The sequence below is a fragment of the Scyliorhinus canicula genome, chromosome 19 (genome assembly GCF_902713615.1).
Source record: "Scyliorhinus canicula chromosome 19, sScyCan1.1, whole genome shotgun sequence".
NCBI classification, from domain to species: Eukaryota; Metazoa; Chordata; class Chondrichthyes; order Carcharhiniformes; family Scyliorhinidae; genus Scyliorhinus; species Scyliorhinus canicula.
The window spans coordinates 94,150,189-94,212,200 of record NC_052164.1 but is presented as its reverse complement, the minus strand read 5'-3'; the positions used below and the strand labels follow the sequence as shown (position 1 = coordinate 94,212,200).

Below are 62,012 nucleotides of genomic sequence, written 5' to 3'. Positions count from 1 at the left end.
TAACTGACTTCCTGACTCTCCAAAGCTTGTCCTCAATCTACAAGGCACAAGTCAGGAGTGTGATGGGATACTCTCCACTTGCCTCAATGAGTCCAGCTCCACCAAGAAAAGAAGCCCGATGTCATCCAGGGTAAAGCAGGACACTTGACTGGCACTCCATCCACCACCTCCAACATCCACTCCCTCAACCACCGACTCACCAAGGCTCCTCTGACAGCACTTTGCAAACCCCCGACATCTGCCACCTGGAAGGACGAGGGCAGCAAACACATGGGCACCCCAGCACCTGGAGGCTCCCCTCCAAGTCACTCACCATCCTGACGTGGAAATATACCGGCCGTTCCTTCACTGTCGCTGGGTCAAAATCCTGGAACTCCCTCCCTAACAGCACTGTGGATGTACCTACAATGCCTGGATTGCAGCGGTTCAAGAAGGCAGCTCACCACCACCTTGTCCAGGGCAATTAGGAAAGGGGAATAAAAATACTGGCCGGGCCAGTGACGGCCACATCTCATGAAAGAATAAAAGAAGGTTTTAAAACGAAGGGATATTGGCATTGTGGGGGAAGGTGGAGTTGAGGTGGGAGGTCGGTCAGGACCTTGTTGAATTGTGGAGCAGGTTCGGAGGGCCAAATGGCCTGGTCTTGAGCCTTCGTGCATCCCCTGCCAAGGAAGAGGGAAGAGGAATGTAACATGTAACACTTTCATCAGAACAAGAATGATACTTCCCATTTCCATTGCAAGATGAACTTTTCATCAAGCTTAAATCAGCGCTCTTTAAAAAAAGCTTCAGAATGGATTGTCTTCCCAGCAATGGCAACAAATAAACCAGTAAAGTAAGAGGAAGTGAGTTTTTGCCGTGGTTATTAGCTCACAGAGTTGAGAACCCTCTCAGCTTCTGGGCAACAATCAAAATCAGACACCCACCTTTCAAGTGGTTATTATTCTTAGCTTATGGGAACCTCTGTGATTCATGCAACTGACTGAACAAGTTGGGTATTTACTGTACATTTTTAGCCCAGTTTCCAGACACATAGAATGTTTCAGTCTGATCACGCAGGTACTTTAACATCAAGATGATGTACCAGGGTAGCATGGCCTTCACTGAGCAGAGGCCTCTGGTTTTAATTTAGCTGACAAATCGTCAGGCGGAGCGAAAACAAAAATCACCCACGGTCCCATTCCTGATCATCAAGTGGTGCTCCCCCTCCGTCAGAATTGGATTTGGGTGAGAATGTAAATTGGCTATGAATCTCCCCTTGGGGGTGTGGCTTAGTGACAACTGGGGGAGAAAACTTTAACTGCACCTCCCCCCCCCCCCCCCCCCCCCCCCCCCTTCCGCCCCCGAGCTGGAAATCATAAGGAGGTGGATTTGGTCATCGTCGGCTGTCCCTCAATTCGAGGATGATGTCTACACAGGCTCACATGTTTCTGCCATGGAGTCTCTTCATGTGACTGAACAGGCCGATTCTCAACCCGCATATCTTTGGGGCGGATGGGACAGGATGTTAACATGTACTAGATGCTGTGGTATGAAGAGGCAAGAGTTCAGCTCCTTTTTCACCAACGCACCTTTAATGGTTCAAACTCACTCTGCACAGAACTCTACAGATCATCACAAGCTCCAGAGTCCACCTGAAGCCCCTTTACATATCAGTGTCAATCATTGAACACTTAACATAAATGAGACAATCATTGAACACTTAACATAAATGAGACAACTAATTGCAATGTCTCTTAACCCATTACTTAACACAGGATATATCCCGAGGGAGAGGAATCCGGAGAGCGGGGTTTGCTTCCTTTTCTTTCCATCTCTGCCACCGTTTTTCCTCAACATGAGGGAGTTGTCACTCTAAGCGAGTTGCAGCTGGATGGAGAGGCTGTCGCCATTTTGAATGACTGGTAGAATGCCCCTCCCAGTCGGTAATATCAATGCTGCCTCGCTTCAAGGAGAGCCTCAGGGTGTCTTTGAAATGTTGTCTTTGTTCGCCCCAGCCCGGACTGTTGGCCATTTGAGAGTTGAGAAAGCAGGGTCTGGAGGGGCCTCGAGATGTTTTTCGGCCATCCGGACCCTGTCAGTGAATTAGATTTTGCAGGGGTTTTGCTTGAATGCTATGGGGTTGGTTGGCTTCCAGATGGACCCTAGAGATTGTTTGACAATCCTCACATTGAATCCGGAGGATGCATTGGAGGATCAGGTGAATTTTGTCATCAGCGGCTGATCTGCAAAGTTGGCTTTAAGTCTGAATGAGAAGTTGAAAATCCAGAAAGGTGACTTCCGATGGCGATCATGAGCGGAACGGTCGCACGAAGGGTAGCTCTCTCCCCATCAAACAGGCACCATAATTTCCCCAGTTTACCCCCATCTACTACTTAACTGACCAGATGAGCCAATGCCGGCCCAGTCATGTTTGGAGAAGGTGATGGAATTCATCACAACAGACCTCCAGAAGAACAGAGAAGTGGTGAAAGAGGACCTCATGGCAGCGATGAGGTAATCAGTAGAGGCTGCATCGGCCCCCATAAAGGAGCAATGGACAGAGCAGGAGGCCACGTTGTGGGATGTGGAAAAGGCATCCACAGACCAGAGGGAGCGGGTCGCCTCGTGTGAAGCCGAGGTGGCAAGGTTGGTGACGACCCAGAAGGCAATGAAGAGGAAGGTAGACAACCAGGAAAACAAGTCCCGCCGGAAGAACCTACGGATCGTCGGGCTGTCGGAGGGCACAGAGGAAAGGAACCCAACTGAATTTGTGGCGTGGTGCTTGGAAAGCTGGTCGGGGAGAAAGGCCTCACTCAGCCCCCCAGAGGTGGATCGGGGCCCACAGGTCATTCCAACAGAGACCCAAATCGGGGGAACAACCACGGGCAATGATTCCAGGACAAAGAGTGGATTCTGAGGTGGGCGAAGAACATGCAGTCGTGCAAGTGGGAAGGACACACTATTCGGTTGTACCAGAATATTGGGGAGCCAAGCTGGCCAATCGGCGGGGAGAGTTTAACGGGGCCAAAACTGCACTGTTTAAAAGCAAGGTGTAGTTCGGCATGCTGCACCCGGCTAGACTATGGGCCACGTACCGAGGCAAAGAGTTGGTCCGAACGAATGAGCTTGGGAAGAAGCAGCGAGAGAAAACAAACTGAGTGCAGACTTTCACAATCCAGGGGGGAAAGGGGTAACTGTACTTGAGGACGTGGAGGGGGTGGTGTGGGGGAGGAGGGGGGGGGGTAGTGGAATCAGATGGGATGGATACAAAATAATCAATTTCGGGGGGGAGGGGAGCTACAACTACCTTCCAGCGGCATGGAAAAGATCCAGGCACCTCCACAGCTCCGGATCACCGGGAACCTTGGCGCCAACTGGTGGGTCTTCAAGCAGAAATTCAGTCTATACCTTGAGGCCTGGGGCCTCAAAAGTGTGTCCGATGCCCAAAAAATTGTGTTGCCACTGTCGACTGCGGGTGACCAGGCCATCCAAATCTTTAATTTGCTCACTTTTGTCAACGGTGAGGACAAGACCAAGTTCCAGACCGTCTTAGCCAAATTCGGCAGTCGCTGTGAGATCGAGACGAGTGAAAGCTTCGAGCGTTATGTCTTCCAGCAGCGCCTTTAGGGTAAGGATGAGCCTTTCCAGTCTTTTCTCACTCATCTGCGCATTCTAGCGCAATCCTGCAACTACGGTGACTCCCTCATCAGGGATCAGATCGCGTTTGGCGTCCACTCCAACGCCCTGCGGGAACAGCTCCTAAAAATAAAAAATATGACCCTGCCAGTGGTCATCGAGACGTGCAAAGTCCACGAACAGGCGGAAAGTCGCTAATCCCGTCTTAAGTCGGCAGAGCAGGACCAACTTGCCTCCCATGAGGCTGAGAGTGTCCAGGCCATCGCCCGAATGCGGCGCCTGAACATCGATGAAGGCGGCCATTTTCCAGGGGCCCCACACATGCGCACCACAGTCGGGAGAACGAAGCGGCCGAAGACCACACTGCGCAGGTGTGAGCGGCGGCTGACCACACTGCGCAGGTGCGACGACGCACCGAGCGTCACGGCGTCGACGTGATGACGAGCCCCAACTGCGGCACCGCCCATTTAAAGGGGCAATGCCCTGCACGAGGCAGGTGATGTCCAACTGTAAGAAGCTTGGCCATGATGCAGCTTTGTGCAGGTCTGCACCTCCGACAGGGGGCCAGCGATCCCAGTTCCAACGCAGACGCATTCGAAGTGTGCAGCAAGGGCTGCTGGATTTGGAACCTGATCCCGTCACGGATCCAGAGGACGACTGTTCCGGCCATTCATGTACCTGACCTGGATCACCTTCCACTGCTGCAAAAGATGCAGCAGATCAGAACCCGGCAAAAGCTGACATGTGATGCTAATGCTACTGATCTGCCCGTGCTCTCTCCGAAGGACGCTGTTCGCGTCAGGTTGCCTAATGGAGGCTGGTCAGCTCCAGCTGTTGTTGTTCGACAGGCTGCTCCCAGGTCGTTCGTGATTCGCATGGCTGATGGATCTATTGTCCGGTGCAACAGAAGGGCACTACGCAAACTTGCCTGCCCACCACCGGATCTCAGGTTCCCAGATTCCGTTCTGCCTTATCCGGACACCTCGCTCCATGAAGCCACCAATCTGGCTGCGTGCCAACCGGTCAGGACACCATCATCCCCACCTCCACCTCTCAGGCCGTCCACAAGAATCCGACGACAGCCCCAACGACTGGATTTATAAATAGTTCCTTTGTATATATGCTGTTATATTTCTGCACGCTAGACACCTTACATGTACATATCCATTCACTCACCAATTGCTGTATATAGTTACTTTTGTAAATATGTCGTATATGCTCGAAGTAGCCGAAATTTATTTTAAAAAGGGGGATGTAATAATATGCACCCATGCACATCATGAGGTAAAAGCAGGCAGTGACAGACACCCAGGTGAGCCAATCAACATACAGAATAGAACGCAACCAATCACCAGACAGAACACCAGAGGGAGGCTTCCAACTATAAAACACACGAGGCATCAGCATTCCGCCTCTTTCCACTGGTGACAACTGTAGTGACAGTCAGGGTGTACATATCATTCAACACCTTCTACACGTGGATCAGAGCTAGCCTGGTCTAGATAGTTGATGTTAGTTTACTTAGAGTAGTAGAGTTCACCCACAGGCAGCTGTGTGCTTCGTTACTGAAGTTCAATAAATCTTATATTGAACCAACGCCTACGTTTGGTGTATGCTTGATCATTTAACTGCATCGTGTTGCAGTCCGTGTTACCCCAGAGTGAATAACACGACAGTGAACATCAGACATCTGCTGAACATGATTATGACCCCTCCCTGGGAGGGGTCACCAGATGTGATGGCCTCTCTGGATGCTGAGAAGGCCTTTGATCGAGTAGAATGGAGGTACCTCGTGGAGGTGCTGGAACGGTTTGGGTTTGGGCCAGGGTTCACTTTGTGGGTGAAATTTCAGCACAGCGCTCCCAAGGTGAGAGTGCAGACGAACATCAGCAACTCTGAATACTTCCAGCTGCACAGAGGCATGAGGCAAGGATGCCCATTGTCCCCGCTGCTGTTCGCACCAACAATTGAGCCACTGGCCATCGATCTTAGATCCTCGAAGAGGTGGACAGGCATTCCGTACGGAGACAGAGCACAGAGTCTCACTCCACATGGATGACCTGCTGCTCTATGTGTCGAACACCCTGGTCAGCATGGGCAAGATAACTGAACTCCTGAGGGCAATTCGGAGTCTCTTCGACTGGAAATGGCTCCATAAGTGGAATGTGTCCAGCCTGGTGGAGGAGGTGAAGAGGGGCTTTCGGAGAATGGGCCTCACTCCCACTCTCCCTGGCAGAGAAGGGAGGAAGGGGGGTGGGGGCGCGGTGGGAAGTTAGTTGGGGTTGTTGGGGGGGGGGGGGGACACGCACACACAGCGAGGAGAAGGTGAAATCTGCACAATGCCCCGAGGGACGCGAATGCCCCCATCCGGCAGCACGGCAATACAAGCCGTAGAAAGGGTATAACCGCTGTGCTAGAGCTCTTCTCCTGTTTCACTTCTTCCTGGGGTGCGGTGCTTATTGAGTATCCACCGCCTCAAGCTATATCTGTACAACGCTGGTCACGGCAATCTTGGTCGACCACTTATCCCTTTCATCGTATCGCTTCTTTTACTCTCTGTTTTTGTTTAACGACACTCATGTAACTATCGACCACATGGACAGGAAAAGGGTGAAAAGTATTTATAATCTCAAACCACTCAGTTCGAGGGTATTGAGGGATGGGAAACAAATGCTTGCTCAGCCAGCGATACCTACATCCAATGAAAAATAAGGGTGTTATAACCTGCCTGCTAACTATTGGCTGGGGACTAATGACAATCCCACAATCCTGTGGGAGTATGAGCTTCCCCAATGGGGGGGGGGGGGGGGGGGGGGAGAAATCATTAGCAGACTCCCTGCATAAATAGAGCTGGCCAGTGTGGAACCAGACCGAGAGTGAGTTTGGCAGCAAGAGAAGTTGTTGCTGCTGTTGTATGTTAATTTGTAAATAAATGTTATTTCTTTGTATCCTGAAAACTCGTGCTGGATTCTCTGTGGCCCTCACAAAAATAAGTAAAAAGCTAACTTTGTAAATCCTAATAGGAGCACAGGTTCACAACATCAAATGAGCTTGACTTAAAATTACAGAACTGCAGAATGATTAAAAGTGAATAATCTAATCAAGGAGTTCTGGGGATGTAATAAACCGCAAGAAATAAAGTTGTGCGGTTTCTAATTATCCCTTTACCCTTTAGATTAGATTGTCTTGAAATCCCTCACTTGCATCTGTCAATATTCATGCTGTCTGCCTTTTGTTCAGCTTTCATGGTCAGTAGGTGTGAGTAGTGTTGACATTCTTTGGGCAGTTTTACATGGACAGGTGCCACTCACATCCGCTTACAGCGTGACCATGCTAACCTGTTAATTGACCATAATATAAAGTGATTGAACTCCACATCCTCAACAGTACCTGTCACCTTTTTTTTAAAACAGTAAATTTAAAGGTATGGAAACAAACATCTCTTTGGATAGCCCATATAGTGCTGACTCGATGTGCAACAGGCCCATTAAAAACACGGAACAGTATTTCAAGGATGCAGGTCCCCTGAAGTATCCGTTCTGATGGGAGATCATCGACCTGCAACATCAACACACTTTCTCCACAGATGCTGCCTGACTTGCTGAGCATTCCCAGCTTTTTCCGTTTGTACCCCAAGCGTTGTTCTCCCAGAGCACCTGCAGCTTAGCAGAAGAGGCTTACGTCAATGGCCTGCCAGCTCTAGCTCAGTGGTAGCGCTGCTGCCTTTAATCGCCCAGGGTGTGGGTTCCCATCCCACCGCGACAACTGGTCTGCCAAATCAAAGCTGACATTTCAGTGCCGCACCGAGGGAATGCTGCACTGTCCTGTCCTCTGGAGGAGGAATTACACCAAGATCTCACCTACCTTCTCCAGGGGGGGAGGCGAGAGACCCCCACGGCGTTTTGAAGACGAGCAGGAGGGTTTTGTGTGCAGTATTCATTCCGCAACCAACGGAACTGAAAACTCTCCTCAAGGGCTATTAGGGATGGCCTAGCCAGCGACACGCACACACAAACACATCCCGCGAAAGAATAGAAAAGAACAGGCTATATGGTTATCCTGCTGTTCGCGAGGCATTGAATAAAAGCAAATTACTGCGGATGCTGGAATCTGAAACGAAAGAGAAAATGCTGGAAAATCTCAGCAGGTCTGGCAGCATCTGTAGGGAGAGAAAAGAGCTAACGTTTCGAGTCCGATGACTTGACAAAGCTTTGACAAAGAGTCACCGGACTCGAAACGTTGGCTCTTTTCTCTCCCTACAAATGCTGCCAGACCTGCTGAGATTTTCCAGCATTTTCCCTTTTGTTTAAGGAGGGAATTCCTGAGGTCATGGTTTAAAATCAGGGACATTCAAGCGGCCAGGATCGGAGGTGCGCAGAGATCTGTGAGAATCGCAGGGGTTGGCAGCGATTACAGAGATAGGGAGCAGCAAAGGCCATGGAAGGAGAGATTTGGAAAAAAAGAGATGAATTTTGAAATAAAGATATTTAGAAAATAAACCGTTTTTATAATCGGTGCAGTATATCAGGGAGACAAAAATTGCACAAAATGATACAGCACGCCACAGAAAGTCAAACACTGCTTCACAGCGACACACTGGGAGCAATGGGTGACTTTGCACCAGGTTTGTGAACTCAGCCGCCACCTCCTGGTGTATCATAGAACTGCAGCGCTCGCCGCTTGTCCCACATCAACATCTAAATAAACGCCTGTCAAGGAAATTTGACTGGGAGAGGATTAAAGGCATGCTGATTATGCATTGTCTCATTCTTCAGGGTATCTGAGATGCAAGGCTGTGGAAGGATTATGACCGAAACCTAACAACTGTATCAGTGTCCACACATGCACCCCTTGTTCAGCGTGCATGGGGCTTTAAATGATTAGCAAGGGCCCTGCAGTTTGTAACCATTCCAAACCCCGCCACTTGCTCAGCTCTGATAGATGGAATTGTCTCATTCACTGTTTTGATCCCGTTCTGCAATGAGTCATTCAGCTACGATTAATCATTATCTCAGTGACTCATTGCTAACATATGCATAGGCAAAAGGATCAGCTTTATCATTGAAACGATGAACAGAAATAAAACTCACAATTCCTGCTCCTATTCCACACTGGAGGCTCATTCTATTGACACATAAGTGGCAGCTTTAATAATAAGCTCTAATAACATTTTTCAATATTCCTTCTTGGGATTTAATGGACCAGCATTTGTTGCCCACCCCTAATTGCCCTTGAGCTGAGTGATTTGTTCAGCCATTTCAGAGTAGCAGTGAAAAGTCAACAACATGGCTATGGGTCTGGAGTCACACGTGGGCCGGACCGGGTAAGGACGGCAAGCTTCCTTCCCTAAAGGACGTTAGTGAACCAGGCGGGTTCTTACGACATTTGACGAGAGTTGTCATGGTCACCTTGACTGAGGCTAGCTTTATATTCCAGATTTATTGACAGAATTTAAATTCCGCCATCTGCTGTTTTGAACTCACGGCCACGGGGCCTCTGGTTTACTGTCCCAGGAACATTATCACGGTGTCACCATATCCCCGTTTAGCTGTACGGACACTTTACGGTGATGCATGGAACTGAAAATCCATCCCACTTCCCACAGCCTGCTGATAAGCAAGCTCTCCTTAAGGTTGAGGTAGTTCTCCGACCCTCCAGGATTGACCTGGAGTCTCCATGAATTGAAGATCACTCTCCGGGTCACTGCTGTGTGCGACCCTGGAGAAAAATAGTATTGTAGGGTCATAGAATCATACAGTTCAGAAGAGGCTGATCTCATCCTGGCCTCAACTCCACTTTCCTGCCCATTCTCCATAACCCTTCAACCCATTACTAATTAAAAATCTATTTATCTCCTCTTTAAGTTTACACAGTGTCCTGGCATCCACCACAATCTGGGATAGTGGATTCCACACTTTTGTCACCCTTTGAGAGAAGTAATTACGCCTCATCTCTGTTTTAAATCTGCTACCCCTCATCCCAAAACTCTGACCGCTCGTTCTAGATTGCTCCAAAAGAGGAAGATATGCTCTATCTTGAATTTGCTAATGTCTTTTCCCATCTTATGTGCCTGATGCGACCATCAATTCACTCGAGACATGAGTAGAAGTAAACCGTGGCTTTAATCAACTTAGAACAGTGCCTGCCTGCGACTGAATCAATGCTGAGAACTGCCTACAGGTCAACTGCTCTTTCTACCTCTCTTCAAGGGGAAGGAGTCATGGGCAAAGCCCATATAGGCCCCAACATGTTCCCCTATGGATAATGCCATACAATGGCCCATAGGAGAAGCCCACAAGGGCAACAGCATAGCACAGATACAAATACAAGTGCGACAGCACAGATACAAATGCACTGGTGGATTATTAGTATAATACATTCACCACAGTGCCTCAATTAGATCTCCACTCATTCTTCTAAACTTGAGAGAATGGAGGCTTAAACTGCTCAATCTCTCTTCATACAACAATTTCCTCATCTCGGGAATCAATCTAGGGAACCTCTACTGAACTGCCTCTAACGCAACTACATCCCTTCTCAAATAAGGGGACCAGAACTGTTCACAGTACTCCAGGTGCGGTCTCACCAATACCTCGTACAGTTGCAGTTACATTTCCCTCCCTTTGTACTCTGTCCATTTAGTTATATAGGGCAACATTCCATTTGCCTTCGTTATTACCTGCTGTACCTGCATGTTAGTTTTCTGAGATTCATGCACAAGGACACCCAGATCCCTCTACACCGAAGCACTCTCCATTTAGATAATCAGTTGCCTTTCCATTTTTCAGACCAAAATGCATAACTTTACACTTATCCACGTTAAACTCCCTCTGCCAAATGCTATGATCGCTCCACTCCCGGCTCGAGTAGAGGTGTCCCTCGCCAGGTCTGGCTGTCTCCGTTCCTGGCTCGAGTAGAGGTGTCCCTCGCACGACTGGCTGTCTCCGATCCCGGCTCGAGTAGAGGTGTCCCTCGCAGGTCCGGCTGCCTCCGCTCCGCCCTCTTTCACCTAATGCCCTTTTTCGCCAAACTCCGACGACACTCTGATGCACAAGACAGCACTCGGTGCAGACAAGGCAGCACTGAAGAAGCCCTCCTTTTATGGCTCGTAATTAAAGTCTTCTGAAGCTGGATTAAACCAGTCTACTTAACTAGCTCAGTGTGGTGAATGTATTGTACTAACCATTCACCACTGTACTACATTGTACCACGCTGTTGCCCATGTGGGCTCCACCTATGGACCATTGTACTGTACTACACGGAATGTATCATGTTGGTGCCCTTGTGGGCTCTGCCCCTTGAGGGAAGGTATAAAGAGCAGCTGCCCTGTAGGCGGCTGTCATTGCAGAGCAGTCGCAGGCAGGCACTGTTCTAGTTGATTAAAGCCACTGTTCACTTCAACTCTCTGTCTCGTATGAACTGATGGTCGCATCACTGAGCTGAACCTTGAATGTGATGACATTTCAAGTGCTCATCCAAGTACTTTTTTTTTTAAAGATTGTGAGGTTTCCTGCCTCAACTATCCTCCCAGGCAGTGCATTCCAGACTACCATCACCCTCCGGGTGAATTCTCTTTCTTCAAATCCCCTCTAAACCTCCTGACTTTCACCTTAAAATGATCTCGCCTTGACCTTGACCCTTGAACTAAGAGGAACAGCTGCTTTCTATCCATCCTGTTCATGCCCCCCCCCCCACCCCTCCCCCCACAACCAGGTCCCCTTTCAGCCTTCTCTGCTCCAAAGAAAACAACCCGAGCCTATCCAGCCTCTTGTCATTGCTAAGATGCTCCATCGCAGGCAACATCCTGGTAAATCTCCTCTGCACCCTCTCGAGTACACTCACACCCTTGCCATAGTGTGGTGACCGGAACAGAGCACAGTGCTCCAGATGTGGCCTAACCAAAGTCCTGTACAGTTCCAACATAACCCCCCTGTTCTTATAATCCAGGCCACAACTGATAAAGGCAAGTGTCCCGTATGCCACCTTAACTACCCTATTAACCTGTCTTGCCACCTTCAGGGATCTGTGGACAGGCACCTTAAGCTCCCTCTGTTACTCTGAGCTTCCTAGTGTCCTGCTATTCATTGACTATTCCCTTGTCATCGGTGTCATAATATACACCAGTATATCATGGTGCAGACACACACTGATGGACACACACAGGGACCAATCAGCATGTACAAACACCGCAGCCAATCACCAGTTAGAATACACGCACTATAAAGGCAGAGGACACCACGGCTCCCGCTCATTCTGGGTGCTGCCTCTCAGTGTAACAAGAACTCATCCAGCCCAGCACAGACTCACACCACGTGCTGAGAGAATCAACTGGTTCGGACAAGGCTTAGGTCTCTAGTTTAAGTTAGCATCACTTAGACCCACAGTCATCGTGTGTTAGTTAGCTCGAAGTTAGTTAATAAAATTGAGTTGAACCTTCATCATTGCTGGAAGTGCCTGTTCATCTCTCAAGCCTACACTAGCCAACACTTCAATCAGAACATTAAAAGATTTTTGTTGTCACTTTCCTTAAACATTTCTCCTTACCAGACATAAAAATATTGAAAATGGGGGAAAAGGCTGTTGACATCCTTGAGCTGGATGTATAAGATTATTTATCATGGCCTCGATGCTGTGCTCTTGGCTTCTTCAGGAACACTGATGTTAGTGCGCCTGTCCTCTCATCTGCTGCGGACAATCCACCTCAGACAGCATTGATGGTACCTCTCCAGGGCATTGAGGTGGCGTTATACATAGTCCAAGTTTCTGAGTCGTATAGAAGAATTGGGAGGACGATCGGCTTGTACACGAGGATCTTGGTGTCAGCACGGATGTCACAGTCATTAAACACCCCCATCCTTAAGCTTCTGAAGGAGCCACAGACATGCGTTACAGACTCTCGGCGGTTATGGCAAGGTTAAACAACGTAACGGGCTACAAAGAGAAGCCGAGCAGTATCTCTAACAGCAGTGCACCTCTCCCCGATGAACTCAATGCATTCTATGCTCGGTTCGAGCAGGAAACCAACGATCTGCTGTCGAGTGCCCCAGCAGCCCATAGCACACCCATATCCACCACCGCAGCTTCCGAAGTCAGATCGGCTTTCCTGAAAGTGAACCCTCGGAAGTCGATGGGTCCGGACGGGATCCCTGGTCGTGCACTCAGAGACTGGCACCCACTGGCAGACAGGTTTGTGGACATCTTTAACCTATCCCAACTCCGCTCCGAGGTCTCCACCTGCTTCAAGAAAAACCAGGCAATGTGCCTCAATGACTACTGTCCGGTGGCCCTGACTTCAGTTGTAATGAAGTGCTTCGAGAGGTTGATCATGAAGCGCATCACCTCCATACTCCCAGAACACCTTGATCCACAGCAATTCGCATACCGGCCGCAACCAGTCGACAGCAGACACCATCTCCCTGGCCCTACACTCATCCCTAGAGCATCTCGACAACAAGGACTCCTACATCAGACTCCTGTTTATTGACTACAGCTCCGCCTTCAACACCATAATCCCAGCCGAGCTCATAACAAAGCTCGAAAACCTAGGACTTGGCTCCTCACTTGGCAACAGGATCCTCAAATTTCTAACCCACAGACCACAATAAGTAAGAATAAACAACAACGCCACCCCCATAATTATATTACTCAATACCGGGGTCCCGCAAGCCTTAGCCCCTACTGTACTCCCTGTACACACACGATTTTTGCGTGGCAAAATTTGGTTCCAACTTTACAAGTTTGCTGACGATACGACCATCATGGGCCGGGTCTCGAATAATGACGAGTCAGAATACAGGAGGGAGATAGAGAACCGAGTGGAGTGGTGCAGTGACAACAATCTATTCCTCAATGTCAGCAAAATTAAAGAGCTGGTCATTGACTTCAGGGAGCAAAGTGCTGTACGCGCCCCTTTCTGCACCAACGGGGCTGAGGTGGAGATGGTTAGCAGTTTCAAATTCCTAAGGGTACACATCTCCAAAGATCTGTCCTGGTCCACTCACGTCGACGCTACCACCAAGAAAGCACAACAGGGTCTATACTTCCCCAGGAAACTAAGGAAATTCTGCATGTCCACATTAACCCGTACCAACTTTTACAGATGCACCATAGAAAGCATCCAATCTGGCTGCATCACAGCCTGGTATGGCAACTGCTCGGCTCAGGACCGCAAGAAACTTCAGAGTCGTGAACACAGCCCAGTCCATCACACGAACCTGCCTCCCATCCATTGACTCCATCTACACCTCCCGCTGCCTGGGGAAAGCGGGCAGCATAATCAAAGACCCCTCCAACCCGGCTTACTCACTCTTCTAACTTCTTCCATCGGGCAGCAGATACAGAAGTCTGAGAACACGCACGAACAGACTCAAAAACAGCTTCCTCCCTGCTGTTACCAGTCTCCTAAATTACCCTCTTATGGACTGACCTCATTAACACTACACCCCTGTTTGCTTCACCTGATGCCAGTGTTTATGTAGTTACATTGTGTACCTTGTGATTCCCTATTAGGTATTTTCTTTTATTTCCTTTTCTTTTCATGTACTTAATGATCTGTTGAGCTGCTCGCAGAAAAATACTTTTCACTGTACCTCGGTACACGTGGCAATAAACAAATCCCAATCCAATCCAACCCGGATTGGATACAATGTTGGATCTCCCGATCGATGTCAGCCTTAGAGGAGAGGTGACTCTCCAAGGATGGGATATGTTCCACATTTGGGAGGGTTGCTCCCTTGATCTTGATGGAGGGAGAGAACGGATCTTGCCCTGGGGCAGGTTGGTGAGTCTTCTTGAGGTTGAGACCCGATTCTTTGATATGCTTCTGCAAGCATGGCTGAGAGATTCTCTTCTGGGAGAGTGGAGATAGCAATGTCATTCGCATACTGAAGATCCACGAGCGATGTCAATGTCGCTTTCTTCTTGAATTTCAACTGCTTAAGGTTGAAAGATTTTCCGTCCATCCTGCAGACGATGTCCACTCCACTGGGAAGCGTGTTCTTGACAAGGTGAAGGACGATGGCAATGCAGATGGAGAAAAGGGAGATGACACCTGCCTGCTTGACTCCGGTCTTGGCCTCGTAGGTTTCTTCTTATTTCCGTCAGTGAGGGCTGTCATTGACTTCTTGTTGTGGAGGAGTTGGTGGGTGTTGATGAATTTCTCTGGACAGGCAGCCTTTAACAGGGCCTTCCACAGCACTTCTCGATTGACTGACTCAAAAGTCAGATCGATGGTGGTCATGTAGATTGGTTGATGTTGCTCCGGCCATTTCTACTGAAGTTGCTGAGCAGTGAACTCTTGTCCGCTGTTCCACGGTTTAGTCAGAAGCCACACTGGCTTTCCGGAAGGAGTTCTTCAGAGACTGGGAGAAGGCGGCCAGTGAGGATTTGGGCACTGATCTTCTCGGCGATGAAGAGCAGGGGGTAACAGTTATAAAATAGGGAAATGTAAAAATCAATTTGTACACAGCAAAATCCCAACACAATAAAGGGATAAATGACTGGATAATCTCGAATGACATTGGCTGAAAAATAGATATTAGCCAAGAAACTAGGCAAACTCTCCTCTTCACATAGTTCCATGGGATCTTTGACATCTGAGAGCAAAAACAGGGTCACAATTTATCGTCTGATTCCAAAGACTGTGCAGTATTCCTTCCGTATTCCACTAAAATGTTAGTCCATATTCCAATTGCTCAAATCTCTAAACTGGGATGTGAACTAAATTTACTTTGAACGATATAATGAAGAGAATGCATAACGTGGCTCAAACTGGGGTCATTTCTCGAACTGAGGTTTGTGCACCCATGGGAGCGTGTAGAGACTTTCCAGGCAGTCCAAGGAATAATCAATCAATTCACAACACAAATGAGCCTGCTCCACGATGGCATATTGATGCACGATCAATTGTACAAAGACTAAGGTTGGATACAACTGTGGCTTTATTGCAGTAAGATGTGTGGCCTCCCACAGCAGCTGGCGCAATGGCTGCCGAATAGAGGGCACGCTCCTCCCACGCTCATCACCTAATACAGGTGTAACAGTGGTTTACCACACATGCAAACCATGGCCCCTGACCAGCAGATCCACCACAGACCCAATTTATGTTTGGACTGGGAGCAAGCAAGGTTATTATAATAATCTTTATTCATGTCACAAGTAGGCTTACACTAACACAGCAATGAAGTTACTGTGAAAATCCCCTAGTCGCCACACTTCGGCGCCTGTTCAGGTAAACAGAGGGAGAATTCAGAATTTCCAATCTACCTAACAGCACGTCTTTCGGGACTTGTGGGAGGAAACAGGAGCACCCGGAGGAAACCCACGCAGAGACTGGGAGAGCGTGCAGACTCCGCACAGGCAGTGACCCAAGCCGGGAATCGAACCTGGGACCCCGGGCCTGTGAAGCAACAGTGCTAACCACTGTGCTACTGTGCTGCCTGCATGTCATCTCACCGATGCACTTTTTGATCTTTTGTGCTGCAACGCTTCATCTCACCCTCAGGTAGTTGCCCTCAAAAGCGGAGCTAAAATACATAACAAACAGGAATCTGTTCAAACCTCCAGCACCTGCAGGCCATATCCAATGTTGTCCCATCCTTGAACTCCAGTATGCAGACAATGCTTGCATCTGCGCACACTCGGAAGCTGCGCTCCAAGCCATCGTAAACACCTTCATCGAGGCGGGAAAGAGCCTGTGACTTACACTAAACATCAGTAAGACAAAGGTCATCTGCCAAACTGTCCCAGCCTACAGCACTGCCCCCCCCCCCCCCCCAACCCCCCGAAATCCACAACGAGGCTTTGAGCAAGATGGACTGTTTTTCACAACTTTGGGGGTCGACTGTCAACAAAGGCAGGCATCGATGATGAGATTCAACACGGCCTTCAATGTTGCAGCACAGCCTTTAGACGCCTGAGGAAGAGAGTGTTTGAAGACCAGAATCTCAGATCCAACAACAAGCTCATGGTGTACAGAGCAGCACTGATGCTCACCCTCCTATACGGCTCAAAGACATGGGTTATGTACATCAGGCATCTTGAAACCCAGGAGAAGCTCCATCAGCACTGCCTCCGCAAGGTCCTGCAAATCCATTGGCAGGACAGGCGCCCCAACGTCAGTGTTCACGCGCAGACCGACATCCCCAGCATCGCTACATTGACCACACTTGATCAGCTCCTGCTGGATGGGCCACGTCGTCCACATGTCTGACACGAGACGCCCGAAGCAAGTGGTCTACCTGGAGCCTCAACATGACAACCACCCCCAGGAGGGCAGAGGTCATTGTTTCAAAGACACTGCAAAGTCTCCTTGGAAAAGTTCGACGTCCCCACCGCCTCCTGTGAATCCCTGGCCCAAGGTCGCCCAAAGTGGAGGAAAAGCATCAGAGAAGGAACTGAACACCTCGAGTTTCAACACCGGGAACAAGCTGAAGCCAAGTGTTGACAGTGAAAGGAGGGGGTGGCAACCCACCCACCCGCTCCTCCAACCACTGTCTGCCCCCACCTGTGACAGGGACTGTAGGTCGTGCATGGGAGTCCTCAGTCACAAGAGAACTCATTTTGTTTTGAAGTGTGGAAGAAAGTCATCCTCAAATCAGAGGGACTGCCCAAGAGAGAAAGAGAGATTCTCAAACTGGGGGTCGTGTACCCCTGCGACTGTGTAAATACTTCCTTGGTGGTCCACAAAATAATCAAGCAATGCAAATGAGCAGCGGCTGTTTGGCGAGCTTGGTGTGAGCCAGGAAAGGGGGGAGGGGGTGACTGCTATATGTGCCGCACAAGCTGATTATCTCACCTGGAGGGAAGAAGGCCTGGAAAACTCACCAGAAATGCAATTAAAGAGCTGAATAGGTTCCCTCGTGTGCTATAATGACAACAGAATAAAAACAGAAAGTCATAGAATCCCTACAGTGCAGAAGGAGGCCATTCTGACCATTGAGTCTGTACTGAACCTCCAAAAGAGAACCTTGCCTTGGCCCATGCCCCCGCCCTACCACCGTAACCCCACCTAACCTTTTTGGATCATGGCCAATCCACCTAACCTGCACATCTTTGAACTGTGGGAGGAAACCCACGCAGACAATGTGCAAACTCCACACAATTGCCCAAGACTCGGGTCCCTGGTGTTGTGAGGCAGCAATGCTAACCGCTGTGCCACTGTGCCACCCTTGGTATATATGGGATTAAAGCAAGATACTACGGATGAAATAAAAACAGAAAATGCCGGATAAACGCAGGTCTGGCAGCGTCTGTGGAGAGGGAAACAGAGTTTAAAGTTTTGAGTCTGTGTGACTCTTCCTTCAGACTCAAAATGTTTCCCTCTCCATAGACGCTGCTGGATTTCCCCAGCATTTTCTGTTTTTATTTCGGAGTTCCGACATCCGCAGTGTTTTGCTTTGATCCTATGGTTGCCAAGGCTGGTGGCAGATGCCAGGCGAGTTCATCTTTGCTGAAGAAGTTTTTTTTGATGTTTAGGTGGTAGTTTGTAAGTTCGCCCAAGTATGAGCATTATGATTTTAGATGGAGTGGTTGCAGGGGGGGTCTATGATTCTTAATCCATTTGGAAAGGGATTCTTCAACCAAATATGTTGCCAAATGTGGTAAAAGAGGTAGGTATTAATAAGTGTAAATACACTTTCATAGAATACATTGTCATAGAATCCCCACAGTGCAGGAGGCCATTTGGCCCATCGTGTCTGCACCAACCCTCCGAAAGAGCACTCTGCCTACCCCCTCACCCAATCCCTGTATCCCACCTAGCCTTTGGACACTAAGGGGCAATTTAGCAAGGCCAATCCACCTAACCTGCACATCTTGGGCTGTGGGAGGAAACCGGAGCACCAGGAGGAAACCCACGCAGACATGGGGAGAACATGCAAACTTCACACAGTCACCCAAGGTCAGACTCAAACTCGGGTCCCTGGCGCTTTGAGGCAACAGTGCTAACCATCAATCATAGATTATCATAGAATTTACAGTGCAGGAGGCCATTCGGCCCATCGAGTCTGCACCGGCTCCTGGAAAGAGCACCCTACCCAAGGTCAACACCCCTACCCTATCCCCATAACCCAGTAACCCCACCCAACACTAAGGGCAATTTTGGGCACAAAGGGCAATTTATCATAGCCAATCCACCTGCACATCTTTGGACTGTGGGAGGAAAACGGAGCACCCGGAGGAAACCCACGCACACACGGGGAGGATGTGCAGACTCCGCCATTCACCTGAAGAAGGAGCCGTGCTCCGAAAGCTCGTGTTTGAAACAAACCTGTTGGACTTTAACCTGGTGTTGTAAGACTTCTTACTGTGCTCACCCCAGTCCAACGCCGGCATCTCCACATCATGACAGACTCCGCACAGACAGTGACCCAAGCCGGAATCGAACCTGGGACCCTGGAGCTGTGAAGCAATTGTGCTAACCACAATGCTACCGTGTGGAGATGGCGGCGTTGGACTGGGGTGAGCACAGTAAGAGCACATTCACCTGAGGAAGGAGCAGTGCTCCGAAAGCTAGTGTTTGAAACAAACATGTTGGACTTTAACCTGGTGTTGTAAGGTAACCATCAAGGAGGCAGATGTCGAGAGAGGCATTTCCCAGAGTTTAAGCAACTTGAAAGCTGAAGGCAGAGCTATGGATACCACCCACAGGGTTACTCTACCCTTCTCCAATTTGGCAGCACTCCGGGGTTTTCAAACCTCTCCCCAGGCACAATTTCAAGACATGGAGTCATGTTGTCAAACTGAAGCAGCCTGAGCTCCTTGTCCCTCCCCACGCTGAGCGACATTGCACAGGAGCTCCGCCGGAGGGCGCTGCTGGTGGAGTGGGGAGTGGGGGAGAGCGAGCACGCATGCGCAGCAGCGCGCCGCCGGCCGGCTGATTGACAGCGCGGCTGATTGGCGGCTGGGCCGGGGCGCCGGCGGCCAATGGGGAAGCGGGGCAGGGGCGGGACTTCTGCCGGTTGATTGACGGGCGCAGGCGGAAGTTGGTGGAATGCTGTGGTTCCAGGGAGCTTGGATACATTTGTTGCAGAGGAAGGAAAAACCCGAGAAAGGAAGAGATTGAAGTGGATACAGAGGGAAGCCAGTGGCTACAGCTCACTTTGCCTCAGGTACCAGCTCTCCCCAGACCCCCCTGTGACTGCCTGGGCCTCCTCACACCATGGAAGCTGCTGCTCTGCCATTCTGGACAAATACTTGATGCTGATGGCCTGCAAATGCAGGATGCACATTCCAATTCTCTGGCATTGTTACGTCTTTATTTTTTGAAAAATAATGACAAACCACCCCTCGCTGCCTAAACTGCTCGGAATCCTGGCCACGTTTGAGCATCAGGCAGGCTGTGTGCTCCATGGCTGGATCTCTCTCTCTGAGGGAGGGAACAGGGGGTGGAAAATAAAACCCCATTTCCAGAAATTAAAAAAAAATAGCTTGCTGGTTGGTGAGGAGGATGCAGTGTAACATGTCTGCAGGTACAGACAGTCACAGGGAGCAGCCACTCCAATAAACCCCTCTGCTCTGCAGGGGCTTTTCTTTTCTCTGTCGTTTGAAACGTTAGAGTTGCAGGCCTTGGGTTTTGAACTCTGAAATTGGACATGGTTGTGTTGTGTGAGGGGGTGATCTACCTTGCTCGGGGTTGGCCATGGTTACTGTTGGGGGCATTTATAACATTCTCACAGGCGGATCTGGAGTATTTGGTGGGTTAGAGTTGAGGAAACTTTGCGCCTACCTGTGCTGTCCCAAGTGTTTGGCATTGATTCTGGGTTTTTACAATGGAGAAGTATGCACTAATATTCCTTATGAAGCAAATAAGTAGATATAACATTTTTTATAGGTATTGGAAATGCTGGAGGTATTTTATTAGTTTTATTTGGGAATTTTCTACCTCTTTCTAAGTTGACAGGATTGGATAATGTGTTCGTGGACACTTAATGTGGATGTTTGCTCTTTAAATTTAACACATTTGTCTCACCAATTGGACTCCAATTAAACATGAAACTTTTTAGTGGACCCTGTAATTTTATTTTGCCCATTGAGTTACTTTTCTTCAAATGGTGGCTTCATCAGGAGTCGGTTGATGAGCCCGAGAGGAGTGACAGAGCTGGATTAACATCAGTGCAGTGTCATCACTAACGTGAGGGGTAATTCAGTAGTCTGTGTCACTTCGATTCAGCTTCAACGCATGAGCAACTTCTCCAAAGCAGTTTCCTTCTGATCAGGGGCATGAATGGTCTGAATAAAATTTTCATAAGATCAGAAATAACAGACTGCCAAAATAAAGGAGTAACGGGCCCTTTCCAACTAAATTTTTGAATGGGGTAAAAATAAGTGGAATATCCTCTTTTTAGAGTCGCTGTTTTGATTCCAGGGATGATTCATTCCTGTACAACAACAAAAATTATGTAGCACCTTTAATGTAATAAACCGTCCTGAAGCGCTTTACAAGATGATTGTAAATCCAAGTATAACAGAATAAAACAAACGTTCTGCTCAAGATGAGAGGATTCCTACTGCCCGCCATACATATTGAGGGCATGCTGGAAACCATTATCTGGTTTAGTTTTTAATTGGGAGCCCTAAAATGAAGACCCAGAGTGCAGGGTAGCACCCTGGTTGAAAAGCGTCGGTGAGGAAAATCCCAGTGAACCGGGGAGTGACGAATGAGTGGTGCCCTTAATTTTGACAAGTCTGAAGATTTTGGTGGCAGGTGGGACTGGGGGAGACAAGGTTGTCCTTGGCTTTGAGGTCCATCTAAAGGATGCGTTGGAGGAAGAGGTTGTATGATGAGTCTTTTCAACACAGTGAAGATCATGAGGGTCATTTTCAACTTGGCCCACTGGACAATAAACCAGTGGCCTAAACAATGGAACTGAACATGACTCTCCTTATCTTTTAATTTCTCATCTCCAGTGTGTGAATAACTGAATTTGGCAAAATTGGGAATTTAGTAGAATTTACAGCACTGAAATAGACTATTCGGCTCCCAATGGTCAATCCAAGTGTTTATCCTCCACACAACTCCTCTTCCATTTTATTTATTCATTCATTCATATAATGTGGGTGCCTCTGGCAAGGTCAGTGTTTATTGCCTACCTTTAATAACCCTTGATAAGGTGATGATAATCTGCCTTCTTGAACCCCTGCAGTCCTCGGGGGTGAAGGTTTTTCAACAGAGTTGTTAAGACGGGGAACATCAAGATAAATCTGTTCAGTCTTTGTTGGGAGCTGTAATGTCTCACTTCCTGCATCATCCTTGTACAGCTTCTTTTGGAGTTTCCCCAGTGTCTTTATTTTTTGTTTTAGGGACCAGAACTGTGCAAAGTATTCAAAAGTGTGATGTTAGGAGGCCCAACAGATTAATATTTTCATGAAAGTGAATTAGAGGAGTTGCAACATCACTCATCTCGCAATCCTGTTCTGAACCGGTGGTGGTGCAAGAATGTGAGTGTGATTTGTTCGTTAATGCACATGAGCAGATGGTAACTTTTGCAGCGTAACATTTTAATTGTAAATCCTCTTGTCGATATGTGCATTCGTGCAGATGCGGCAGCACGGGAGCGTTGGAAAAATGGTGGAATGTATCGTAGTTGGATGGTGTTCAAGGTTTGAAGCTACTGTACATAACAGCTCATCAATATGAATTGCGTCCCTCGATGTTTTGTCGATCTTGAAGATTTGAGAATTCACACTCGGTGAAATAACCAACAGAAAAAACTGTTTGCCACTGCTGTTGCCTGATCTGAGAAGGGCATGTGTGGTTGAGGAAATGTTTGTGGGGATGTGGAGAATTTTCTAACGAGCATAAATGTTAAAAAGCATGAAATTGGCATGCCATTAAGTAACTGGGCTGAGAGGGGATGCAGGTTCAGACTGCAAAATGAACTGGAAGCTGAGGGAAAGCTGAACTTAAGGCTGTGTGTTTAAAATGTTGTATGGAGTCACCCTCATTGTGCCTTCCACCTGCTCAATCAAACCGCCTAACCTAGATCTTTTTTATATCATTTTTCACACTTCCTCTGGTGCAGTGGTACAGTTTGTCACCTAAAGCGATCAGGTTCCCGTTTTTCCTTGCGCTACTTAGTTGGTGGCAGGCGAACTGGAGTAGGGTTGGAGGGAGTGATGGGGAGACATGTGCTGTGTGTCTGCCTTCGAGGTGGAGTCTGGGAGCCACGCCTAGCCCATTTCTGGCTGTCCGCCCTTCCTCCTCCCTCGATCTGTGGCAGGGTGACATCTCCGGGGAGCTTTATCATGGTGTAGACCGCCTGTGGGAGGGAGCTGCTTGTACTGACTTGCGAACTATCAACTGTTGCAGAGATAATGCAATGCGCCTGCCCTTCTGATGTAAAGTTGCAGTGATTCTTGTGAGTTATGTGGCCCAAGAATGGGTGTATTGTTCCAACAATAGGTCAACTGTCAAACAAGTGGCAGATAAGAGATTGAGCACCCTGCCGATAACTTTGCAAAAGAAAGTTTCTATTAAGACGGCCTTAAATTCCATGCAGAAAGTCACTAACGCATAAACTATCCACTTCATGGGGTTTAGATGCAGCAACAGCAGAGTTGGTGCTCAGGCCCTAGTGGATGTGAGACATGGGTCGTGGTACAGAACAGTTCAAATTTTGACCTTCTAAACTCGAGCTGCGTCTCTGGATTGCTATACTGTTCCTGGTGGGAAGAACAATTTTAAGCAGTGGGTTTAGGGTTGCTCACGGGCTGGAGACTGCTTGCCGCTATAAATCAGGGACTGGTTGTCCACCTCGAAGGCACGAGATCAAATCTAGCCTGGATTGACAGGCTGAAGGGCCCAATGTGAAATGAAGAGTCTCACTCCAGTCCTGGAGGTGACGCGTCCACAGGACATAACCCATCCCTAATCTGGCAACCCCCTGCCAGAGGCCACACATGGGGAAAGTTACACAGGGGTAGTAAAGGACTCTGTCCTGAGCAGACATGTTATTGGGCAAAGGTAGAACTTTACTCTGTTTCTAACAACGCTGTAGCTGACCTGGTAGTCCAGGTGTCTTAAGATGGGAGTATTTTATTTCCTAACACAAATATCCCAAGTCCTTTTGTAGTCCAGAAACTGCACCAACATAATCATTGTTAAATCTTATTGGAGCAAGTGTGACCAGTCAATGGTGCCAAAACTTTATATAAACTCAGTGCCAACACAGAACATTGTTCTGACTTGCCACAATTGCTACAATAGTCGTTAAAACCTGTAATGGGGTCAGAGATGGGATGTTTTGAATGCAGAAGGTTGTATATTTTTGGTGTTGTACGCTGCATGGCTCAAAGTAAATTTAGAGTTGTTAAAATTGTGGCAGGTATAAATTGGCAGGTAGATTCTCAGTAAATATTTGGTGTGGCTTTTTTTGTAAAAGCTCAAAGACTAATTCACTGCCGGGCACTAGAAGCAAAGGAATCCCTGCGTTAACTGGTGAAGGATTCTGCCGTGATGCCGGCTGTCATTGGCGTATCTCTGAGCCATGGTGTGATCCGCTGTGATGTGTTGTGAATTGTGGGTTTAACTAAGTGCTGGCTGCCGGGTTCCGTGGAGGTGTGGCAGCTTTGCTCGTGCGAATGATGCTACCCTGACCCGACGACCAAGACTTTAAAAGCTTAGCGTCTGTCTACATATTTTTGCTCTGCCTCTGGACCACCGTTCAGTGCTGCAGTGCAGCAGCTAGTTTATTTATAGTCTATTTATAGTCTCTGCCTTCCTTTAACTCTGGTGTGTTGGCTTTTCCACGCAGTGCATTAGGATGGCAGAGAGTACTGGCATTTGACTGGCTGGTAACCTCAGTGTGTGACCAGTCGAGGAGGGACTGAGTGTGGCTTTCTGCTTTATTTTTTCACGACCGGTTTCATCAATTTTCTTTTGTGTCCTTTTTTTTTCTCTCTCTCTCTCCTCCCACTCCAGTCATGTGTTCTCTTCAGTTTTGTTCTCATTCGTTATTTGATCTTCCTCTTCCCCTCACTGCTCTATTATTTTCGGCTTCTTCTTTCTTATTACACCTTGACCTTCTCACGCTAGGAATTTATCGCAGGCTGTGGTAGACCTGACAGGAATCTCTGAGCCTTTGGCTGAGGCCGAATGGCGAATCACCTTGAGCTTCCCTCGGTGTCCTCGTGTTTTCCTTTGACCAGTGATGGGCAAGGAAAAAGAATAATCCCGGGTAGCCTGGCAGCAGGAGTCCCATCACATGGCACCCGGACAGGAACTCCTGCCAAGGTGGACATTTCCAACGATGGCCTTTGGAAAATTCTGTGGCTTTGAATGATGTCGTTTGATAATACGTTTCGCAAAAGGCTCACTGGAGCGTTGCTGAGCCATGTTCGCAGCATGGATAGAAAGCTGGTTCACCAACGGCAGATTGAGGTAGGGCAGTTAGATCTGCTTGGCTGGTGAAGGATTGGAGGTGGGGCAACTCGGGGAGGGTTGTTTGGGGGGTCTTTTTTTCATAAATTAATTTTTTCCAATTAAGGAGCAATTTGGCGTGGCCAGTCCACCTATCCTGCACATCTTTGGGTTGTGGGGGCGAAACCCACGCAAACACGGGGAGAATGTGCAAACTCCACGTGGACAGTGTCCAGAATCGGGATCGAACCTGGTACCTCTGTGCCATGATGCGGAAGTGCTAACCACTACGCCACTTGAATGAAATGAAAATCGCTTATTGTCACGAGTAGGCTTCAATGAAGTTACTGTGAAAAGCCCCTAGTCGCCACATTCCGGCGCCTGTCCGGGGAGGCTGGTACGGGAATCGAACCGTGCTACTGGCCTGCTTGGTGTGCTTTAAATGCCAGTGATTTAGCCGAGTGAGCTAAACCAGCCCCTATTGTGCTGCCCGTCAGTGCTCTTTTCTGAGTATACGAAAGCTGTTTGCTTTCGCCCAGGCACAAATGTGCAATGTGCTGGATGATCCAAGGTTGATCAGGAGAGGGGTAAATTGGTTCAGGAAGAGTGGGATAGGTTAGCAGAGCGGCGGATATTGGAGTTAAGTGTGAAGCAATACATTTTGAAATAAGTAACGGATGTATCCACTCAAATGAAAGTTCAGGTTGAAGTTTATTTTAGCAGCAGCAACTGTTTATTACTTTACAATCTTAACCATTCTTTACTTAGAAGGTAGAAAGACATTTATATATCATCCTTCATGACCGTGGGACATCCCAAAGGAACCTATGGCCTGTATATATATATATATATATATAAAATATATATATATATATATATTTGGAGAATAATTGCTGTTGTACTCTAGGAAAAGCAGGAGCTAATTTGTGCACAGCAAGCTTCCACAAACAGACGGCAATCATGACCAAATAAGCTGCTTCACCGGCGCTGACCAAGGAATAAATATAGGCTCGGTCTCCCGGGACGAGCCCCTCTCCTCTGAGAGGGCAAATTAGACCTCACTTTAATGTCTCTTCTAGAAGACACCACCTCTGACTGTGCAGCGCGTCTTCACTCCCACACTAGAACGTTAGCCTAGAATTTGTGCTCCCGTCCTCCAGAGCGAGACTCGAACCACCACATTCTGAGCTGACCTAAGAGGCAAGAGTGTAAGTCTCCGGTGTGTCGCAGTTCATGGTGGCACTCACTCACTTTAAATAAATCTAGTTCGCCAGACCAGTGATGGGAATCCTGGGGCCACACGGGGCCCACCTGGGATCCGAGTACAGTCCAGGTGACGTTTTGTTGACCGTTGTCCTTGGACAGGGTTACCACATTCTGCTGGTTTACATCTGTGTAGGTTTTTTCCCACCAGTATGACTGAAGTAATCTGCACCGACCACGTTGGTACATGAAGTGAGGTGCGTGCTGATTACGCTCAACATTGACTGTGAGAGCCATGCGCTCCCTCTGCGTTCAAAGTGTAAATATTTATTTTGCTTCTACCATTTTAAATTGATGATAGTTCTATTAACATATAAACGATTAAGCATTTTTTACAAATCATTACAAACATATTCGGTGTATGTAAATGTATTTAATTTTATTCGTGGTTAGCGAACGAGTCCGCTTTTAATCTTGCAGCCCACTGGTTTGATACAGGCCCACTCACCAGTCTGGCGTTTCCCATTGCTGGTCTCAACAAAGCATCTTGATCGACTATTTGACTGATAGGTGTATCACAACCCAGCCCCACGTTCCCCTAACAGGATATCCACCCGTGTGCCTTTTCCAGCCTTGGAAAGATTGGCACTAATTCTTATTAAAAGGAATAATAGGCTGGGACTGCCCACTCGCAGCCACCCAAGAAACCATCAGCTTCCTGCCGGATATAATTGAAAATATCTGTCACGTCCAAAATGGAGTGGCCTCTGCTGAAACTAATCCTACGGAGGTTATTCTTATCATGGGCGTTAGGGTGGAAGTGGGGGGGGGGGGGTTTAATTTGTTCTTTACTGAACATGGTACTGTTCGATGGATTTGATCACTTATTGAAAAACACGTGTTGGACATACGCGGGGCAGGCAGCGTCGGCGGAGACAGAAACCGAGTTAACGTTTCAAGTCGATGACCCTTCCTCGGAATTGGAAGCGGTTCTAGATTCAACGGATGATAATAAACACCCACCAAGACCATTACTGATTGATTGATTTGATTTGATTTATTGTCACATGTACCATTAAAAGGGGGCGGGCCAGGAAAGAATAACAGGGAAGGTCTGTTGGGGTGGAGGGTCGGACTGATCAAATGACAGAATGGATGATGCGAGACAAAATGCAGCAATAAACAAAACATTGGTTCGGAGGAGGTGTAAATGGCAACAGCAGAACCATTGCCAAACTTCTTGGGGCGGGGGGCGGGGGGGGAGGGGGGGGGGGGGGAATGGGAGCAGCAGCTATAATCTAGTTTAACATTGAAGCTGGAAAAGTTGCCTTTGTCATTTATTTGTCGTCTTTCTTTCTGGTCTTCTTTCTAGCCCTGTTTTTAACCGAGGAACGCACAGCACACCGGCTTTGAGTGCTGGTACCACGTCTGAGCCACTGCTCCCTACTTTATTCCTGGTGTTCAGTTCTGGAAGCCGCCTCTGGGGGAACGATGAGCCAAGAGGGTTTTAACTCGGCTGCAGTCCCGCTCTGTGCAGAGGATCTCCAGGGAGACGGCCGATGGAAATCATTGGTAAGAACCCTGGCTGCTCCTGTGAGTCGCTAGTACTCACGCGGAGCAGGGTCAGTTTGCAACACACTAATAGTAACAAGAGTGTCAAATGCTGAGGGCTGCAAGATTTCTCCCACCATTAAATTTACCTCCACCCTACCTCCGACACATACATACACACACTCACCCACATGCACACTCACCCATGCGCACTCACCGACGCGCACACCCCCACGCGTGCGCACCCGTGCATATGCTCACATACATGCATACACATACGCATAAACATATGCATATAGGCACATATTCACGCATATGCGCACACGCACGCATATGCACACGCATGCATATGCACACGCACGCATATGCACACGCACGCATATGCACACGCACGCATATGCGCACACGCATATGCACACGCACGCATATGCGCACACGCATATGCATACGTAGTCACGCACACATACGTAGTCACGCACATGTACGCACGCATGCACGCACACATACGCACGCATGCACGCACACATACGCACGCATGCACGGACACATACGCACGCATGCACACACTCATATGCACACATTCATATGCAAACATACGCACGCACACATATGCGCGCACACATACGCACACATGTACGCACGCACGTATGCACGCACACGTACGCATACGTATGCACGCACATGCATGCATACGTATGCACGCATACGTATGCACGCATACGTACGCAGGCATGCACGCATACGTATGCATGCATATGTACGCACGCATACGTACGCACGCGCACATACGCATGCACGCACGCACACATACGCACGCACGCACACATACGCACGCACGCACACATACGCACGCACACATACGCACGCACGCACACATACGCACGCACACATACGCACGCACGCACACATACGCACGCACACATACATACGCACGCACACATACGCACGCACACATACGCACGCACGCACACATACGCACGCACACACACATACGCACGCACACATACGCACGCACGCACACATACGCACGCACGCACATACGCGCACACAAATACGCACGCACACATACGCACGCACGCATACGAACGCACGCATACGCACGCACGCATACGCACGCATGCACACGTACGCATGCACACATACGCACGCATGCATACGCACACGCACGCACACATACGCACGCACGCACACGCACACATACGCACGCACACATACGCACGCACGCACGCACGCACACATACGCACGCACACATACGCACGCACACATACGCACGCACACATACGCACGCACACATACGCACGCACACATACGCACGCACACATACGCACGCACACATACGCACGCACACATACGCACGCACACATACGCACGCACACATACGCACGCACACATACGCACGCACACATACGCACGCACACATACGCACGCACACATACGCACGCACACATACGCACGCACACATACGCACGCACACATACGCACGCACACATACGCACGCACACATACGCACGCACACATACGCACGCACGCACACATACGCACGCACGCATACGCACACGCACGCATTCACACATACGCACGCACTCATACGCATGCACACATACGCACACAGACATACGCACGCACGCACGCACACACACGCACGCACTCATACGCACGCACTCATACGCATGCACACATACGCACACAGACATACGCACGCACGCACACACACGCACGCACACACACGCACGCACACATACGCACGCACACATACGCACGCACACATACGCACGCACACGCACGCATACATACGCATGCACACATACGCATGCACGGACACATACGCACACATACGCACGCACACGCACGCACACATACGCATGCACACATACGCATGCACGGACACATACGCATGCACGGACACATACGCACGCATACGCACGCACACATATGCACACACACATACGCACGCGCACATACGCATGCACGCACACACATACGCACGCACACATACGCACGCACACATACGCACGCACACATACGCACGCACACATACGCACGCACACATACGCACGCACGCATACGCACGCACGCATACGCACGCACGCACACATACGCACGCACGCACACATACGCACGCACGCACACATACGCACGCACGCACACATACGCACGCACGCACACATACGCTGCACACATTCGCACACGCACACACCCACGGTGAGGTGCTCAGTACCTGCTCACTGCCTCTGCCACATTTGAGATTTGCAAACTAAGCAGTTTTGTGTTTGGATTTTGAGTCCCTGAAATCTTTCCCGAGGACCAACACACTGCAAAACTCTGGCCGTGGGAATGTTTTTAAAAAAATAATATTTTATTAAGGTATTTGAAAATTTTTATAACAGTAACAAAAACAATGTCATCAACATGGTAAAATAAACATTCCCCCCCCACCCCACCCAGTCCAATCATCACATAAAGGCGAGCTTTATTTTCTCAAGACTGAGAAACCCAGCCATGTCACTAACCCAGGTCTCTACACTCGGGGGCTTTGAGTCCCTCCTCATTAATAAGGTCTGTCTCCGAGCTACCAGGGAGGCAAAGGCCAAGACGTCAGCCTCTTTCGCCTCTGAACTCTTCCGACACTCCAAAGATCGCTACCTCCGGACTCGGCCCCACCCGTGTTTTTAGCACCGTGAACATTGCCCTAGCAAAACCCTGCCAAACCCTCTCAGCTTCGGGCCCAAAACATGTGGACATGATTTGCTGGAATTCCCGCACACCTCGCACACCTGTCCTCTACCCCGAAAACTTGCTCATCCTAGCCGCTGTCATGTGTGCCCGGTGGGCTACCTTAAATTGTATCAGGCTAAGCCTGGCACATCAGCCCATAGACCCGCCTCTATCTCTCCTCCTAGCTCGTCCTCCCACTTGCCCTTAAGCTCCTCCACCGGAGTTTCCTCCTCCTCCGAAAGCTCCTGGTAAATATCCGATACCTTCCCCTCTCCCACCCAGGTACTGGAAATTACTCTATCCTGTATCCCCCGTGGCGGCAGCAGCGGAAAGGCCGGCACCTGTTTTCTCAGGAAGTCTCGCACCTGCAAATACCTAAACCCATTCCCTACTGGCAATTTAAATTGATCCTCCAAAGTTTTCAAGCTGGGAAAGCTCCCATCTACAAATAGATTCCCCATCCTTCTAATTCCTGCCCTCTGCCAACTCCGGAACCCTCCATCTAGCCTACACGGTACAAACCTGTGGTTGTTATAAAACGGGGTCCAAATCAATGCTCCCTCCACTCTCTTATATCTCCTGCACTGCCCCCAGATTCTCAGAGCTGCCACCACCACCGGACATGTGGAGTATCAGGCCAGCGAGAATGGCAGAGGTGCCAATGCTCCCAGACTGGTGTTTTTACATGACGCCGCCTCCATCCGCACCTATGCCTCCCCCTCCCCCACTACCCACTTCCTAATCATGGCTATGTTAGCCGCCCAGTAGTAATTGCAGAAGTTTGGCAAAGCCAACCTACCCTCCCCCCGACTGCGCCCCAGCAACACCACCTTCACTCATGGGGTTTTACTCGCCCACACAAAGCCCGAAATAACCTTATTCACCCGCTTGATAAAGGCCTTTGGGATGAAGATGGGGAGGTGCTGAAAGACAAACAGAAATCTGGGGAGGACCGTCATTTTCATGGTCTGTACCCTCCCCGCCAGTGATAGCGGGAGCATGTCCCATCTCTTAAAGTCCGCTTCCATTTGTTCTACCAACCGGGATAGGTTTAACTTGTGCAGTGCCTCCCATTCCCGGGCCACCTGGATTCCCAGATATCGAAAGCTCTTCCCTATCATTCTAAGCGGCAGTTCTCCCAGTCTCTTCTCCTGTCCTCTTGCCTGAATCGCAAACATCTCGCTTTTCCCCATGTTCAATTTATCATTTATACCATGAGAATTGCCAAATCCCCCCCCCCCCCCCCCCCCCCCCCCCCCCCCCCCCCCCCCCCCCCCCCCCCCCCCCCCCCCCCCCGAAACAGCCCTTTCCAGTTCCTAGAGGCTCCAAACGCCATGGCCAATGGCTCTATGGCCAGCGCAAACAGTAACGGGGAGAGGGGGGAGGGGCACCCTTGCCTCGTCCCTCAGTGTAGTTCAAAATACCCCAACCTCAGCAGGTTCGTTCGCACACTCGCTACTGGTGCCTGATAGAGCAACCACACCCAGTCAATAAAGCCCTTGCCAAACCCAAACCTTCCCAGCGCCTCCCACAGATAATTCCACTCCACCCGATCAAAAGCCTTCTCCGCATCCATCGCTATCACCACCTCCACCTCCTCTCCTTCTGAAGGCATCATAACATTTAGAAGCCTTCGAACATTGGCCTTGAGTTGCCTGCCCTTAACAAATCCCGTCTGGTCTTCCCCTATCACCCCCGGGACACAGTCCTCTATCCTTGTGGCCAGTACCTTAGCCAGCAGTTTGGCATCCACATTTAGTAGAGAAATTGGCCTGTATGACCCGCATTGCTCTGGATCCTTCTCCCGTTTCAAGATCAATGAAATCGAGGCCTGCGACATTGTTGGGGGGAGGACTCACTTCTCTCTTGCTTCATTAAATATCCTCACCATCAGTGGGCTCAATATCTCTGAAAACATCTTGTAAAATTCTACCGGGTAGCCGTCAGGCACCAAGGCCTTGCCCGACTGCATGCCCTCCAGCCTCTTGATTATTTCCTCAATTTCAATTGGGGCTCCCAGCCCATCCACCAGGTCCTCCTCCACCCTCGGGAACATCAACTGATCCAGAAATTGCCTCATCCCCTCCACCCCAGTCGGGGGTTCCGACTCATATAATTTACCATAAAAGTTCTTAAACACCTAGTTCACCCCTGCTGGGTCCACGACAGTATTACCGCCTCTACTCTTTACTTTACCTATCTCCCTGGCCGCCTCTTTTTCTGAGCTGGTGCGCCAACATTTTGCTTGCCTTTTCCCCGTACTCATAGATCGCCCCCCTTTCCTTCCTCAACTGAACCACTGCTTTCCCTGTGGTCAACAGCCCAAACTCCATCTGTAACCTCCGCTGCTCCCTCAGTAGCCCCGCGTCCGGGGCCTCCGAGTATCTCCTGTCCACCTGGAGTATCTCCTCCACTAATCTATCCCTCTCAGCCCGTTCCACCTTTTCCTGTGGGCCTGTATCGAGATTAATTCCCCTCTGACTACTGCCTTCAAAGCTTCCCAGACCGTTGCTCCCCGTATCATTTATTTCCAGGTAGTTCTGGATGGACTTGTTAACCCGCCCACAGATCACCTCGTCCGCTAGAAATCCCACATCCAGTCTCCACAGTGGCGTTGCCCTCTCTCCACATTAACCCGTAGATCCTCGCAGTGCGGGGCATGATCCGACACTGCAATTGCCGAGTACTCAGTATCCACCACCTTCGGTATTAGCGCCCTGCTCAGAACAAAAAAGTCGATGCGAGAGTATACCTTGTGAGCATGTGAAAAAAAGGAAATCTTCGCCCTCGGACGTGCAAACCTCCATGGGTCTACTCCTCCCATCTGTTCCATAAAACCCTTCAATTCCTTTGCCACAGCCGGCCTCCTCCCTGTCCTGGATTTTGACCAGTCCAATTCCGGATCAATAACATGTTATGAAGTCACCTCCCATGGTCAAGTTATGTGACTCTAAGTCTGGGATCTTACCTAATACCCTCCTCATAAATTCCACGTTGTCCCAATTCGGAGCATATATGTTCAAAAGTACCACTCTCACCTCCTCCAGCTTCCCACTCACCATTATGTACCTACCCCCCTTGTCTGACACTATTCTCCCTGCCTCGAATGCCACTCTTATGCTGATCAAGACGGCACTCCCCAGTCTTTGAATCCAGTCCTGAGTGGAACACTTGGCTAACCCAGCCCTTCCTCAATCTCGTCTGGTCTGTAACCTTTAGGTGTGTCTCTTGTAGCATTGCCATGTCCGCCTTCAGTTCCCTCAAATGCGCGAGCACGCGAGCCCTCTTGACCGGCCCATTCAGTTCTCTCACTTTCCATGTGATCAGCCTAGATGGTGGGCTTCCAACCCCTGCCCCCTCCCTGCCGATTAGCCATCACCCTTTTTAGGCCAGCCCCGAGCTTGCGCCCTCCGCTTCCTCGAGTCCCCATTTGGGCTGTCGCCATTCCCAACCTCCCATTTGTCCCCTAGTAACAGTTCCTCCCCTATCGGCAAAGCAGCACCCTCTCCCAGCAACAGCACTAAAAACCCAATTCCCCCAAGTCAAGTTCCAGCGTAACACCTGTCCACCCCCCACTGTGCTTCTGAGAGTCAGCTGACCCATGCTGACTCGATAGCTCCCGCCCCTGGCACCAAACAGTCTGTCTCCCTATTGTGCTCTCCTCTTCCCCCCCCCCCCCCACACACACACACACACATGAATAAACATTTTAGAAGCTTCACATTCCCCAGTAAACAAACAACAGAAAAAAAACAGTGAAGAAACAATCACTTTAGAAAAATAATCACCCAAGAAGCAGAACTAAATTCAAAGCCCATCTCCCCCCCCCCCCCCCCAAAACAAGGTCCCTACAAGACATATCAACCTTTAACCATCCACACAGACTATTATTTGATGTGGGAATGTTTAAGATAAAGTAATTTGTATATTTATTGTGAAAAGCCAAAGATGTAGGTGCAGCCGGTTGAGCTTCAATGTCTGTTAAGCACTTTGGAACATCCTGAGGATGTGAACGGCGCTATATAAATCCAATTTCTTTCTGAATTGGGGTCATTCTCGAGGCGGAAATGAATTTCTGCTGCAATTCTGAGTTTATGACTCAGCCCAGGCGTGTGTGTGTGTGTGTGTGTGTGTGTGTGTGTGCGCGCGCCTGCCCGCAAAACTATAGCATCCTCCTATAGTGACACAGCACCACCTCCGCCATTTCGGATATGATGTGTAACCCACCTGCAGTGGTTATCGCAGGAAGTCACATTATACCTTCACCTTTGATGACAGAGGGTTCAAGGAGAAATGGATGAGCCTTGCCTCGATTCATGCTTCTTTGGGTATAAATGTGGTGTAAAGCTTCCTTTTGATGTCGATTATAATACAGGTTTGTAAGGAGGTCGTGTTGTAGGAGTTTGAGAAACTATTCTGAAAACTATAGACTCTTAACTGTGCAAAATAATACCCCTCCTTGAATAACTTGAGTTGCATCAACTCTGTCATGTCGGAGTATATATTTAGCTTACATGTAACATCTTTATCCGTCCCACCAATTATTCCTTCTCTGTTCTCGCCTTAATGCATTATATTTTGCTGTAGCCATTTATCTCACCACCCATTGTCTATCCTAAAAAGGGGCTGGTTTAGCACAGGACTAAATCGCTGGCTTGGAAATCGCTGGCTTAGGGCCTCACGGTAGCATGGTGGTTAGCATCAATGCTTCACAGCTCCAGGGTCCCAGGTTCGATTCCCGGCTGGGTCACTGTCTGTGTGGAGTCTGCACGTCCTCCCCGTGTGTGCGTGGGTTTCCTCCGGGTGCTCCGGTTTCCTCCCACAGTCCAAAGATGTGCGGGTTAGGTGGATTGGCCATGCTAAATTGCCCGTAGTGTAAGGTTAATGGGGGGATTGTTGAGTTACGGGTATACGGGTTACGTGGGTTTGAGTAGGGTGATCATTGCTCGGCACAACATCGAGGGCCGAAGGGCCTGTTCTGTGCTGTACTGTTCTATGTTCTAAAGCAGACCAAGGCAGGCCAGCAGCACGGTTCAATTCCCGTACCCAGCCTCCCCGAACAGGTGCCGGAATGTGGCGACTAGGGGCTTTTCACAGTAACTTCATTTGAAGCCTACTTGTGACAATAAGCCATTTTCATTTCATTTCAAAACATTGGATTGGTCACGGGAGCAGCAAGAGGCTGCAATAGGGAGGGTGAGATCTGACAGGAGAAAGGGACGCCTTTTGCTTCAACCTGTGTCTGCAGTTAATTTGATTTGGCCTTTCGCTGACTTGTTGACTTTTTGAGGAAATAAATGCAGGCAGCGGCCCCACAGTGCTCCGTGCCTTTACCTGAAAGTGTGTCGATGCTGTATTGAGTAGAACGGTGCGGGCTTCAATGAGATTTTTCCTCTTGCAGCACAGTCGATTTGTCCTGGACTGCAAGGACAAAGAGCCGGATGTCCTTTTTGTCGGCGACTCCATGGTGCAACTTCTGCAGCAGTATGAGGTGGGTGAGCTCCTGATTATCCTCTACCCGTTAAATGGCCACGATGCCGCTATCTTTCATTTCATTATTGGGACGTGGCGATGGAGTGACGCGCCACTCCACAGGGCAGTTAAGAGCCACCCGCGTTGTTCTGGGACCGGGGGTCACTCCTGTGTATGGACGGCAGAACGTTCCCGAAAGGACATTGGTGACCCAGTTGGGTTTTTCGTAGGCTCAGAGAATCCCTACAGTACAGGAAGAGACCATTCGGCCCATCGGGTCTGCACCGACCCTCTGAAAGACCACCCTACCTAGGCCCAATCCCCCGCCCTGTAGCCCCCACCCTAAGGGGCAATTCGGCATGGCCAATCCAGCTAACCTGCATATCTTTGGTCTGTGGGAGGAACCTGGAGGAAACCCACGGGGTGGGGGGGAGAAAGTGCAAACTCCACACAGTCACCAGAGGTAGGAATCAAACCCGGGTCCCTGACGTTGTGAGGCAGCAGTGCTAACTACTGCGCCATCGTGCCGCCCTGGCAATTATGCCAATTGTGCAGCTTCATGGGCATTCTTACTGGGGAAAAACTCCTTTATTTCCAAGTTTTTTTTTGTTTTTAAACAATTCAAATTCTCAAATTGCCGTGTTGGGGGATTGCAATTGAATCCTCCTGGATAATTAGTCCCGCCCTCTGAATTACCGATCCAGTAACGTAACCACTTATTGATACACACCCGTATCTACAACTGTCCATTACGATCCTGGTCAAGTATAAACTGGACTAACGAATAGAGTTCATTGCCAATCCTTGTACAAGTCTTACTGCACACAGTGGCCATCACGACCTGAATTCCACGTGCTGTTCAAAACTTTGAAGGTTGAGTCGTCAAGACTCGGGAATATTCGCTCTGTTCTCTCCGCACAGATGCTGTCAGTCCTGCTGAGATTTTCCAGCATTTTCTGGGGTTTCTTTTTTGCTGGTCAAAACTAGTGTTCAAGTCGTCATTTGATGGTGCGGAGCTCGAATGTTGCATTGAATATTGCAAGAAACAGGCTGCCAAAGCTTTTCGTCCTGCACCCATCAGGACAGAATCCCAAGAATACCAAATCTCAAAAGGAACAACAATTCATACTGGAAGCGAAATAGGTGCTGATTGGTTGGCAAGTGGACTCTGGCAACAGCAGCCGTAGCAACCCATCGACACCCTTTCCATGTGCAATATAAATGGTTGTTCCCTTTGAAATTTGGCGTGTGATTGTCCTGATGGGTGTAAGATGAAAGGTTTTGACAGCGTGTCTCCTTTCTCAGCAATGCTGCAATTATCGTCACTGTTCATTCTATCCACTTCTATCTCCCTCGTGCTGTCCAGCTGTCTCACAGGCAAGTTGTTGGAGTGAGAGACCTAGGGTTAGAACCCTGTTCTTTAATTCCTGAACTAAAAATCCAACCCCAATTAATCACCTGAAAGTCTCATTTCTTTAACAGTTCCGAGTGCCTTGAGTTTGGGCATTCTTAAACTATTTTCTACCACACCATTAAAAGCTGCCAATTGTTTGGCACTGGGTTGATAGAGTAACTCTGGGAAATAAAGTACCACATGGTTTCAGGAGCAATATGCTCTGACCTTGGGGGTTAAGACTTCAGAATGTCATGTTATTGGACGATGCACCTGAACAGGACGTATTCACTGTGGATGCCAGGTACAATGAAAAGTGTGGTCCTTTCTCCGAGCAATGACGGGTAGCACGGTGACACAGTGGGTAGCACTGTTGCTTCACAGCTCCAGCGTCCCAGGTTCGAGTCCCGGCTTGGGTCACTGTCTGTGCGGAGTCTGCACGTTCTCCCCGTGTCTGCGTGGGTTTCCTCCGGGTGCTCCGGTTTCCTCCCAAAGTCCAAAGATGTGCAGGTTAGGTAGATTGGCCATGCTAAATTGTCCTTAGTGTCCAATGGGGTGAGGTTACTGAGTTACGGGGATAGGGTGGAGGTGTGGGCTTGGGTGGGGTGCTCTTTCCAAGGGCCGGTGCTGACTCAATGGGCCGAATGGTCTCCTTCTGCACTGTAAATTCTATGGTTCATAGAAGTAGGCCTGGCTCCTTCTGTCAATCAAAAATGCTTCTAACTCAGCCTTTAATATATTTAATGACTCGGCATCCACTACTTTCTTGGAAAGAGATTTCCAACCCTAATGATCCTCTGAGAGAAGAAATTCATCCTCATCTCTGTCTTTGAATCATAGAATTTACAGTGCAGAAGGAGGCCATTCGGCCCATCGAGCCTGCACCGGCCCTTGGAAAGAGCACCCTACTTAAGCCCACACCTCCACCCTATACCCATATCCCCACCTATTCTTATTTGGACACTTTTTTTTTTTTTTTTTTATAAATTTAGAGTACCCAATTCATTTTTCCAATTAAGGGGCAATTTAGTGTGGCCAATCCACCTAGCCTGCACATCTTTGGGTTGTGGGGGCGAAACCCACGCAGACACGGGGAGGATGTGCAAACTCCACACGGACAGTGACCCAGAGCCGGGATCGAACCTGGGACCTCGGCGCCATGAGGCAGCAGGGCTAACCCACTGCGCCACCGTGCTGCCCTTATTTGGACACTTAAGGGAAATTGAGCACGGCCAATCCACCTAACCTTTGGACTGTGGGAGGAAACCGGAGCACCCGGAGGAAACCCACGCAGACACGGGGAGAAAGTGCAAACTCTTAAATGGGAGACTCTTTATTTTGGGGGTAACTTACTTGCCTCTTAATAAATAAAAGAGATGCTAATGATGGTGACTGGTATAATTTTAACACTGAACACTTCTTTAAAAATTTGTTTAACTGTCCATCCCCAATTATTTCGAAGAACGCCATATCAGTTCAGGCTTAATCCTGCACTGTCTGTGTCTTCTGATGTCAGTTTAGCTTGATCAAAAAGCTAGCAGGATAACCGTGTATGATTCTGTTTGTTTGGGTAGATCTGGAGAGACCTGTTCTCACCGCTGCATGCACTTAACTTTGGGATTGGAGGAGATACCACAAGACATGTGCTATGGAGGCTAGAGAATGGAGAACTGGAAAACATCAAACCCAAGGTAACAGCAGAGAAACGCTTAGCGCCAATTCAAACCATCCATGTAGGCATGGACTTGTACTGAAGAGTTTGTGTCCCCTTTTGAGATGTATTTATGCATAAAAATTAGATTATTGAAGCTGTACACCTGCTATCGAATTGAAATAATTAATGGATGTGAAGTTTAACCTTTTTCGTTGTGCGTTTACTTATATAATTAAGACAAAGTTAAATGCTAGGAACGTGTAAAAATGCAAACTGTTTAGATGACATGGTCAAGGGCCAAGAAAGGGGCCATCTGGGATGGGCTAGGTACAGAGTGTAATTAAAGGGGCAGGAGTTAAGCGGGGAAGATGACGGATGGTAGAGGGGATTGGAGGCGCAAGCCTCCGGTAAGGTTGGTAACGTGGAACGTCCGGGGACTGAATGGGCCGGTTAAAAGGTCGTGGGTGTTCGTGCACCTCAGGAGCTTGAAAGCGGGGGACGTCTTTTTGCAGGAGACACACCTCCGCGTGAAGGACCAGGTTAGGTTAAGGAAGGGGTGGGTCGGGAAGGTTTTTCACTCGGGGTTTGATTTGAAATTGAGGGGTGTAGCGATTTTAATGAGCAAAAAAATGGGATTTGTGAGTGCGAAGGAGGTGAGGGATTTAGGTGGGAGATATGTGCTTGTGAGTGGGGTATTGGAGGGGGCATTGGTCGTGTTGGGAAATATGGATGCTCTAAATTGGGATGATGTGGGTTTTATGAGGGGGTTGCTGGAAGCAATCCCGGATTTGGCCACGTACCAGTTGATCATGGGAGGAGATTTTAACTGTGTCCTGGAGCCGAGGGTGGATAGATCGAGCCCCAGGTCGATGGATAGGGTGCGAAAGGCAAGGGAGCTGGGCAGTTTATGGAGAGGATGGGTATGGTGGATTCATGGCGCTTTCAGAACCCAGGGGGAAGGGAGTATTCCTTCTTTTCACACGTCTATAAGGTGTATTCGAGGATTGATTACTCTGTAGTGAGTCGGGAGATTTTGGTTGGGATGGAGGGGGCAGAGTATGCTGGGATAGTTATCTCGGACCATGCACCCCACTGGCTGGATATTCAGTTCAGTACGGGACGAGAGCAGAGGCCGGGGTGGAGGTTTGACTCTGGGTTGTTGGCGGATGGAGGTTTTTGTGATAAGGTGCGGTTGCCGATTAGGGATTATGTGGAGTTCAGTCAGAATGGGGAAGTGTCGGCGGGCATTTTTTGGGAAGCACTGAAGGCAGTGGTCCGGGGAGAAATTATCTAATTTACGGTTCATGCGAATAAGGAAAGAAGGGCGGAACATGACCGTCTAGTGAGCGAGATAGTGGAGGTGGACAGGGAATATTGGAGGGATTGGTGAAGAGGAAAAAGTTGGAGGGGCAATTTGACAGGCTGACAACGGGGAGGGCGGTAGGGCAACTGCGTAGGGCAAGAGGGGTGCAGTACGAGTATGGGGCGAAGGTGAGCCGCATGATGGCTCACCAGCTGCGGAGGCAGGCTGCATCCAGGGAAATATTGAGGATCCGGACTGGGAATGTGGTGTCAGAGCCAGGGGAGATAAATGAGGCATTTAGGGAGTATTACCAGGGACTTTATGAGGCAGACCCAGGAGGAGAGGAGAGGGACATGGGGTGGTTTCTGGACGAGCTGCAATTTCCCCAGGTGGAGGAAGCAAAGAGGCAGTTGTTGTAGGAGCCCCTGGGGCTGAGGGAGGCACTGGACAGTATCAGGGGTATGAAGTCGGGGAAGGCCCCTGGGCCGGATGGGTACCCGGCAGAATTTTATAAGGAATTTGCGGCGGACCTGGCACCACATCTGTTGGGGGCGTTTAATGAAGCACTGGAGAAGGGGGAGTTGCTGGAGACGATGAAGCAGGCAGTAATCACACTAATCCCAAAAAAAGGGACGGATCCAGTGGAATGTCGGATAGACCCATATCGCTATAGAACACGGATGTGAAAGTATTGGCCAAGTTGTTGGCGGGGAGGGTGGAGGATTGTGTCCCGGGGGTTTTTGCAGATCAAACAGGCTTCGTGAAGGGCAGGCAGCCCGCGAGTAATATAAGACAGCTGTTCAATGTGGTGATGAATCCGTCGAGAGCTCTCGTATCGGAGGTGGTGGTTTCCATGGATGCAGAGAAAAGATTTGATCGGGTGGAGTTCAAAGTCTTGGGAAGGTTTGGGCCGAGATTTGTGGCATGGGTGTGGTTGCTGTAAGTGGCGCCAAGGGCGAGGGTGAGGACGAATGATATGAGCTCACGAAGCTTTGACTTTCACAGGGGTACGAGGCAGGGGTGCCCGCTGTCGCCGCTGCTGTTTGCGCTGGCCATAGAGCTGTTGGCGATGGCTCTCAGGGGGTCAGCAGAGTGGCAGGGGATAACGAGGGGACAGAGGGAGCATCGGGTGTCGCTCTATGCCGATGACCTCTTGCACGTTTCGGATCCGTTGGAGAGTATGGGAAGGATTAATGGGCCTGTTGGGCAGGTTTGGAGGGTTCTCGGGATACAAACTGAATGTAGGGAAAAACGAGGTATTCCCGGTGAATGAGCTGGCACAGCGGGCTAATTTAGGGGGGATGCCATTTACGGTAGCTAGGGATAGGTTTCGGTACTTGGGGATTCAGGTAGCGAGGGAAAGGACGGGGCTCCATAAGTGGAACTTAACGAAGCTGGTGGAGGAGGCCAGGGAGGATCTTATGAAGTGGGATACACTGCACCTAACGCTGGCGGGGAGGGTCCAAGTGGTGAAAATGAATATTCTGCCGAGGTTCCTGTTTAGGCTCTCCTGATCTTTATACCAAAGGCCTTTTTTCGGAAAGTGGGCACAATCATCTCTGACTGTGTATGGGCAGGGAAGGTGCCGAGGGTGGGGAGGACCCTGCTGCAGAGGCAGCAGGGGGGGGGCAGCAGGGGGGGGTTGGCGTTGCCAAACATGCTTCATTATTATTGGGCGGCGAATGTGGACAAAATGCGGCGGTGGTGGGAAGGAGAAGGGGTAGAGTGGGTTAGGATGAAGGAGGAATCTTGTAAGGGGTCTGGTTTGAGTGCTATGGTGACGGCAGCATTGCCAATGGCTCTGAATAGGTATTCAGGGAGCCCAGTGGTGCAGGTCCACGGTGAAGATATGGAATCAGCTGAGGAGGCATTTTAGGGTGGAAGGGATGTCGGCGCTAACGCCGATGTGCGAGAATCATGGGTTTGAGCAGGGGGGGGGGATGGATAGTGTATACAGGAGGTGGAGGGAAGTGGGGTAGGTCAAGGTAAGGGATTTGTATTTGGAGAAAGGGTTCGCCAGCCTGGAGGAGCTAAGGGAGAGGATAGAGCTGCCGAGGGGTAGTTCAGGTATCTACAGGTTAGGGACTTTGCACGAAAGGTCTGGCAGTCCCTAGATTGCCGGGATACACCCTGCTGGAGCGACTGCTGCTTCCAGATGTGGAAGGGGAGGGAAGAATTGGGGATATATATAAGTGGCTGGGGGAGCAGGGAGGCGAGCGGTGGTGAAGATCAAGGAGAAATGGGAAGCGGAGTTGGGAATGAAGATCAATTGGGGAGTATGGAGTGAGGCACTGCGAAGGGTAAACTCTTGTGTAAGGCTGAGCCTGTTACAGTTTAAGGTGGTGCACAGGGTACATGTGACTCGGACGAGAATGAGTGGGTTCTTTCAGGGGGTAGCAGCTGAGTGTGAGAGGTGTGGGCGACGACCAGCAAATCATGCGCCACGTTTTCGGGTTGTGAAAAATTGGGAGGATTCTGGCCGGGAGTGTTCGCGGTCTTAGCCAGGATAGTGGAGGAGGGAGTGGACCCGGACCCTTTGATGGCGATATTTGGGGTCTCAGAGAAGCCAGAGCTCATGGAGAGGAGGAAGGCCGATGTCTTGGCCTTCGCCTCTCTGATTGCACGGCGATGAAGTTTGCTGGAGAGGCGGTCGGCATCGCCACCGGGGGTAGTGGCTTGGTTGGGTGACCTGTATGAATTCCTGCGGTTAGAGAAGATAAAGTGTGAGTTAAGGGGCTCAGCAGGGGAGTTTGAGAAAAGGTGGGGGATGTTTGTGACTGTATTTGAGGAGCTGTTCGTCGCGGGGGGCAGGGGGGTGTGGGGGTGGGTGATGGGGAGGCGGGGAGGCTGGGGGGGGGGGGGGGGGGTGAAAAAGGAGAAGAATCTGTACAAACTGTACAGTTGATTGTTGAGAAGAATGTTTCCCGGGGTGTTTATTTGCTGTAACCTCCTTTGATACAAGTTTGAATAAAATACGTTTATAAAGAAAAAATGCAAACTGTTTGTAGGTAATTGTCCTCTGGGTGGGGACCAACAATCACGAACACACAGCCGAGGAAGTAGTTGGCGGGATCGAGGCTATCGTCCAGCTTATTAACGTTCAGCAACCTCAGGCCAAAGTGGTGGTTTTGGTAAGAGTGGATTGCTTATTTTGTTTCTGCACACCAATTCCTCTTGTCTTTGGTATCCTTTCTGTGCGGGTGGAATCGTATCGCATTTGTTTGCTGTGTTACCGTCCTGCCCTAAAAGCTGATGACTTGGTCCGTCAGTGGCTTGCTCCACAAGATGGTAGAATAATTGCTCGTTCACCAATCACCAGCATGGTACGGCTTGAATTTGTAACGGAAGTATTTCCTCATAAAATGAGTCTCTGGATTATTTGGGAAAAAGCACAGAGCTAAAAATAACCGCTGCTATCTTGGAAAGATGGAAAATAATAGCAGAGGGTAGGTCATTCGGCCTTCGAGTCTGCTCCGCCATCTAATCTGATCATGGCTGAACCTCATGGCCCCCCACCCCCTCCCTGCCAGAGAAAACAACATCCCTGCATCCAGTCTGTTCTGCCCTAATTAGAACTTTGTTTGTTTCAATGAGCTCCCCCCTCATTCTTCTAAATTCTAATGGATACAGGCCTCGGCAACCCAATCTTTCCTTGTACGACAATCCTGCCTTCCCAGGGGACAGCCTGGTGAATCTTCGCCGTGCCACCTAGATGGCGAGTGTATCCTTTCCTGGCTAAAGAGGCAAAAAACTGCACACGATACTCCAGGTGTGTCTCAGCATGGCCCTGTACAGCCGCAGTAAAACATCCTGGCTCAAATCCTCTTGGAATGAAGGCCAACATACCATTTGCCGTCCTAACTGTTTGCTGCACCTGCATGCTTGCCTTCAGTGACTGGTGTACAAGGACACCCAGGTCTCTTTGTACATCGACATTTTCCAATCTATCACCATTGAAATAATACTCTGCCATTCTGTTTTGTTCTACCGAAGTAGATAACTTCACAATTATCCACGGTGTACTGCATCTGCCGTGTATTTTCCCACTCGTTCCACTTGTCAAAATCAGCTTGAAGCCTCGTAACGTCCTCACCACTCACATCCCCACCAAGTTTCCTGTTGTTAGCAAACTTCGAAATATTACATTTGGTTCCCTCATCCAAATAATTGATATACATTGTGAATAGCTGGAGCCCCGTGCATTGATCTCTGCAGTCACTGCCTGCCGCTCCGAAAAAGACCCATTTATTCCTACTGTTTGCTGTCTGCTAAGTAATCCTCGATCCCTGCCGCAGTATTACCCCCAATCCTATCTGCTTTAATTTTGCACACTGACCTCTTACGTGGAACTTTCAAAAATGTTGAAAAAAATCCAAATACACCACATCCACTGGTTCTCCCTCATCTATTCTGCTAGTTACGTCCTCAAATAAACTCCAGTAGGTTTTGTAAACATGATTTTCCTTTCATAAATCCATTTTGACTTTGTCTCATCCCATTGGTATTTTCTAAATGGCCTGTCATCGCATCCTTCATAACAGACTCTGGCATTTTCTCTCCTACCAATGTTAAACTAACCGGTCTGTAATTCCCTGTTATTTCCTTCCCTCCTTTTTTAAATAGTGGGGTTACACTTGCCAACTTCTAATCCGCCAGGACTGTTTCAGAATTTTTAAATTTTAGGGCGGCAGGCTGGCACAGTGGTTAGCACTGCTGCCTCACGGCGGCAGGAATCCGGGTTTGATTACAACCTCGGGTGAGCGTTTCTGTGGAGTTTGCATGTTCTCCCACGTCTGCGTGGGTTTCCTCCGGGTGCTCTGGTTCCCTCCCATATTCCAAAGATATGCAAGTTAGGTGGATTGGCCATGATCAATGCATGGAGATGGGGCAGGGAAAGTGAACTTGGGTAAAGTGCTCTTTCTGAGAGTTGGTGCAGTCTCGATGGTCTGAATGGCTTCCTTCTATTCTATGGAAGGTGATAACCAATACATCTGCTATTTCCATGGCCGCCTCCTTTACTACCCTCGGATGTAGATTATCTGGTCCAGGGGATTTAATCAGCTCTCAGTCCCATTAGTTTCTCCAACAATATTTTTAACAATACTAATTTGCTCAATTCCTCCACCTCACTGATTCTTCAGCATTTTAAAAATTGTTTGTGCCTTCCTTCGTGAAGACAGAGCTAAAGTAAATGCTTAATTCCTCTACCATTTCCTTATTCTCTATTATAAATTCTCATGTTTCTGACTGTAAGGGACCTACATTTGTCTTCACTAATCTTTTTCTTTTTGCATACTTATAGAAGCTTTTATAGTCTGCTTTTACCTTCCTTGCAAGTTTACTCTCATACTCTGGTTGAGCGTTAGCACCGTTGCTTCAAAGCTGCAGGGTCCCAGTTCGATTCCCGCTTGGGTCACTGTCTGTACGGAGTCTACACATTCTCCTCGTGTCTGCATTCCGGGTGCTCCGGTTTCCTCCCACAAGTCCGGAAAGACGTGCAGGTTAGGTGAATTGGACATTCTGAATTCTCCCTCTGTGTACCCGAACAGGCGCCGGAGTGTGGCGACTAGGGGCTTTTCACAGTAACTTCATTGCAGTGTTAATGTAAGCCGACTTGTGACAATAATAAAGATTATTATTACTCTATTGTTCCCCTCTTAATACATCTTTGTCGTCTTTTGCTGAATTCTAAACTGCTCCCAATCCTCAGGCTTGCCTCACAAATTCTTGTTTGGATCTAATGCTATGATTAATTTATTTTGTTAACGATGGTTGGGCCAATTTTCTGATTGGGTTTTTGCACCAGAAGTGGGTAGATCAGTCACCTTAGACTAGTATCTTGTAACCTTATGGTTATGGAACAGGAGTCCTGGGATCGTGTTAATCTTCAGTGCACCCTGTTTGCTGATTGCTTGGTAGTGCACAGGGAATTCAATAAGAAACAGAGTGTGACATGTTGCAGCACTGCCTGTGTACTGCCTCTTGGAGGGCAGGGACTTGCAGTCATCCAGGCAAACCCAGCCGTGCCACCTGATGCCTGGCACCTGCCCGCAGGGAAGGAAGGAAAAATCAGAAGAAACGCCATCTTGGGCCACACTGGATCCAGTGAGCCCCGAGATCAATTTTGTTGCCTTCTTGATTGACTTGAGATGGTACGTAGAGCACAGAGAGAAACAGGGGAATCGACCAATTACCTGAGGACCATCTTCACCCTGCTCCTGCCAGCCGTGAACCCATAGCACTGAATCATTTCACCCCTCGCTCCGCCACCTCCCTCACCTCAAGGTAGAATAGATTGAGCTTTGCTCGATATGTAACCCGTGAGCACTCAGAAGAGCACGTCTCAATCAATGAGCAAAAGATTTGCAAAAACAAAAACAAAATACATTGACTCCTTGTATTTCTCGCAAAAAAGGTGGATAATTTTGGTTGATCTTGTGTTTTACTTTGTGCTGCTTCCCCTTCAGGGTCTCCTGCCTCGCGGTGAGAAGCCCAATCCTTTGCGGGAGAAGAACACAGAGGTAAACCTGCTTTTGAAGAGGTCCCTCCTAAAGTTCCCAAACATGCAGTTCCTGAATGTTGACGCAGAGTTTGTGCATTCGGATGGCACCATCTCCCACCACGACATGTTCGACTACTTGCACCTCACCCAGATTGGCTACGCCAAGGTCTGCAAACCTGTCTATGATCTGCTCGTCCAGCTCCTGGAGGAGACACCCGAGGAGAAGCAAGCCACCCTGGCATGATTGGATCCACACCCTCAATATCACCACCCCTTTCAACTGGGATCTGACCAGCGCTACATATAGAATCCTGCAACACTCCTGCCTGGACTGCCTTGAGTAAAGGCACCTCGATTTGTTTCAATATTTGAAGTGCACGGTTACCTGTGAAGTGGAAGCTGTATGTTCCATAAGCAATACAGTCCAAGCATTAGGCTCCATCTGAAATGCACCATGCAGCTAATACACGCATCGTTCTGTTACTGCCATCAGGTACAATTAGGTCATTTATATTTAAACATAGTTGTGAGTGTCTGCGATAATTAGTCAGTGGGCTCCATACATTAGCGAAACATCAGATGCCCTCCCCATTGATTTTATCGCTGATTTGGAGTCTTGGGAATCCTTATTTACACCAAACTCTCTATCAGGCGTAGATGTAGCAGCCACAGAAGTTGAGAGTATTGCTAGTTGTCCAGTACAGAGATTCCCTTTTCCAACAAAAAAAATGCCGCACGTACAGATTTTTTCCCACCACTTGGGAGTACGTCTCCAGCACTTTGTAAATACTGCATTAGGGAGCTGTGGCGACCTCTGGTGGTAGGGAGAGTGTGTCGTACGTGTTGTCTTTTCACCATTTTGGGTTCCCCCCCCGCTGGTGAATCTGGTTGACCTGTTGCCTCCATTCTGACGTTGGGCGACTTTACGTTTCGGATTTGAAATTTTTAATATAACTCGCCACATTCGAATTGGGACGGCAAATTGTTTCCATGGTTACCCACCACCATGTCTGAGCAGAGAATCTTATTTTGCCAGTGATGATTTCTTCAACTGGAGTTGGTAACCCAGCACAGAGTGCTTCTAGAACAGAACACAAAGGGAGTCTTCATTCTGTTTTAATTCTTGTTTTATTCGATCTCTTTCCGCCCTTTTCTATGTTTTGTTTCACTGAACTTTGTACTCTTTGGAAGTACGGTAATGAACCGTACCCGTCTTGATGTCTTTGTGACGATACTTTACCTTCATAACATTATTTACCTCCGAACCAGAGCTGTGGCTGCTGCTTTGCCGTTGAGGGCTGCCATTCCTTATGTAAAGTTTCCCATTCACTCCCCTCCTATGACATATCTTTAACCGCCACATAATGAAGGTCAGGGTACAAATTCCTGATAACGTCCACCTAATCTTTAGAGTCCTATAACTATTGCAACAGTGACTTGGTGCAGACAATTATTTAAGCATTGAACGGCACACCAAAGAAATGTGAATCATTTCCAGTAATTGAATGGGAGTGGGGTTCGGGTAGCGCAATGGAAGGTTGGACATGGCCGTTGACCTTTACTTTCCCGCTGAATGGACGCAGTTGTGTTGTATCCTCTGCAACCTGGACTCTGGGTCATGACACCGGACGCTGAATAGGACCAGCCTTTGCTGGCTTGTGACCAGGTTCAGTGTGACACCAGTGTCACAAGGGAAGGAACATAGTTTAACAACACCCTGCTGGATATCTAGTACCACCCAGTGTGTATGGGATTGTTTCTATAACTTTCCCTGCTGAGGGAAGCTTAGAAGTAAGTCAATGAAGGGAAATTCTGTGCGAGGGCGTTGCATATTCTGGAAGGCACTTACTTGTCAGGAGCAGCTTATCTTTTATTTGGAGCAATTTTGAAAGTTTTTCAAGTTTGGGTAACTTAACGCCATTCGTCTCGATTCCACGTGGGAAAATGTATTTGAAGCAGGGGAAATCGGTGCCTTGTTTCAGATTACCATCTGCACCACACTTCTAGCATTAGCCAAAGAGCAAGTAGTGGCAGTGCGTGAAGGCAAGTGAGAGAGAGGGGTCCCTACACAGATCGGCAATTAAGTAGAGATGAGTAGGCGAGAGTTGAACCTGTGTCTTTCTATTGCATGCCAAAGGCCCTAACAGACAGGATTCTTACTGCACCCAAATTTTACTTTGTAGGAACTTTTATCATGCTATACCACTGACCTCTTGTTTGAACTCTCTACTTGTACCCTCAATTGTGCCTTTAATGGTCAGTCAGCCACACACATTATGGCAGCCACATCATCTCATTCACTGGAGAGTAAAATACGAATCCAGCGAAATCTGAAGTAACAATTGTATTGCTCTTTACTGCGCTAAACAATTTTATTAATCTGTTAGCTACTGGTTTGTCTTCAACTATCAACACTAATTCAGTACTATTTAATGACTTGTGTCTCAATGATTTAGCCAGTCCCTCTTCACGCCATTTATTTAGCTCAGTGCTTGCCCTTGATATGCCAAATGCAACCCAGCAACATCCATGTTCAATGTGATTGAGGCACCACGATGGGGGTGGTCACCCGGGGAACATGAGAGCAGATCTTAGAACAAAGTTGGAGGAGAAAAGTAACCAAAGTACTGGGGCTTCCCCAGCCTCAGTACATTCAAGCTAGGGACCTTCTTGTCAATTGAAGTGTCAAGAAAAATGTGCTCCACACCAGTCGTCTCGTTTTGCTTAAATTTTGGGAAAATTCTTGAATTCTACATTTAAGTCCTGCGCAGTGTATTGTCCTTTTCAACATGAACAACAGCTGTTTGGAACTTGACAGGGGATCCATGACCCTAATATGCCGCACGGAGTGAATTGCAGGATTCTATATGCTGCTGCAATGATGCAACTCAAAATCTAGCTACATCGTTCCATATTGAAATGTACACGTCATCAAGTATTAGCACTGGCTGCTTACTCCATTAATGCTGCACAAATAGATACCTGTCTGCATTCTGAAACGCCTGCAGTAATGATGTGCTGAAATTACCTGTTTGCCCAGCCACCTGGATTTCACACACTGCCCAGGAGCCTTTTTATTACTGTAACTTTTCTTAAAAATTCTTTGGTGTTTCCAGCCCCTTTTTACGTTCGTAGTTTGACTTGTTTGGCCCAATCTTGTGAGTTGCGATTAATGAAGGTGATGCCATTCGCACATCTGTGCCGTTGCCTGTCAGTGGGTAGTCGCTGTGGAGTTCCACATCTCTGGGGATGTTTACAGGCTGACAGAGTGCATGGGACTGAACTCGGCACAGCAATGACTCGCTGCAAACTGGTTCCAGTGCAAACGGGGCTGTGTCAGAGAATGGTTGAAAGGGAATTTCTACTGGAAGACTGTAAAGCTGGTCAAGTCCAAACACAGTTTGTCCAATGTGTTTCAGAGTGGATCAGAATTTATAAAAAGTAGGATTGGATGGGAACAATACATTTTAGATTCTGTGGTTGGAATAAGCATGGTAAGAGTTTACACATGCTGCACAGTGAATACATACATAAAAAGCTCTAGTTCCACAAGGCATGTAAAGTTAGTTCTGTATGTAAACAGGAGAGTAAATCTTGGTGAATGATCCCTTTCAATAAATAAATCTTTGGTTAGATATAAGCCCTGTGAGTTTCTTGGGGCCAGTAACAGTGTACCAGATTTCAATGGCCTGAATCACTGGGACATCTTTTAACTCTTCAAGTCATTGTGAGCTCGTGATTTTCCTTTGTGCGTGTAAAATGTATGCAGTGCAACTTAAAATGCTGTCTTGTAATGTTTGAGAACACGCCTAGTGGAGAAGGTCATACGGAAGAATTATGGTCTGCGATGACATTTACCCAAAATTCTAAGGAGAAAATTATGTAACAACTTGCTTGCTTAGCCAAATTGGGAGTATTTCAGCTGAACAGCTACGGGACACTAAAGAACAAGAGAGGGTAATTTAGTTCTATTTCCCATTTCGATTCATTTTTCGGACTGGCCAATAGATGTGAAGGCTCAGGCTTATAGTCTTCCTGAGGGATTGACATATGCATTGAATCAATTCTTGACTGTGTAAGTTGAACTTGGGTGAGTGGTATTTAACGTAGTGGATGCCTGTATCTTATGCACACCTTCTGCATCGAATGTACCTGGAAACACTTTTTAAAAGTGTATATACCATTTCTGCTTTGCCTGCCACGTTAACAGGTTAAACCAGCCATGGGAAACTGCAACGCCTTTCATTGAAGCAGCTAAAAATCTGTCTTTGTACCCACCGTAAATCCTGCAGTTTAAGTTGTTAGAGTTTCCCCACGTGTGACTGATTCTGCTGCCTCTCCTCAATCTAGCACAGCCAAACAGTAACCGAGGCGTCGTGTGGAATGCTAGCCGCTGGCTAGGTTAAGATGATGCGGCAAATAAGTCTGTGCTCAATATATGGATGAATGTATGATTCTCCATTTTTAAAAAAAACATTGTGTAAAAGCTATGTTTCTACTCTGGTCATTTCATTAAGCAGTTCTGTACTCCCAAAGGCATCTACCTATATTCCCCCTCACACCCTATATTGAAATTTCATACATTTTTAAAAAGATATGTTATAGAGGGGTTCCTGGAACAGGGAGCCACAATGTGTTGACTGTCGGCACACTACATGTACTGAGAAATAAATCGAAAGGCTTTTTTTTGGAAAATGTTTCCTGCATTCTCCTATTTTACTACCCATATACTTGGCATGTATGATCTCAGTGTAAGATTATGCTTCCAGAAACACATTGTATAGTAATGCTTGATAAAATTCTGTGCGGTAGCCAAATACTTGTCTGTTACATGTAAGATTGAAGAAAGCATACAGTACTGTTTACTTGTTGTTTGAATGACTTGCTGAATGGTAGTGTATATGCTATTTAAAACAAAAAAGAATGTGTAGCTGTTATCAGACATCTGACAGCAGTGGTGTGTTGTGCTTAAATGTACTGTAATTTATGCTTTAATGTACTGTAATATTAAAACGAGAAAGGTTAAAACTTTGCATTTTTTTTGGTAGAAAACTTCTGTTTGCTGCAGGAAATTTTCTTCTCGAAATTTTGTAGCGATGCTGAATAATGTTGTATAAGGCTCAACATCATCTATGTTTAATGCCCTGCAATGTGGCTTTGATGTACCGTCCCGAGGTGCTTTCATAGGAGTCTTGCAAACAAATACAACACCAAACCACATCACGGCGACATCCCTGATGACCGAAAGCTTGGGCAGGGAGGTAGGTTTTAAGAAGTGTCTTAAAGATGGAATACAGAGGGGTTTAGGGAGAGAATTCCAGAGCTTGGCACCTGGGCAGCTGCAGAGATGGAGTGATCACAATTGGGAATGCACAAATGACCAGTATTATAATAATAATCTTTATTGTTACAAGTAGGCTTACATTAACACTGCAATGAAGTTACTGTGGAAATCCCCAAGTCGCCACATTCCGGCGCCTGTTCAGGTACACGGAGGGAGAATTCAGAATGTCCAATTCACCTAACAGCACGTCTTTCAGGACTTGTGGGAGGAAAGCGGAGCACCCGGAGGAAACTCACGCAGACACAGGAAGAGCGTGCAGTCTCTGCACAGACAGTGACCCAAGCTGCGAATTGAACCTGGGACCTTGGCGCTGTGAAGCAACAGTGCTACCATGCCACCCAAACTGGAGGAGTACAGGTATTTTGGAGTGTTGTGGGGCTGGGGGAGGTAACAGAGGGAGGGGCAAGGCCATGAGGGGATTCGTAAACAAAACGGAGAAGTTTAAAATCAAGACGTCGCTCGAATGGGAGCCAACTTACATCGGTGAGCACAGGGATATAGGCGAATGGAACTTGCTGTGGGTTACATGGACAGCAGAGTTTTGGGTAACCTCAAAGTTTATAGAGGATAGTAAGAAGTCTTACAACACCAGGTTAAAGTCCAACAGGTTTGATTTGAATCACTAGATTTTGGAGCACTGCTCCTTTCACAGTTGAACAAAGAGGTAAGTTCTAGAAATATATATATATATAGATAAAGTCAAAAATGTGAGACGATACTTTGAATAGGTGTCTTTTCATGTAATTAAGTCTTTACAGGTCCAGACGGAGCCCCTGGAGAGAGGGATAATCACAGGTTAAAGAGGTGTGAATTGTCTCAAGCCAGGACAGTTTGCAAGTCCAGGCCAGATGGTGGGTGGTGAATGTAATGCGACATGAATCCAAGGTCCCGGTTGAGGCTGTACTCAGCGTGCGGAACTTTTAAAAAGAACCATTTTTATTCATTTTCACTTTCTCCCGAATTTACACCCACCAAAAATAAACAATAATCAGCAACAGATATGTCAATCCCCATAACAATAACAACGATCCCATCCTCCCACCAACCCACAAACATCAGCCTGCATGTTTACATAAACAAATGACAAAAAGGAATCGGGGATTACCCATAGTCATCCTTAATATACACAGACCCCCCCCCCCCCAACTAATGTTCAATGTTATCCAGTTCTTGAAAGTGCATAATAAGTAATGCCCGTGACTTGTAGAACCCCTCCGAGCTTCCCCTCAGTTCAAACTTAACCTTCTCAAGGGTCAAGTAATCCAACAGGTTCCCCCACCACGCCAGGGCACAGGGTGGAGAGGCTGCTCTCCATCCCAGCAGGATCCGCCTTCGGGCGATCAACGAGATGAAGGCTACGATATCTGCCTCCGCACCCGTTTCCAACCCCGGCTGGTCCGACACCCCGAATATGGCCTCCCGGGGGCCCGGGTCCAGTTCCACGTGCACCACCTTGGAAACTACCCGAAAAACCTCCCTCCAGTAATCCTCTAGCTTTGGACAGGACCAAAACATATGAACGTGATTAGCGCCCCCCCCCCCCCCCTCAATCTTCTACTCCTTCAAAGAATCGGCTCATCCTCACCCTCGTGAGATGTGCTCTGTGAAATGAAAAAATGAAATGAAAATTGCTTATTGTCACAAGTAGGCTTCAAATGAAGTTACTGTAAAAAGCCCGTGGTCGCCACATTCCGGCGCCTGTTCGGGGAGGCTGGTACAGGAATTGAACCATGCTGCTGGCCTGCCTTGGTCTGCTTTCAAAGCCAGTGATTTAGCCCAGTGTGCTAAACCAGCCTCTGTATACCACCTTCAGCTGTATAAGCCCCAACCTCACACATGAGGTGGAGGCACATTAAAGAAGCCATCCCCTATGGACAAGCCCTCCGTATACACAGGATCTGCTCAGACAAGGAGGAGCGCAACAGACACCTACAGATGCTGAAAGATGCCCTCGTACGAACGGGATATGGCGCTCGACTCATTGATCGACAGTTCCACCGCGCCACAGCAAAAAACCGCACCGACCTCCTCAGAAGACAAACACGGGACACCACTGACAGAGTACCCTTCGTCGTCCAGTACTTTCCTGGGGCGGAGAAACTACGACATCTTCTTCGCAGCCTCCAACACATCATCAGCGAGGATGGACATCTTGCCAAGGTCATCCCCACACCCCCACTACTGGCCTTCAAACAACCGCGCAACCTCAAACAAACCATTGTTTGCAGCAAATTACCCAGCCTTCAGAACAGCAACCACAACACCACAAAACCCTGCCAGGGTAATCTCTGCAAGACATGCCAGATCATCGACATGGACACCACCATTACACGTGGAAACACCACCCACCAGGTACGCGGTGCATACTCGTGCGACTCGACCAATGTAGTCTACCTCATACGCTGCAGGAAAGGATGTCCCGAAGCGTGGTACATTGGCGAGACCATGCAGACACTGCGACAACGAATAAACGGGCATCGTGCGACTATCAACAGGCAGGACTGTTCCCTTCCAGTTGGGGAACATTTCAGCAGTCAAGGACATTCAGCCTCTGATCTCCGGGTCAGCATTCTACAAGGAGGCCTTCAGGAGACGCGACAACGCAAAATTGCTGAGCAAAAACTTATAGCTAAGTTCCGCACGCATGAATGCGGACTCAACCGGGATCTGGGATTCATGTCGCATTACATTCGGCCCCCACCAACAAGCCTGGACTTGCAGAGGCCTACCGACTGAACTGGCTTGGGACAATTCACACCTCTTTAACCTGGAGTTACCTCTCTCTCTGCATCTTTGATGATTTGATTGCCTGCAGGTGCTCGCATTCCGGGGCATCTCTGACTGTGTCTATATAAACATTTCTGGAACAAGCCTTTCCATTCACCTGAAGAAGGAGCCGTGCTCCGAAAGCTCGTGTTTGAAACAAACCTGTTGGACTTTAACCTGGTGTTGTAAGACTTCTTACTGTGCATATTTTTAAGACAGGTAATAGATTCTTGATAAACAAGGGAGTGGAAGGTAGATAGGAGATTGAATGGCAGAATGGGCTTGATCGGCCAAGTGGCCTACTTCTCCTAATTCATGTGTTTGAAACCGACAGACATCAAAACCCAACATTTTAAATAAGGAAGAAATTTAAAACGCAAAGTGCTGACACTCAAACCACCCCTGTTCAAGGTGAAATCACCCCATCTCTGGCTTGCTTCGACTACCTCGAAATGTGTCAAAAGTTTCATGAGATGAAAGATCAGAATGTGATTACTTGTTCTACAACAATAACTTTTGGGAATTCCTGTTGGGAATATACAGACAGGAGATTTTTAAGATCTGGTTTTGCCAAGCCAGACACAGAGTGTCATGTGGAAAAACTGCTTAAAGGACCAGTAAGCAATCTCTCACAAGTTAAGAACCCCCCCCCCCCCCCCCCATCTCTACAGTATGAAAATCCAACACAAGAAATAGTGACAGTCCATCAGAAGCCCATCAATTTCTGGAAAATAGATCACAGAGTAAAAAGTAGGAAACTGCCTCCAACAAAGTGTAGTTACCTAGACTTCAATTCTACTCCAGGTGTTTAAAGGGAAACACCTAACTTCAAACAACCGCAACATTCAACAAGGCCAAGCAAAGGCATTAATCATATATATTTTTAACATTTCTTGGACTCTAACTTTTCTTACTTTTGTCATTTGTGTGTGTGTATGTGTCGTCACACCTTTTATTATTTTACCTCAAGTTTAACAGCTGATAAATTTACTCTTTCTTTGATTCAAGAAAACCTGGTTTGGTTGGATCCTTATTGAAAGGGGGCAGCACGGTAGCACAGTGGTTAGCACAGTTGCTTCACAGTTCCAGAGGCCCAGGTTCGATTCCCGGCTTGGGTCACTGTCTGTGCGGAGTCTGCAGGTTCTCCCCGTGTGTGCGTGGGTTTCCTCCGGGTGCTCCGGTTTCCTCCCACAGTCCAAAGATGCACAGATTAGGTGGATTGGCCATGCTCAATTGCCCTTAGTGGGGTTACGGGGATAGGGTTGAAGTGTGGATTTGGGTAGGGTGCTCTTTCCAAGGGCAGACGCGGTGGGCCGAATGGCCTCCTTCAGCACTGTAAATTCTATGATTCTATGAAAAATTAAATACATTTGGATTGGAAAAGACATCTACGGGGAGAAGAAATTAAAAAACCTTTGTCGCGACCAACCGAGGAGACTGAATGAAGGGTAGGCAGCTCGGCTCTTTCCACTTCACCTAACTATAACCGTGGTTTAAAGGCCATTGACAGCCAGGCTACACAGTGGGTGACTGACTACCTTCTAGGGAAGACAGGAGTAAATGCTAATATTTTGATTGGGTGCAGGAGGCAAACACATTCTGCATTGTTCCTGTCCACTGCTGCTGCCAGCAGAGCTGCCTCCTCTCCTTCCGTTCAACTTACTCTTTCCCCACAGGTAAGCATCCTCCATGGACTGGAAAACTCAATTATGTGTTTATGTGTTTTTTAAACATTCATTCTCAGCAACTGGACTTCAGGGGAAAGGCTGCCATTCAGTGCTCTGGAAAAGTGGTGTTGCAATCCACGCCGTGCTTTGTAGCAATCTAGTGCAGCTTCAAAGTTTGTGAGATCATTTCTTAATGTAGTTAAGTACCAACCAAATTGCTATAAGCTAGACTCATGAAGAGGCAAAGCCAGATAAAGTTTCTATTTGCAAATTAGTTGGGTTTTTCCAATCCGACAGATTTGAAATCACTTTTACAGAAATCATCTTTTCATAAAACCGAGTTTAAATTCTCAAGTTGTGGTGGTGGGATTTGAAGTTATGTCTTGCTAGATTATTGAACTGGATAACTCCTCCAAGAACAGCCACAACACAAAAGAACCCGGATAACACTGCAAAATAGGAACCTGTAGAGATTACATGAATGCCTAATTGTGAAGAACAGTTGAGGAACCGAATGCAATACCTGAGGGACTTAAGTGGTGTAAACAAGTGATTTTAATACAGCCTGCACTTCAGCTGATTTAAGTCATCTGATTGTTTTTCCGACTCCAATCTAGTTCTGGAGCTACTTTCCCCCACATGTAGCAGATTGTGCGACCGGGAAAAGCCAGGTACAGGAGCATTTCTGCTACTGCAGCTGGGAAGGCTTTGCTCATCGTCATGCCATCAGCCTGCTCCCAATGACAGCTGACATAGGGTTATATAAATTGTGTGTGTGTGTGTGTGCAGTGGCGCAGATACCCCAGGGAGGCCGGGTTGCTGTGGCAACGTGCACTTTCCTCCTCCAGCTGCACCGATCGTGCGTCGCTCTCAGTGCCCCCCCCGGGGGAGATGGTGGGGTTGTGGTAATGCCACTGGACTAGTAAACCAGAGGCCCAGGCTAATGCCTTGGGACAGGGGTTCAAACCCCACCGTGGCAGTTGGTGGAATTTAAATTCAATGAATAAATTCACCTAATTAATAAAAGAGAAATCTGGAATATAATGTAATGGTGTAATGGTGACCATGAAACTATTGTCAGTTGTCATAAAAACCCATCTGGTTCACTGAAGTCTCTTTCGGGAAGGAAATCTGCCGTCCTTACCTGGTCTGGCCTACATGTGACTTCAGGTCCACAGCAATGTGGTTGACTCTCAAATACCCTCTGAAACGGAGGGTAATTAGGAATGGGCAATAAATGCTGACCCAGCCAGCCCATTCCATGATTTTTTAAAAAATCATTTGTATGTCAATCAGTTCATTTCATCGTCAAAATTAAAAATAATTGATCTCTTTTCCTTCTTCTTCATGGTCCAACATTCTGCACCATAACTGACACCAATTCTTTAAGGTGTTTATATTTAGCAGTGCAGCACGGTGGCGCAGTGGTTAGCACTGCTGCCTCACGGCGCCGAGGTCCCAGGTTCGAACCCAGCTCTGGGTCACCGTCTGTGTGGAATTTGCACATTCTCCCCGTGTTTGCATGGGTTTCGCCCCCACAACCCAAAGATGCGCAGGATAGGTGGATTGGCCACGCCAAATTGCCCCTTAAATGGAAAAAATGAATTGGGTCCTCTAAATTTATGCTTAAAGAAAGGAGTTTACATTTAGTCATTTTCCAAATATTAGTTTGTTCAATCATTGCTTGACTGGTTATTCCAATTCTGCATCAAACTTATTTATTGATATTATATTGATTGTTTAAATTAATGTAAAGGCGGTGACTATTTCTTATAATAATAATCTTATTAGTGTCACAAGTAGACTTACATTAACACTGCAATGAAGTTACTGTGAAAATCCCCCAGTCGCCACATTCCGGCGCCTGTTTGGGTACACGGAGGGAGAATTCAGAATGCCCAATTCACCTAACAAGCACGTCTTTCACTTCTCTGTCCTCACTGTCGACAACCACAGAATGCTTTGAAGGTTATGGGTAATATAAATATTTATATCATTACCAAAGAGGGGGGATTTGACTTAATGCGGTAACAGGACCATCTCCCTCATCAGTGATGCCAGTAAAATAATATTGAACATCTTGCATATAGAATGAAAAATAGACGGAACGAGGAGATACCGAAGAACGAGCAAGCTACAAAAGTGAAAGCGGAAATCAGGGACCAACGTTTCAATTTGAAAATATAAATTATAAGCACTTCAGAATGAAGCAATTACAGAGCAGCACCGAGAAGGTGCTACACTGTTCAATGCACCATATTTCAGCGAAGGTGATGTTCCATCTGTCCTCTCAGATTGGTGTAAAAGATTTATTGAATAGAACGTCAGGGTTCATAGAACAGTGCACACGGAGAGGCCATTCAGCCCATCGAGTCTGCCCCGACCCTCTGAAAGAGCATTCTACATAGGAGCGCTCCCCTGCAATCCTGTAACCCCACTTAACCGTTGGACACTAAGGGGCAATTTATCATGGCCCATCCACCTCACCTGCACATCTTTGGACTGTGTGAGCAATCCGGAGCACCCGGAGGAAACCCACGCAGACACGAGGAGAACGTACAAACTCCACACAATCACCTGGGGCCGGAATCAAACTGGGTCCCTGGTGCTGTGAGGCAACAGTGCTAACCACTGTGCCACATCTTCGGGGCACTACTTTGAAGACGAGCAGGGAAGACCTCCCAGTGTCCTGGCCAATATTTACCCTTTAATCAACATCATAAAAACAGACCGTCTGGTTGTTATTACTAAAGTTAAAAAGAGCTCATATTTTCTCTCTCTATCTTTTGTGCGGTTCAACATTCTGCACCTTAAGTGTCAGCAGGAAACACCAATGGTTCAGCATTTTGCAGAAACAAAATACTGAGGCTCTTGGAAATGTAAAACCGAAACACAAAATACTGGAACTACTCAGCAGGTCGGGTAACATCTTTGGGTTCTCCCTCTGTGGATGCTGTCAGACCTGCTGAATCTTTCCGGCATTTCCGGGGTTCGTTCCATAATCACACTTGCGTTTGTGGGAGCTTCCTGTGCCCAAATTGGCTGCTGTGTTTACTACATTATAAAACTGACTACAGTATGTGTCAAGAAACCTTTATCTCTGCAGACAGTGGATACAAAAGTGGGGACGATGTGAGGATTTGCAATTGAGACGGCATGCTCCATTGTTCAACACATGTTCCTCCAGAAGAAATCATTTGGTTTGTTGTTCCCCTACCACGGAACATCACGAGGTCGTGCATCCGTCACCTAACCATACCTCAATCTCAAAAGTTTTTGATATGTTAAAAATCATGACACATAGATGCTATACGTTCCGTGATGCAGCATCATCCCGTTACCCTGAAGTCTTGATAAATAGTAATGACTGCATGTCTTTGGAATAAAGTAACTTCAGAAAAATACATCAATGAAAGATATTTCCGCATCTGCTCCTTTTCACGTTTCTCAGTTCAAAGCCGTTCACGTAGAATGAACAATTTGTGTCGGTACAATAATAAATTTGGGTCTACCATTGATTTCTAGTCAGATTATGTGCTGCCAGCCATTCCCTTAAGCAGTCAAATCACTTGTACCTTACAGATAATCACTCCCACTGCCATATATCTACTGGAGTCACGTGGTGGTTGGACCTGATACTTTGCACTGAATCTCTGTGACTTATGCACACGTACTTCTTCAGTTTCTCAGATGCTTTGTAAACTGCTTGATTCCACGTCAGCCAAAATCCATCGGGCACAGAATAAGGTCAGACAAACTTGGTGCAATCAGTGTAACTTCTGACAACATTCTATCACTAAAAATAAATAACATGCAAGCGACAGTCTATTTAAAAAAAAATTCATTTACAGGATGTGGACGCCGCTGGTTGGGCCCAGCATTTATTGCCCATCCTTAGTCGCCCTTCAGAAGGTGGTGGGTGAGCTGCCTTCTTGAACCGCTGCAGCCCCTGCGGTGTAGGTACACCCACTGTGCTGTTAGGGAGGGAATACCAGGATTTTGTCCCAGCCACAGTGATGGAACGGCGATATATTTCCAAGTCAGGGTGGTGAGTGATGTGGAGGGAAACATCCAGGTGGGGGTGTTCCCAGCTATCTGCTGCTCTTGTCCTTCTAGTTGGCAGCAAACAAACAGCAAAAGAAAAACAAACAAAGCAACAATCCCAAAAAACAGCCCCATCAATATACAGGCTGATACATCAATTTATACATTCCAAAAATAAATTAACAAAACCAAGAAAAAACAAATCCAACTAAATGCCCCCCACAATGTTCAATGGCAACAAGTTCCCTAAAGTGCAGGATAAACAATCCCCATGAATTGTAGAATCCCTCCTTTGCCCCCCCCCCCCCCCCGCACCCCAGCTCAGATTACACCTTCTCTGGGATCCTTCTCCGGGGTCAAGAATTCCAGTAGGTCCCCCCGCCATGTCAAGGCAAAGGGTGGAGAAGCTAATCTCCATCCCAACAGGACCCCCCTCCGGGCTATCAGCGAGGCGAAGGTTAAAACATCCGTTCCTGTACCCGCCTGCAGCTCTGGCCGGTCCGCCACCCCGAAAATGGCCTCTAGGGGAGCTGGTTCCGAGTCCACATGCAGTATGCAGTACCCCCGAGACGATGCTAAAGACCTCCGTCTAATACCTCTCCAGCTTTGGGCAGGATCAAAACATATGTACATGGTTTGAGGTGCCCTTCCCACACTGCTCACAGATATCCTCCACTCCCTCAAAAAACCGTCTCATCCTCGCCCTCGTGAAGTGCGCCCAATGCATGACCTCCAGTTGTATCAGCACCAATCTCACGCATGAGGTTGAAGCATTCACCCTTCGCAGCACCTCACACCACAGACCTTCTTCCATTACCTCCCCCAAGTCTTTTTCCCACTTGGTCTTAATCCCTTCCATGAACACCCTATCCACCTCCAGAACCTTTCTGTAAATCCCCTTCGTCCAACAATGAGAGGGCCGCTTCCATCGGGAGGCTCAAAAAGTCCTTTCTTACAAAGTCTCGGAGCTGCAGGTACCTAAACCCTTCCCCTTGCACCAGTCTGTACTTTTCCACCAACCTCGCAAAACGTCCCGCAAGAACAGGTCTTTTATTACCTTGATCCCCCTCCCCTCCCATTTCCGAAGCTTCCCGTCCAACCTCCCCGGCTCAAACCTATGATTCCCCCTAATCGGCATCTCCCTTGACCCAGCCCCCAGCTTAAAATGCTGCCTTAACTGCCTCCAAATCTTCAGCATTGCCACCACCACCGGCCTCCCAGAGTATTTACCCGATGCCATCGGATGTGGGCACCGTTGTCAGCGCCCTCAACCCCGACCCCCTGCACAAACCTTCCTCCAACCTAACCCACTGGGACTACCCCCCTGCCCCCCCACCATGGCCCAACCTTCTCCTTGTTCGCCGCCCAATAATAATATAAGAAATTTCATGCTGCCTCCTCAAACATCCCCACCATCATTG

General features: G+C 48.1%; 1 protein-coding gene across 2 annotated transcripts; it reads left to right on the top strand.

The window, feature by feature from the left end:
- Positions 1–19,571: 19,571 nt before the first annotated feature.
- Positions 19,572–51,802, top strand: LOC119953952 (platelet-activating factor acetylhydrolase IB subunit alpha2-like). 2 transcript variants are annotated; one of them, XM_038778666.1, is made up of 6 exons: positions 19,572–19,727; positions 27,552–27,751; positions 35,848–35,937; positions 38,886–39,002; positions 43,277–43,399; positions 46,736–51,802. In XM_038778666.1, the coding sequence occupies exons 2-6, from the start codon at positions 27,671–27,673 to the stop codon at positions 47,012–47,014; spliced, it is 690 nt and encodes a 229-aa protein (XP_038634594.1). In that variant the 5' UTR covers positions 19,572–19,727; positions 27,552–27,670; the 3' UTR covers positions 47,015–51,802. The 2 variants fall into 2 exon arrangements, with proteins under 2 accessions (XP_038634594.1, XP_038634595.1); XM_038778667.1 differs by lacking the exon at positions 19,572–19,727 and adding an exon at positions 21,921–22,056.
- The last annotated feature ends 10,210 nt before the right edge of the window (positions 51,803–62,012 follow it).

Coding starts and splice junctions, on each gene's coding strand:
- LOC119953952 (XM_038778666.1), top strand. CDS start 27,671: ATGAGCCAAGAGGGTTTTAACTCGGCTGCAGTCCCGCTCTGTGCAGAG. Junction 27,752..35,847: donor ACGGCCGATGGAAATCATTG/GTAAGAACCCTG, acceptor TTCCTCTTGCAG/CACAGTCGATTTGTCCTGGA. Junction 39,003..43,276: donor TGGAAAACATCAAACCCAAG/GTAACAGCAGAG, acceptor AACTGTTTGTAG/GTAATTGTCCTCTGGGTGGG.